We start from the raw sequence: 72,089 nt of genomic DNA, 5'->3' as shown, positions 1-72,089 counted from the left end.
CGTGCACGCATTTCGAGGCACCTCATTTTTCTCCACTGGCATCCTACGTGAGTGTGGCTGAGGCTCTCTCATGTTGGTATAAGCCCATATCACATTTCCATGTCATTTGCATTGCGTATACCATTGCCTCGGTTTGCGTGCCCGTGTGCACGCATTTCGAGGCACCTCATTTTCATAGCATTTTACCATCGCCCCGGTTTGCGTGCCCGTGTGCACGTATTTCGAGGCACCTCATTTTCATAGCATTTTACCATTGCCTCGGTTTGCGTGCCCGTGTGCACGCATTTTGAGGCACCTCATTTTTAGTATTTTACCATTGCCTCGGTTTGCGTGCCCGTGTGCACGCATTTCGAGGCACCTCATTTTCATTGCATATACCATTGCCTCGGTTTGCGTGCCCGTGTGCACGCACTTCGAGGTATTTCATTTTCATAGCATTGTGCATACTAGGTTGTATCTTAGATTGCATTCTGTCTTTTTTCTCAGTTTGCGTGCCCGTGTGCACGCATTTCAAGGCGTCTCATTTTCATTGTATTTATGCATTTTCTCAGTTTGCGTGCCCGTGTGCACGCATTTCGAGGCATCTCACTTCCATAGCATTGTGTATGTTAGGATTGTATATTAGTTGCAGTTCATGCATATCATGCATATTGCATCGTGTCCGAAATAGGAGTTAGCCCGAGCACGGGAAACGAGGTACATTTCGTACTCCGGGTGACGGAATGTGTCTCAATTCCCCAGTCACCGACACTCCGGATTATCCATGATGGAGTTAGGTTTTGGCTATGTTTTCATGTGCATGCATCCTATATTGAGTTGTGCATTTCGATTCCTCGGCCATCATGCCTCGGTATGCGTGATTGGTGGCACGAGGATCGAGACATGCATATATCTGTGCAAATACATTGCTATGCCCCTTTCCTGCTCTCCGTTGCAGCAAAATCAGGAATCAGCAACTTTTTGGGGCTTGGCACGTATTTCAAGAACAGATGTAAACAGAGGCTAATTGGGGCATTCCGGTGGATTTCTGCGCAAGACAATCCGGACATGCATCATCCATCAAAAGCAAGGCAGTCCCTGGCCTGCACGCCAGTTTTATTTGCTTTCTTAGTTAATTCTTTAATTAATTAGAATTTTGTAATATTTTGGACTGTAATATTCTTTTATTTGGGACTGTAATATTTGGACTGTATATTTATTCGGACCCTCTGCGCGAGGGCACAACTGTAATAAGTGTGCGTGAGTGTGATGTATGTCTTCCAACCCCACGTCTTTCTCCCTTTTATTTATCAGCTTTTGATGGTTAGATTAGGGCATATTTCGATTAGCATACAGTATGACAGCATGTTTGCATCATTCATCTGTATTGCATGCACCGGGCTCGGCGCATCATACTAACTGCATTGTACTTTCAATTTCAAAGTTGAATACATGTTAGCTGTAGCATTCCATATGCCACCTTAGAATAGCCGAGCCTGCTATAGTTGCATTTTGCATGTGTTGCATTAGGCATTTCTGTATACTTAGGATTCATGCATAATTTCTAATGAGTTTCTATTTCGGCTTGGAGTACTCGGTAAGCTTTATGCTTTAGCATCCTTGCATGAGTGTGAGTGACTGCCATGAATAGCATGCTTACCATGAGGCTATGTGCTTATCTGATATAACTGCCTGAGTGCCTGTAGGTGAAGGTCGGGTTGTTTAAATTGGAACAAATCATTGACTGTGAGTTTTAAGCCCATTAGATAGTGGCAAAATCATCTTTTCTAAGCCCACCTGCGGGTGGCAAAATCTGCATTTTAAGCCTACTTGCGAGTAGCAAACCATCTTTCAAATAAACAAGCATGAAATGTTTTGTTCCAATTCGGGCGACCCAGTCTATACTTATATGTTGTGTGCATCACATAGTAACCTAGGCTAATAACCGGAATAAGAACACACAAAGTTTTCAAAAATAGATATCACGGTTAGTAGAGGCCGATCTTTGATCGGGCGAGCAGGGGTGCTCACGAGGTGACCTTCCCCAATCGTACCCAAGTTCCCGAGCCGAGGCAACTTTGGTGATGACGGACACGTGGCCTTTGGCACCGAGTCAGGGTTTCCTAAATTTCCCATTAAAAAAACATTTAAGTGGCGACTCTGTATCTGGCAAAGCAGTCCATGTTTGGCACTTCTTTCAAAAATCTGTTTTTCTCAAAACGATTTGCCAGATTTGGACTCTTTGGTTCAGACTTAGAACCGTGACAAATTTGAGAGTCCTGAGCTGTAGTGACCCCAAAATGAACAGAACGGGAGCTCATTCCTCCCGGGGCGTTCGGGGACGTCTACAAATGCCTTCGCCCAATCTTTCCCTTTGGTCCAGTAAAGTCCAACCAGCTGTATTAGAGCCTCTCAGAGATGTCTGTCCATTCTAAGTTGTTCTGGTTCCGGGCGATTCAAGGCCTTCAATTCTAGCAGAAGCGTCCCTGCTCAGCGTAAGACTTAATCGAGACCTTCAAGTCAAACCTGCGGTTGAGCTCGAGTAGTCGGAACACAGACCTCAGTGAAGTTGCCTAGGGAATACCCCTATAGCTTCCATTTTCCTCATGACATGTCGGAAGTCAGGAGGAGAGGTAACAAAAGCGGACTCTTCTAGCTTAGCTACAAACTTTCTACTCACTGAGTGAGAAGAGTCCCCTATTTTCTTTGTTGACTTGAATCTTATTCATTTCTATCATGAATGGAATCAAAATCATCAAGAAGTATGGGGTTACCTCTGGAGGTGCTTGTATCAAAAGATCAATCAAGACAAAAGAAAACTCAGACATCGGTATCGGGGTCATGGAGAGAATCTATTCCCGTTACAACGCACTACTGACGCTTTTCCCCCACGGCTTGCTTCCTTCGACTTTTTAGGGTAAGGAAAGTCCGAAGGGTAATCCGACAACTCCTGGAAGTCAAAGAAAGAAAGGCATGTCGAAGAGCGGAGGATAGGTAGAGATAAAGCTGAGGTAAGTAGTTAACTGAATATGGATGCTAGGGTAAGAGAGTAGGAGAGATGAAGGTTTGGCACAAATTGTGATTTTCTTTTTATTGAACTACTAAGCGCTAAACAACATTTGGGAACTATAGTCTTTGTTTGTTTGGTTGACCGACTCAAATCGATTGGTCACCGATAGAATATTCGGGGCTTATGGAAAAGCCTGCATTCTTCGCTAAACAATATTTCCTTCTCCTTCTTTTCTTTTTTTAGGTTCTTAATCAGTATTAGGTCATGTCTGCTCTTGCGCGGATATTTCCAATTCTTACTAATCCTGGGCTATTGAAAAGAGAAGCTAAACCAAACCATTAATTTTTAGTTCGAGTTGCTAGAGTTGCTAGAGCTGATGTTCTTGCTAGTTCTGGTCAGCATCTTTCCTCTGATGCGAGGGAAATGTGAGTGAGAACTATGACATATAGTAATTTTTCGGAGTGTGTTCATCAGTCTTCCTTCTCTGACAGAGCAATTATAGCCTATAAAAAGACTGAGTATACCCCACCTCCAATAGACCCCTTAGTTTGAAGTACGAGTGATTTTACTGTAACTTTCAGGGCAGCTCTGTCAAAGGGAAGTCCAGTTCCTTAAAGGTCAAGGCAGTTACATTAGCTAATTCTCAGTGTCACGGAAAAGTGCCCCGAGGCGTTCAATGCGATGTAACAGATCCTCCTACTTGGTCTTACCATTACCAGCCAGCCCGAGAGTGAAAGGCGCTCTTTAGCAAAAGAGGTTACCAATGCCCCTCCTGCCATTTCCAATTCATATATCGATTTTTTCTATTGTCTGTCAATTGACGTTTCTTTTTATCCTTTCGAGAGACCTCAACATATTCAGAAGCCCCTCTTTCGTTTGGCCTCCTGTTACTATGTCTCGGAGTCGGCCCCCTATCACTTAAAGGCCTTATCATACGAAGAAAGCTGACTTCTTTTCATCTAACGGAAGCTAGAAATCACACAACGTAGATGAATGGAACAATAAATGAAGGAAACCTAAACGGATAAAGAATAATGCAACCCTTTTTTAAGCTCGTTTCAAGCCGAAAAATAGTAAATGAAGCTTACATCACCCCCCTCCCTTTTTTTTTACATTTTTAATATAAGAGCCTAAATCTAACACTACCCATCAGTCATCCAACACAACCAACTATTCATAAAAGAGAAATTAATTACAGAAATCAGTGAATGAAATAAGATGGCTATAAAAAAAATTGAAATAAAACCCCTAGGAACAAGCAAGGAAGATTTTTAGCTCCAACGACAAACGAACTTACGCGCAAGGCATTTTCAAGGAGTAGCCTGCTTCCCATTACTCAATAGGGCAATTCATCGCATATAATTAAGGGAGCCATTGAAAGGTGACTAAAACACCAGAAATGGTGACTACCCGAGCTAATGATAGAGGCAAGAACACTTTCCGGCGAAGTCCCATTAATTGATTATAACGATATCGTGGAAATGCTGCACGAACCCATATATATATAAATAGAAAAAGAATCACTAAACCGGATCAAGCACGGGATCTTTTTCAAAATAGGAAGATCTAGGATAGACCGTGTAGACACACCATTTTTGACCGTCCTCAAGACTTGGACGTCACCATTGGAACACTTGGTGATTACCCTTGTTTGTGTTCGTCTTGAGTTCCCAGAGGTCTCGGTTGCGCGCCTTGCCTCAGGATCTCTCAACTCGATCGTGTTGTGTCTGGTTTTGCACCAAACACTTGTGTTTTGCCTTGGAAGGGCAGGGAATGCCTTGTGAGGCATCCCCACACATCACCGGCCATGGCTTGAGGCCACCGGCCAGTGATTTTATGCCATCGGCAATGTATATTGCCGGTCGGCACTATTTGTTGCCGGTCGGCCATTTATTTTGCCAAAATGGTAATTTTGAATGGCCAATCACTGTTCATCTACTTTTTGTAGCTATTTTGTGCCAGCTGTGATAGCTGGCGCCTACTTTTCTCCCCTCCATACACGTGTATAGAGGGATCTCTCTCTTGACAAGCTTATTTGACAAGCTTTACAAGAGAGAGCTCTATAAGAGAGAGTCTTCTCTCTTGGATTTAGGGTTAGAAAACATAGTTAGAGAGCTCTGGTTTTAGGTTAGGATTTATATATCTATCCTATAGCTCTCTCTCTCTCTCTTGAGCTTAGTGTGTGTGTTTTGTCTTACTTTTGCTCACAAGCACCCACCATCACACCATCCCTTGGAGCTGAGGCCTCTTGAGGATTTTTTTGGAGGTTTTGAAGCTGGTTTCAACCTAAAGAAGCTGCTGGAGCTCCATTGTTGAAGAGGATCTTCAAGGGTACGAAGCTTGGTCCTTTTTACCCCTTTCTTGCATTGTATTTTTGCCTACCTTACAAATGTTTTTGTGTTTAGTATATAACATAAAAAAGTTCAGTTTTTAGGCCCTCTAAATAGTTTGTTTAGATTGTTTTGTGATTTGAGGTTGTTTAACCCCTTTTGAGGCTTGTAAGGCTACTTTTTGTGCCATTTTGTGTGAGCTCCGGGACCATTGAGTTTGGGCCTCCTCACCACTGAAATCTTGAGGGATTTCAGAGTTGGGGATGGTGCCTTGAGGTCCTAGGAAGGAGAGGGCCACCCCCTCTCCTTGTTGTCTTTGAAAAGGACCATTTTTTGGCCTCTTGAGGGAGCACCTAGCTTAGGCTCTTGTTGACCATGCCTTAGCTGTTATTTATGCTTATTTTGCCATGGAATAGCATTGTTTTAAGTTGGTTTAGACACACCATGCATGCTTAGCATACTTGTCTTGTAATGCCATGAAATTGCCTTAACATGCTTTGTGCTTTGAGACTTGTTTCTAGCATGATTTTGGCTTAGCTTTGTGAAGCTTTTATGCATATTTTGGCATGATTTAGGTCTAATTTTGGTTGTTTGGGTCATCCATGACTTGCTTTGCATAGCTACCATGCAATCTAGCTTGCATGCTTTGAGTGTTGGCTCCTCTACCATGCTCTATTTGCATCATTTCAGTGGTTTGGCACCATTAGTTATGATATTTCAGTCCTTTCCCTATGCTTGTATGCTTGCATTTGATGCTTCTTTGATGCTTTAAAAGCTTGTGTTGAATGTTCCATGTTTGGTCTCTTTTGCATGCTTCCATTTTTAGGATACTTGGATGCCATCTAGGTGTTCCCTTAGCATTGTTTAGGTCTGCCTTGAACATGTTTTAAGTCTTCTTGGCCTTGTGGGGCTTGGTTGGCTTGGCCATGGTTTAAGTCTCCTTGCCTTGCCTCAAGTATTTGGACCAATTGCATGCTTTGTTTGTCTCGTTTGCTTGGTCTAGTACCATCATTAACCTGATTTTCTAAGCTCGTGTGCATGCCATATGTCCATGTTTGCATCCTCCTAAGTGTGCTTAAGAATTGTCTCTTTATGCCTAAGTGTTGGCCCTTGTATACATGCATGTTTGCATGTCATTAGTCCTTCATTTTTAGGCACTTTGGCCACTATTTTAGGTTAGTTTGAGGGCTGCCTAAATTAGTCTAAGTCCATTCTTGCATGTTGTAACATGCTTACCTTGTGTGTTGATTGCATGCTTGGCTTATCACGTGTTGTGGCATGTTCAAGTGACTTTGCATTTGGCATGCATTTCTCTTAGTTTGAATTACCTAACATGTTGCATGCTTTGCATACTTGCATGCTTGAGTAACTAGCATAGTTGTCACATGCCTTGTATGCTTGTTTGCATTACCATGTTGCATGCCTAGTTAACATGCTTAGGTCGCATTGCATGCATGCTTTGCCTCTTGATTATCCATGATTGAGGCTGAGCTCCTCACTTGTTTGTTGGTTTGCATTGCATTTGAAATCAACATGCATAAATTGGTCTCTTGGGCCATCACGCATTGAAATGCGCGGTTGATGGTCCAAGAACCAAGGACCATGTCCCTTTGAGTCATAAACATGATAAGGGATATGGTCGGTGCATAAATTGCTTGGATTGCATTGCCATGCAAAGCCCTGTCCTCTGCTACTGTCAAACAGATTCTGCAGGAACTTTTTGCCGATCAACTGCACAGAGTGCCGACCGGCAATCCATCTGTGGCTGATGGATTCAGTTTTGGCTGATCGACACCAAATCACAGCCGATGATGATTCCCTCCAGCCGGTGGTGTCTCCCAATGTCCAGGGAAGCAATTCTGAGAATTTGGCAGTCTTCAGAGAAGCAGAGCAGGGAAAACAGAGGCAGCTTGCGCATGGCAGTGGACTTCCGAGCAAGACCTGAGCACGCGTGCATTGAGCTCTCTTCCCGAGGCCCTTTTTCTTGCTTTCTTAAATTAATTAATTCGTTTAATTAATTTAGTTGGTCTGTAATAATTAATTAGCTAGGTTAGTTAATTCATTATTTGAGTTGTATTATTCTTTCGGTCCCTCCGAGCGAGGGTGAATTTGTAATAAGTGTAGGTGAGTGTGTGCATGTCTTCCAACCCCCACTTCTTTCTCCCTTTTACTTACCTGCTTTGATGGTTAGTAATAGGTCATGTTTAATTTAGCATATCTTATGCTATGCATGCGTGCATCATTCATCAGTATTGCATGCACCGAGCTCGGCGCACCATGCTAACTGCATTAGTATTTCAAATCTAACTTGAATACATGCTACCTGTGCATTTTCACATGTCATTCATAGAGTAGCCGAGCCTACTCTAGTGACATTCCGTATGTGTTGCATTAGGCATTTAAACATGGACTTGGATCATGCATTGATTGCTAACGAGTTCTTTGTTTTGGCACGAAGTACGATGTAAGTATTTATGCTTTAGCATCTCGCATGAGTGTGAATGTTAACATGACAGCATGCTTACCATGTGGCTAGATGCTTATGTGTTATAAATTGCCTGAATGCCTGTGGGTGAATGTTGGATTGTCTGACTTGGAGTAGCTCATTGAAATACGTGTTTTAGCCTACTTGCGAGTAGTAAATTCCAAAACATTTTTCCAAAACAAACGGATATGCAATGCTTATTTCCAAATTAGGCAATCTAGTCTATACTTTTGTGTTGTGCACATAACATAGTAATCCTAGGCTAATAATCGGGATAAGAACACATAACGTTTTCAAAACTGAATATCACGATTAGTAGAGGCCGATCTTTGATCGGGCGAGAGAGGGTGCTCATAGCTGACCTTCCCCAATGTAACAAGCCCGCGGGGGACCTCGCTACAGCTTGGACTCGACTTGTAGTCACGGTTCTAAGTCTGAACCAAAGAGTCCAAATCCGGCAAATCGTTTTGAGAAAACAGATTTTTGAAAGAAGTGCCAAACATGGACTGCTTTGCCAGATACAGAGTCGCCACCTAAATATTTTATTTTGGGAAATTTAGGAAACCCTGACTCGTTGCCAAAGGCCACGTGTCCGTCATCACCAAAGTTGCCTCGGCTCGGGAACTTGGGTACGATTGGGGAAGGTCACTTCGTGAGCACCCCCGCTCGCCCGGTCATAGACCGGCCTCTACTAACCATGATATCTATTTTTGAAAATATTGTATGTTCTTATTCCGGTTATTAGCCTAGGTTACTATATGATGCGCACAGCATACAAGTATAGACTGGATCGCTTGAATTGGAACAAAACATTTCATGTTCGCTTTTTGAAAATGGTTTGCTACCCGCAGGTAGGCTTAAAACATTTGATGATTTATTCCAATTTAAGTAACCCAACCTTCACCCACAGGCATTCAGGCAATTATATCACATAAGCAATTAGCCTCATGATAAGCATGCTATTCATGGCAGTCACTCACACGCATGCAAGGATGCTAAAGCATAGAACTTACCGAGTACTACAAGCCAAAATAGAAACTACATTAGAAATCATGCATGATCCTAAGTATACAGAAATGCCTAATGCAACACATGCAAAAATGCAAATATAGCAGGCTCGGCTATTCTAAACATGGCATATGAAATGCTACGGCTATCATGTATTCAATTTAGATTTGAAAATACGATGCAGTTAGTATGATGCGCCGAGCCCGGTGCATGCAATACAGATGAATGAATGCAAACATGCTATCATACTGTATGCTAATTGAAATATGCCCTAATCTAACCATCAAAAGCGGATAAATAAAAGGGAGAAAGACGTGGGGTTGGAAGACATACAACACACACACGCACACTTATTACAGTTATGGCCCTCGCGCAGAGGGTCCGAATAAATATACAGTCCCAAATAAAATAATATTACAGTCCAAATATTATAGTCCAAATAATATACAAATTCCTAATTAATTAATGAATTCACTAAGAAAGCAGTAAAACTGGCATGCAAGCCAGGGACTGCCTTGCTTCTGAAGAATGCTGTATGTTTGGGCTGCCTTGCGCGGAAATCCACTGGGATGCCCCAATTAGCCTCTGTTTACACCTTTTCTTGAAATGCGCGCCAAACTCTAAAAAGTTGCTGATCCTTCATTTTGCTGCAACAGAGAGCAGGAAAGGGGCATGACAATGTATTTTCACAGATATATGCATGCCTCGATCCTCGTGCCACCAATCACGCATACCGAGGCATGATGGCCGAGGAGTCGAAATGCACAATTCAATATAGGATGAATGCACATGAAAACACAGCTAAAACCTAACTCCATCATGGATAATCCGGAGTGTCGGTGACTAGGGAATTGAGACACATTCCGTCACTCGGAGTACGAAATGCACCTCGTTTCCCGTGCCCGGGCTAACTCCTATCCCGGATACGATGCAATATGCATGATATGCATGAAATGCGACTAAGATACAATCCTAACATACACAATGCTATGAAAATGAGATGCATCGAAATACGTGCACGCGGGCACGCAAACCGAAAAAATGACAGAATGCGATCTAAGATATAACCTAGTATGCACTATGCTGTAAGAATGTGATGCCTCGAAATGCGTGCACACGGGCACGCAAACCGAGAAAATAACAGAATGCGATCTAAGATACAACCTAGTATGCACTATGCTGTAAAAATGAGATGCTTCGAAATGCGTGCACACGGGCACGTAAACCGAGGTGATGGCATGCGCGATGCAAATGATAGAGAAATATGATATGGGCTTACACTAACATGAGAGAGCCTCAGCCATACTCACATAAGAGGCCGATGGATGAAAAATGAAGTGCCTCGAAATGTGTGCGCACGGGCACGCAAACCGAGGCAATGCATACGCAATGCAAATGCATGGAAATGACATATAGAATGCAACATGGACTTATACTAACATGAGAGAGCCTCAGCTGCACTCACATAAGAGGCCGATAGATGAAAATGAAGTGCCTCGAAATGCGTGCGCACGGGCACGCAAACCGAGGCAATGCATACGCAATGCAAATGCATGGAAATGACATATAGAATGCAACATGGACTTATACTAACATGAGAGAGGCTCAGTCGCACTCACATAAGAGGCCGATAGATGAAAATGAAGTGCCTCGAAATGCGTGCGCACGGGCACGCAAACCGAGGCAATGCATACGCAATGCAAATGCATGGAAAATGATATGCAATCATGTTAATGGATTTTGAGCAATGAAATGTGGGGGAAAACAGCCCCGAAATGAGGCGAAAACACACCCGATGCACAGAATAGTCCCGAAACACGAATTTTGGCACCCGAAATGGCCTATAGCTATACCAAACATGCACAATATGGATATGCAATGAATAGACAGTAGCAAGGCAGCCCCTAAATATGCATTTTACCAGCACAAATCATGGCCAAACAGCAAGCAAAGATAGGGCAACAATGGCATGCAAAAATGGCCTTAAACATGAGGTTATGAAGCAACTCACAGCTGCTAATTCCAAACAGGTTGGGGCCCTTAAACAACATTGAAGAGGGGCCAAAAATAAGCATATTTTCAGAACTGTAAAAACCCTAAAAACAATCATAGACAAGGCTAAGTTCTTACGCAAGAAAAAGGGCCAAAAGGTGGCCAAAGAGGCAAGTGGTATATGCAATGCCCAAACTGAAAAATTCCCTTCTACAACATTGAAGAGGGACCAAAAATAAGCATATTTCCAGAACTGTAAAAACCCAAAAACAGTATACAAACATGCTATAAATGCAATGTAAAATGAGGCTCAAAAGTGGCTACAACACAAAGTATGCAAAATATTCCACAAACAGCCAAAGACCCTTAATGAAACATGTTAAGAAGGTCAAAATAAGGCCATCTCCAGGCCTGTAAATCGTCCAAAAATGGAAGAATAATGGGCTGCCAAAGCATGCAAGAATGGGGACCAAAAGAGGGATATTGAAGCAAGTGCAATATGGAGGGCTCAAATAGGGTTGAGCCCTTAATGAAACAAGAAAATGAGCTTAAAATAAGGCCATTTTCAGTTTTTGTTGGAGCTCAAATCAATAAGCATGTATGACTTAGAAATGTTACAAAAATAAGCTCAAAAAGGGGGAAAGTGGACTTACCTTTGAAGGCTTGACTTTGGTTGCCTCTTGGCTTGAGTTTGTGGCTCCTTAGGCCTTGGAGAACACCTTCACACTTCTAGAATGGAGGATGGAAGGGTGGGGGGTGGTGGTGTAGAAGAAATGGTGGTGTTGGACTTGAAGGTTTTCAAGGAAATGAGAGAGATAGAGGATGAATTTTGCATCAAGGCTTGAAGATGATTTTCTCCAACCTCCAAGAACAATGTTGCCTGCTGGTTATATGGACCAAAAGGAGGAGGAGCATGGAAGGAAAGGGTGGGGGAAAAGGACCAAGCCTTTCCCCCACAAAATATCCCCCGGATACAGATATTTTCTGGGGGAAAGGGCTACACTGCTGTAAAGTGGAAGGAGAGAGGAACATGGCCGGCCACCTATTGGGCTTGGAAGTGGCCGGCCGGCCACCCCCCCTAGCCGGCCGGCTAGGGGTCAAAAGGATCAACTTGAAATAGTGGCCGGCCATATGATATTAGGATCCTCCCATGTGTGTACATCACAAATATGTGGTTTGGGGTTGAAGAAAGTGCCCCCAAGGTGTTCAACATTGGCTCGGAAGGAGGGGTTCAAAAGGGTCAAGAAAGATTAGTGGCCGGCCATGAACTTTTAGGGTCCTCCCATGTGTGTACATCACAAATATGTGGTTTGGGGTTGAAGAAAGTGCCCCCAAGGTGTTCAACATTGGCTCGGAAGTGCGAAAGGCGGGTGTCGGAGGGCGAAAATGGAATATAACTGGTTGCCAAGATAATTGCTGGCCTCCCACCCTCCAGTGACCTCCCTGGTGATAAAACAGAGGCACTTGCCAAAAATGAACAAAAACCGATGCAAAACGAATGCTCGGGGCCAAAACATGCAGTTCGGGGTCCCGAAAATGGGCTGTTAAGCACCGAAAGTGGCGTTCGACCACGAAGTGGGTTTCTCAGACCCCAGTGTCCCTCAAAAGGGAGAAAATAAGATGTATGCCAAAAATCAGAGCAAATGGAGATGGTTAAGCGATCCCGAACCGAGGCACACGACCAACGGTCCCGAAAAATCGGAAACCGGGCTCCGAAATGGGAAAAATGGCCTACGGCCACAAAATGTAGCCCGCGGCCACTGAGAGATGGTCTACAGGACCTCTCCCTCCCCTCAGGAAAAAAAAACAGAGAAAATCGAGTCTGGTTCGCAAACCGAGGCAAGGCACAGAAGAGGGTTCGGAAGTCCGGAGGCAGGGCTCGCAGCCAAGACTCTGAAACTTCTGAACAAGCACAACATGCAATATCACCAAGTGCTCAACTGGTGACGTCTGAGTCTCAAGGTCGGTCAAAAATGCGGTGTCTACACCCAATCGTACCCAAGTTCCTGAGCCGAGGCAACTTTGGTGATGACGGGCACGTGGCCTTTGGCACCGAGTCAGGGTTTCCTAAATTCCTCCATAAAAAAATATTTAGGTGGCGACTCTGTATCTGGCAAAGCAGTCCATGTTTGGCACTTCTTTTCAAAAATCTATTTCTCAAAATGATTTGCCGAATTGGACTCTTTGGTTCAGATTAAGAACCATGACACGAATCGAGTCCGAACTGTAGCGAGGGTCCCTCGCGGGCGCGTCTACAGACGGCCAACCTCCTAGAGAGAGTGATGTGCACGGACCAGGTGAGTAGGAATGCAGCTCCGTGGACCACTTGTCGGGCCTGATAGGTGGTGGTATCACACCCTTCTCAAAGGAACCATACATGACACTCTCGCATCATACGACTTCATCTCGGAATAAGGATCCCCCTTTCCTTTGACCAATGGGTCCTCAAACCAACATGTCCTCCCTTTCTTGCTCATTAGCACTTTAGTTTTCAAAAAGGACATTTAGGCTTCACTAATAAGATAGAAAGGGCTTTTCTCATTTAGTTTTGCTTTGGCTTAACCATATCTTGCTGGTGCAGAAGCTATCGCAACTAAAAGAAAATAAATGAAAGAAGAAGGCAATAGCATTATAAAGACTATAGAGGCATTTCGGGCCGACTACAATATAAGTCATGAACGATAGCGAAGCCAAGCCGGATAGGCTTTTTTATGTCGAAAGCCCCAAAACTAGCTATCTTATAGCAGACAACTAACGCAAGCCTACTCAACTAATCTCATAAGTAAAAGCTTGTTCGTATTGCAACTAATAGAAAAAAAACAACTACTAGACTAGACTAGTAGTTGAGTGCTCCTTGTTGTTTGGATCTTGATTGGGTCCGAGCTTCCCAAGCTCTATGCTGTTGGGGAACTGTGCAAGGGTCTTATCACCTTCTTGATTTACTATATTTAAGCCTTTGGAGTACTTTGGGATTATATTCTGCGCACGAGGATTTGTGCTTATGGGCCGGGGTGAATATTGCAGACCAGCGAAACTGGTGGTCGACAATCGTTCGTACTTGGTAAAGGTTGTCGCGACACCTGTAGTAGGATAGAGGACTTATTGCAATGCTCGCGGACCAATTTACGATGTCTCCGTCGCTGACGTTCGTCAAGCAGGCCACGTGGATTGGCCAGGGTCTTCTTCGACTAATGATACCTTGATCTTGAAGCGTTTGGAGTATCTTTTTGATAGGCGCCTCTATTTGTATGGGGAATTCGCTGCTGATAGATCTCACCCAGTGTCCCCCTCCTTCCCCGCCGTCTTTTGACCCGAGGGAGTATACAATGATAACTTTCGGGCATGAGTACCAGATCGTGAGACTGCCCGTTGAACGTCCGATGGCACCTTGCTCTGACCTGAGCTATGCAACAACGAGATCCCCCTTAATCCCTGCTGGATGTACTTGATGGTCCCCCATAATACACTCACTTGGGGATTTCTTACTCTAGCTGTTCCAAGAGTCTCCGCGAGTCTCCGCTAGTTGAACCGCGTCCAGTAGACTCCATGTCCCGCTCATCCCCTTCGTCAACTGTTTGATCGGGATACTATTCCCTAGGTTCCTAAACTTGGAATAGATGCTAGAGCGTAGGTGGCAGGTAGTTATATGGATACGGTGCTTAAACCGTAGACACTTCTCCAACTCTCGCAAGAATTGTATGGGAGTCGTCCTCGGAGGGACTTCCCGAATGATCGTGCCGAGGAATTCTACCGTACTCCGTGCAGTTATTGTTATTGATCCTACAGAGCTTCCCAAACGTTCAGGCTGGATTGTAGGAAGTGAGCGATACGTTTTTGTATTTCTATGAGAAGCTCTACCGCACCCACGATTCCCAATAGTGAGTCATCAGCATATCGTGCGTAACAAATCCTTATTAAGTAACGGTTTTTTAAAGGGGCCAGCTTACGGGCCAGGTGCCTCTCTAACCTGAAAACTAGTATCGCCTCCCCGCCCAGCTCTATCAGCAGGCCCTTTCTTTTTCAATACTTAATAAAGTCTCTCGTGGCCCAATTATTATTATAGCTTTCTCTACCATAGAATTTGGCCTTCGGGGTCAGCCCTGCGGCTACTTCGACCATCGGGGTCAACCCTGCGGCTTCTATGGGGAAGGAGGTGCAAATGAGGCTCGAGGGCTTATTAAGAAAGGCGGCAAGGGCCGATGAGGGGGGGAAAACGAAAGGCGTTTTCTGGTTCCCCCTGAGTCGGGGGGTGCTTGTGGGGGGGTTATGCCATGACAAAACAAGGGAATGAAAGGCCGCTTTGCATTGGATGCTCTTTACCCTCCCCACAATGATGTGGCTAGGGAGGCTGCAGATGAAGTAGAAATGGCCACCCCTGGTGATAGTGGATGAGTCATTGCCACTGTTGAACCTCAAGTATGTTGCTGTTGCATTGCATGCATTGAAATTCTTGTGTGTCACTCTTACCACATTTTGTAATTATTTGTTATACTCAAAAACTACATACATATAGTATGCAAATCAAGAGTCAATTATATACTATCATTCATACACACAAAAATAAAATAAAGTAAATGAGACATAATTAATCACATAAAACATAAATGGAGCAATTTGAGTGACTTGTATTTTTTATAATAGATCCCACCAATTGATATATATAGTCAGGAAAGAGGTTGAGTGGATTTGGTTGTTTCTGTAGAAGGGGCAGTGGCCTGTGGAGTTAAAGTCTTCTTAAGTTCTTTTTTTGTTGTTGGTATCTGTTTTCTTTTTAGTTTTGTTGCTTTAAAAAAATCATGAGACTTAGGGAGTGGTTGTATGGATGTGAGCAGTAATAGTATAGATAATTGTAGTTTCCGAATCTCTCTTGATGCATGTCATTTTTCTGTTTCTTTAATTTCATGTTTTAATGAAATTATTCTTTATTGATCAAAAAAATATATATAATCAGGAAAGGATTGTTTTATGTAACTGGTATTGCGTTTATAATATTAGATCGATGGCAAATTACGCATGTACCTTTTGTAGTTTGACCCTTATGTCACTTTGATTTTTGTAATTTTAATTGCATCAATTTTAGTGTAAATTCTTTTAATATTGTTTAACTTTAGTCCTACTAAAAAAGTCACTTTAAAGATTAAACTGGAATTATGACACAAAATAGTCTGTTAGCTATCTTTAAAATAATTTAACTGTCTAATTTAAAATGGTTCATTTCTTTTTAAATGAACAATTTCACTCTTGATTTCTATCTATTTTTTCTTAACAAATGTCATCAATTGAATTCAATTAATACAATGTGAAAAATAAAAAATATAAAAACTAAATTAATACAAAAATAAATAAATTGCAGGTCATGAGTATCATCTAACTTCAATGAAAGAGCTAATTATATACACGAACATTAACGACGCATTTCAATAAGAGAATATGGAAGTTTGAAGCCAGCCAATTGATTCTTTCATGACTGGTGCCATCCTTATGCGTGTAGATTTTGTTTCCCTTTCTAGTAATGTTTTTTATTTTTAATTTTTTGGAATTGTTTCCATAAAAGTTTTTTTATAAATTAAGTCATCCATTTCTAGATGGACTTGTTATATGTGCTGTGTACATGCCAAGAATAATACAGCAATGCATATATAATAAATTCAATAGGATTATATAAATACTTTCTGTTCCAAAATCTTTGCAAAAATCTATTTCCATGAAATATTTTATTTCGAAAATGGATGTGTGGTATAAATGTGAAATTAGTGGGAAGTGAGTTATACCTACAGTGATTGTAAATCATCGATTATTTTTTTTAAAGTAATTTTTCTGAATTTATAATATTGCTAAAAACTTTAAATTTCTTATTTTAAAATATTCATAATTATTGAATCAAGAAAGAATCTCAAAATGGCAAGAAAAATTTATGGATAGAGAATTTGTGTCATATAAAGCCACAAGAATACAACAATGCTACAAATCCAAAAGAAATACCCAGAAAAGTCAATATATAATCCAAGTGCAAAACACACAATTATAATTGAATCTAAACCGTACACAATCTTTCCCAGCACATTTCCTGCTAAAAAATTTGGGTGCTTAGATTAACGTATGAGGATATACATAGATTCTGCTACTTAGGAGGAATGTCACCTTCATCTCTAACCAAACATTAAAGTATAAAACTTGAGAAGTCAAGAAGGATATGATTAAAAAAGAAAATTTCTCAAATAGCATAATAAGAGTAATATGTAATCTGTTGAACAGTATAAGTAAAGAATGCATTGATATGTGGAGTACATAACAGAAGAAGAAGAAGAAGAAGAGAAGCGTACCGATGGTGTCGCCAACAAGGAAGTTCTTAGAAGAAGACATTGTTGGTCCAACCAGAAGAGTCCCCAACCTTATACAAAACACCACCACCACAAACATCCTTGATCATCATTATCATCATCATCAACATAACCACTACTTTCTTCTTGGCCAAACCCATGACTCAAACCACCACAGAGAGAGAGAGAGAGAGAGAGAGAGAGAGAGAGAGAGAGAGAGAGAGAGAGAGAGAGAGAGAGAGAGGGGGGGAGACGGTGAATGAATGGTTAAGAAGAATCAGTGCCCTAGAGTGAGGCCTGATGTAAGCTTGGTCAACCGTACTCATCTCATCACCGGTTTTGATTTAGGAAAGTTTGAATATTTTGGTTTTGTTGATTTCATTAACAAAATTAAAAATGGTAGTATGTAGTATGAAAAATTATTTTTAAATTTTATTTTCAAAGTGAGAGATAAATTTAAATTTAAAATTAGTAGAATGTTCATTATAATCCATAAATTTAGTGATTCATTTTTCTAAATCAAATCTTTAAAAAAAAACATTTTTTTTTTCTAAATATATAACATGTCAAAAATTATGATACGTGATCGTCACCAATAATAAATGATCTAGATTGTCCATTTGTAATGCTAAATAAATTAGCTAAATTAGCATAAGAATAATATAAGATTATTTTTTTTATTATATTGTAACAAAATTCTCTCCTTTTGACCTTTGTTTAAGAAAAAAAACAGATAAAGAAAATGAGAATAAAATTGGCCAATGCTTCCATCTCTTTTTTATTTATTTTTTTCTTCTTTAAATCAAATTTATATACATAAAATTAAATCACATAAAGAAATAAAATATATATATACACTTTACTGTAATAAAAAAAAATGTACATATGTGAATGGTATGTGATTGACTCACTACTGGAAATTAGACTTTTAAATGCGTTTAAAAAACACCGCTATAGCTATCAAAAACGCGGCTAATTCTTTTTATGATGTTTAACACCAAACGCCGAAGATGCAGCCATCGCTATAGCTTTATGGAGCTTTAAAAACGTTGCTATATAAGTATAGGTGGCATTTTTTGAAACACCGCTCAATGTGCTGCATAACACTACAATGACGTCACACGTATTTAGCGACGTTTTAAAAACGCCGTTATAGTTCTTTTCTATTTTAAAAATATAACCGTTAGCACTATACTATAGTGGCGTTTGAAAATGCCGTTATAGCTTCATCTTTAATTTTTTTTGGTTGTTGAAATTGTGCTGTTTCTATGAGATTTAATTTTTCAAATCTAATGTCTGTCGATCAAGTTTTTTGTCTTTTTGATAAGCAAAATCAACTCCAACTGAAATCCAACTATTCAAAAACACCATTCTGTCACTTCTCAAATTACATGATTCAAGACAATACTATCTTATCAAATTCTAAAGAGTAGAGAAAGCGCAACCTGGGAGTGCAACCTACATCGGAATCAAGACTACATGGTTACAGCTAATTTAACAAAAAGGACATCGAATGTAATACAACAAAAAAGAAAATTTTGTTAATTACAATTTTCTCAGATATCTGAGATGCCAAGCTCTTTCCTCCCAGGGCAGCAGTAGTAGTGCAAAATGCTTGTCCTCTATTAAAGGCAAAACATAATCAGTCCAACATAATAAAAATTAAATGTCGTTTTATTACCTTAACTCTAAAGAGTATCACAGATATTTTCTCAAGATTGTAATGTAAACAAAATTAGTGAGAGACATTGTTAAGTGAGAACTAGTGCAAGGAGAGGTCACACATTCTAGGTGAAATTGAAAACCTAAGTATGATTTCCGCTTAGGTGAAAAAAAGAGGGTACTAACATATGTTTACCGCCAGTTTTAGGGTTTCATGCAACTGTAGACACCCCATTTTTGACCGTCCTCAAGACTTGGACATCACTGTTTGAACACACGGTGATCTTCCATGTTTGTGTTCGTTTGGAGTTCCCGGAAGTCTCGGCCCGCGCGCCTTGCCTCAGGATCCCCGAACTCGACCGTTTAGTGTCTAGTTTTGCACCAAACACTTGCATCTTGCCTTTGAGAGGCAGGGTGGGCTTGCAGACCATCCCCACCCACCACCGGCAGTGGCTAGATGCCACCGGCTGGTTTTTGCTGCCACCGGCAATATAGTTTGCCGGCCGGCACTCTTTATTGCCGGTCAGCACTATTTGTTGCCGACCGGCACTCTTTTTGGCCAAGATGGCATTTTTGGCCGGCCGATTGGTGTTCATCTGCTTTTGCAGATATTTTTAGACAGCTGTATTGCTTTTGCTCCCCTCCATACACGTGTATGGGGGGATCTCCCTCTTGCAAAGCTTGTCTTGTAAGCTTTACAAGAGGCATATAGAGAGAGGCTCTCTCTAAGGCAAAGGAGAGCTTTTAGACATTTTTGGGAGAGAAAAATACAGACCAAGCTCTGGTTTTTCTAGGGTTAGGGTTAGATATACACTCTCTATCTCTCTTTCCCTCTTATTTGTACACTAGGTGTTTTGTGTCTCACTATTGCACACAAACACCTAGTGTTTCACCTTCCTCTTGGAACTGAGGTTCTAAAGGCTTGTTCTTGAGTTTCTTGACTGGTTTGGAGCCAAAGGAGGCCATTGGAGCACCATTGTTGAAGAGGACTACAAGGGTAAGAAACTTACACCTTTATTCCCCATTTTTTGCATTGATTTTATACCCATCTTAGAGCTGTTTTTGTGATTATTGTATAACATAAAAAAGTTCTGTTTTTAGGCCCTCTTTATTGTTTATTAAGAGTGTTTTGTTGTTTGAGGGTTTTTGACCACCCTTAGGCCTCAAAAGGCCTCATTTTGAGCCATTTTGTGCTAGCTCCGGGATTTTGGTGTTGAGGTCTCTTCACCACTGAAATCTTGAGGGATTTCAGTGGTGAAGATGATGCTTTGAAGTCCCAAGAAGGAGAGGGCCACCCCCTCTCCTTGTTGTCCTTGAAAAGGACATATTTTGGCCTCTTAAGGAAGCCTATGCTTGAGTGTGTGTTGAGCATGTTTGATTTGTTTTTCATGCTTATATATCCATAATATAACATGATTTCAAGTTGGTTTTGGAACTCCATGCATGTTTAGCATAGTTGCCATGTAATGCCTTGTTTATGCTTTAATGTGCCTTAGGTTGTTAGCCTTTGTTGGAGCATGTTTTTGGCTTAGTCTTGTGAAGATTATGTGCTTATCTTGACATGTTTTAGCTCTGTCCATAGTCGTTTGGGTTGATCTTTGCATGCTTGACATAGCTCCTTTGTATTTGGGCTTGTTGGCCTTGAGTATGTGCATGTGTAGCATGATATCTTTGCATTGTTTTGGTGATTTGGGGTCACTTTATATGTTATTTAAGTCCCATTTCCATGCTTGCTTGATTGCCTTGCATGCATCTTTAATGCCTCATAAGCATGTGTTGCATGCCCCATGTTTTGGCTATTGTGTATGCCTTTGTATTTGAGCCACTTAGATGCCATCTAAGGAGTCCTTTGGCCTTGTTTTGACATGCTAAAAATCTGTTTTTAGTTGTTTAATGCATGCCATGTTTGGTCTTGCTAAGTGTAGTTCAATCCCCCATTGGTTTGCTTTGAACACTTGGACTATTTGTTGCATGTTTTCGCTTGATTTTGTTGCTTGGTTTGGCACCATCCTAACATGATTTCAATACTTATGTTGCATGCTAATTAGTCCATGATTCCTCCTTTCAAGTGTGCTTGAATGTTGTTTGTTTTGTGCTTATGTGTTGGCCTTAACATGTGTATGTGTGCATGTGTGTTTAGCCTCTACTTTTGGACACTTTGGCCACTGTTTTAGGCCTTATTAGAGCTGCCTAATTCATGTATAAGACCATCTTCCCATCTATTTGCATTGCCATATGTATGCTTGCACGATCGCATAAGTTCATTGCCATGCCATGTTGCATCCTTAGCTTGTATGCCTAGGTTGCATTGCATCTTGCATGCATTCCTTGTCCCTTGACTTGGGTGATAGGGATTGGGAGTTTTGTTTGATTGGTTTGCATACATTTGAAATCAAAGTTGCATACTTGGTTCCTTGGGCCATCATGCATGGAAATGCGTGATTGGTGGTCTGAGAACCGAGGCACATGCCCCTTTGAGTCATTATCATGATAAGGGACATGGTTGGTGCATACATGCCTTGAATTGTGTTGCCATGCTTTGTTTTGCCCTCTGTTGCTGTGAGTTGCAGGTTCTGCAGGAATACTCTGCCGACCGGCAGTGTAATGTGCCGACCGGCACCATTTTCTCTGCCGACAGATTCAATTTTGTGCCGATGGCCATACCACACTGCCGGTGGCAATTTCAATCAGCCGGTGGTGATCCTCTCTGTCCAAGGGATCAGTCCTGAGGCTTTGACAGCCTCCAGAGGAGGAAAGGAAGGAAAACAGAGGCAGCCCATGCATGGTGGCGCGCTTCCCGAGGTGTTTTCTTGCTTTAATTAATTTATTTAATTTGTTAATTAAATTAGTTAATTTGTAATATTAATTAGCTTGCGTAGTTAATTAATTTGTAACATTTATTCGGTCCCTCCGAGTGAGGGTAAATCTGTAATAAGTGTGTGTGGGTGGTGTGTATGTCTTCCAACCCCACTTCTTTCTTCCCTTTTATTTACCTGCTTACGGTGGTAGATTAGGGCATGTTTAAATTCAGCATACCTTATGCTATGCATGCGTGCATTCATGCATTTTGTATTATATGCATTAGGCTCGGTACATCACGCTAATTGCATTCGTACTTCAAATCAAAAATCGAATATGTGATAATTGTGCATTTCCACATAACATGTTTAGGATAGCCGAGCCTATTCTAGTAACATTTTGTATGCGATGCATTAGGCACTTCACATGGACTTGGATCATGCATGTTTGCTAACAAGTTCTTTGTTTTGGCACGGAGTACTATGTAAGTATTTCCGCTTTAGCATATCGCATGAGTGTGAATATTGCCATGACAGCATGCTTAACATGTGGCTAGATGCTTATGTGTTAAACTGTTTTGAATGCCTGTGGGTGAAGGTTGGGTTGTTTGAGTTGGAAAAACTCGTTGAAATCCGTATTTTAGCCTACTTGCGAGTAGCAAATTCCAAAGCATTTTCAAACCGAACGGATATGCAATGTTTATTTCCAAATTAGGCAATCTAGTCTATACTTGTTTGCTGTGTGCATAACATAGTAATTCTAGGCTAATAATTGGTTTAAGAACACGTAAAGTTTTCAAAAACGGATATCACGGTTAGTAGAGGCCGGTCTTCGGACCGAGCGAAAGGGGGTGTTCATAGCTGACCTTCCCCGATCGTACCCAAGCTCCCGAGCCGAGACAACTCCGGTGATGACGGACATGTGGCCTTCGGCACCGAGTCAGGGTTTCCTAAATTTCCCCATTTTAAAAATATTTAGGTGGCAACTCTGTATCTGGCAAAGCAGTCCATGTTTGTCACTACTTTTTCAAAAATCTGTTTCTCAAAACGATTTGCCAGATTTGGACTCTTTGGTTCAAATTAAGAACCGTGACACAGATCGAGTCCGAACTGTAGCATCGAGGTCCACGCGGGCGCCCGTCTACAGTTTCTGGCGACTCTGCTGGGGAGATTTAGAGAGCTTGACTCGAACTCGTGATATCCTGTTTCGATCTCATTTATGTGTTTCTTTGCATTGCATGTGCATTGGTGCGCCTAGGAACACAGTGTTTGCCATCTGCCATTCCTGAACGGTTTGCCGGAGGCTTGCCTTGTCAAGCCATGTCCATAAGGCTGACCGGCTATGGGCTCTGACAGTATGGGAACACAAACCCCGGTTTACCGGGGCACCCTTTTTGACCATTCGACCTAGTGCATATTCGGATCCCTAGTGACCATTCCAAATTAGGACAGGTTGCTCACCCGATGTTAGGTTGTTTGAAACCGCTGTGTGCGTAGTGAAACCCTAGCTCCTGACAAAATAGGACAGGGAAACCCTACCCCAACATAGGGGTGTTTTGTTCTCTTTACTTGCTATGTGCTTTTAGAGTGTTGCTCTACAGGAACGCACATGTCAGTTTGCAAGTTTGAGTATCAAACCTGGAGACACCAGTATCAGTATCAGTTGTGAGAATCAGTTATCCGCGGGTATTGGTTCAGCTTTCGGGAACAGTGACTTCTGGGAACAGTGATCAGCAGTAGGGTACAGTTGTTTGGCTACACCCGTGATTGATCAATTTGGGCTGAAATGCTGTCTGTTTTTCTTTCAAGGTTCAGAGAGTTGCAGAGTTGATACAGAACAGCCAGTGTCTCCCCTTTGCTGAGGCAAGATTTATGGCGGCACAAAGTTCAGAAGAAATTGTGGTTATGACGGCTGCATTGGAGCAGGGGACTGTTCCGCAGAGTGAGGCCAGCATCAGTATGTCATACCCGCCCAGGTCGCCCGTTGTGCACCCGGTTTGGGCTCCCCAGTTATAACAGGCTCGTGAGCCCACCACCTTCGAATTAATGGGGATGATAGGCGATCTCCAAAGGTCTGTGGCAGACCTCGCCTATGGAATGTCGACTTCGCCTCCAGCGGTGCCGTATGCCGGGAATTTTGTACCACAGGAGCCCCCGCTACTGGGGCGGATTGTGATAGAGCTCAGCCAGCCAGAGGTGGCTTCCGGCTACAGCTGCGACATATCAGCAACAACTGGGTTTCGCTCTGAAGTAGCAACCCAAACCCTTGACCAGGCTGAGGCCGGAGGAAAAGATAAAACAAAGGCAGATGCCGACCCCATTGAGCAACTGCTGTGGGCAGTCGAGGCTCTGAAAGTCAGAGGGATGAACAAGCAACAAACGTCTGCAATAGTGACCAAAGCTGTGGATGATGCTTTCCCCACTCCGATCAAAGGCAGTTCAAGCCAGGCAGAAAATCGGGATGGGCCCCGTCATGCCCAGACAGTTCCTGTAGTTCCCAACCCTGCACCGGGAAAGGTTCAAAAGGCCAAGGCAGCGCCAGCTGATCCTTTCGCCAACGCATCTGGCAAGAATCCTCAAACTGCAAAGTACCTGCCCCGAGGGCGCAGGGTCTTTCACGACCTCCACATGCCTTTGTCTAGGGCATTGCTAATATTGGCGAAGAATGGGCATCTTAAGCCTTTGGAGCCCCGGCCACTCCCGAAGAATCTCCCCGCCACTCATGATGCTACCTTGTACTGCGCGTACCATCAACAGTCCGGTCACAGTACCGATGGATGTTCCCGCCTTCGTCATGAAGTGCAGGATTTGATTGATAACAAGGTTATCCTACCACCCACCTCAAGCAAGCCCGTCACCACTCAGTTGTTGGATTTCGAGGGCTCAGATACTGCGAGTATGTAAAGTGAACCACCTGCGGGCAACATTTGGTGTGTTTTTTAAGCGTCTGGCACGCATTTTTGAGCATCGGTGAAACCGAGTTTTGTAAATCCTGGCTTGGATGTCGAGTCAGTCTTTTGTTTTTGAGTCTGTCTCTTTGTCTTGAGTCAGTCTTTTTTTTGCTTAAGGGTCTGTCTTGTTGTATCGAGTCAGTCCCCGTTGTATATAATACCTGGTGATTCTGGGGTTGTTGTCCCGAACACCGTTTTGTTTTATTATTATCTGTTTTTGTTTTGAGTCTGTTTCTACCGAGGGGCTAGTTGCACCAACAGAACCGATTGAAACAGCTGTTGCTATCTCAACTTCATGCTTGCTTTCAGCATAAGTGCCAGAGAATTTGATTGGGCTGACAGTACATCTCGCCTGCTCTCCTGTGTGCCAAACTCATTGCAATAACCTAAAATTTTCAAAAAACAAACCTTTTTGAACACTGCGGTAATGAAAACGAAGATGAAGGAATTCCTCGGGTTTTGCAAAATTTTGATCATTTTGAGAGAAAGGAAGGCGTGCTAAGCCTTTTTATGAATAAAACCATGCTTGTCGGCGTGAGTACTGAGAAGGATCCTGGCCTGATCCAGATTGGTTCCACACTATCTTCGGCGCGAGCGATTTGTCGCTTTCTTAAAAACTTTCAAAAACAAATGTTTTACGCGGCCCTGCGAAGACCTGTGTGGAATTGCTCTTGAGATTGCGCAGCCTAGGATCGCTCTCAGCCTCAAGATTCAACCCGTTCAAACTTTGAACCCGTTCAGAATGTTCAGAAAGTTCAACGGACAAACGCCATGAAAGGCCCGTGTGGCCAGTTTTGAGGTAGCCTTAGATCAAGAAGCATCAAGGCCGAATCAGAAAGAGTAGATCTCGCCGGAAGAAGCTCGTAGAGTAACCCTGATGGATTCTCCGCAAATCAGTGCAACAGCCGTTCTCCTAGACACAGAGAGGCTTCAATTTCAAAAAAAAAAAACATTTGGCATGGACTTGCTACATTTTTACCCTTTGAGAGGCTCGCTGGGCCGAAAACCCGGAAGGGCGACCCAGGCAAAAGTTAGAGCAAGAGAAAAATACAAAAAAGAGAACAAAAAAGAAATATGCAAAGAAAAGAACAAAAAAGAAAATAAAAAAAAAAGGAAAAGAAATGAAAAGAATTGAAAAGAAAAGAAGAGCAAAGATCGCAAGGTCGAAAACCCGCAACGGGCGCCTTGGCAAAAGTTAGAGCCTAAAAAGGAGAGGTTAATACCCGAGTGTACCTTAACACCGGAACTACGTGAGGCTTGATTCCCATGTTTGGGATACGTAGGCAACTTCATCATGAAGTCCAGCCCCCAACGCTTTCATAAGTGTCTCAGTCCATGCAATGGTTTCGATTTCATCCCCAAAGTCCAGTGGCCAACACCCTTCAAGGTGACTGTGTCCATATATCTGTTATGACCATCTTCGTCACCTCTGTGTCCAAGAGTTCGGCCACCACCAATGAAGACTGTCTGCAGATTGCTGCGGCACCATCCCAAACAAGGGGCAACTTTCCGTTGCCACGAGCCGCCGTGAGCCGCCATTCAAACTAGGGGCAACTTTCCGTTGCCTCCCACCCCCTTCAAACCAGGGGCAATTTTCCATTGCCTCCGATCCGAGGTCGCGCATCTCGAAGGGTAAGTTTCATGCTCGTTGAGCATTGACTGTTTGAAAAATAGTTTTTGAAAATTTTTACTGAGTTTGACTATTTTCTCGAAAACTATTTCATTTTCCAAAACCGGACCATTGTCTTGGACCCAAAAAGGAAAATTTTCAGTGCTTGCTGCCTGACTTGCATGCTTTTCAAATCAAAAATCGAACAAGTACGTTAATCTGACTCTCGTTTTGATCAAAACCGTTTTAGTAGAAAGCAAAAACGAAAAAATGGTTAAAATGATGAACTAGGGGCACAGTTGAGCCAGGCGTTCTGTCTTTCCCCCGTCATCGACGTACTTGCCAGAAGGGCGCTCTGCCCGCCGGAAGAAATAGCTGTGAGCTAACGGCGTCGGGCGTGAACCCACACCTTTCTATTTATCTATCAATCACCCCGGGGAGGGATGAAAAATGAGAGATATGAAGAATAGAGAGGTGTAAGTTGAGAGAAAAGTGAGGAAAAGGGTTTTGAGAGAAAATCCGAGCTTGAGAGTCGAGTGATGTGAGGATCACAAATGAGAAAGGGTGGGAAACAATACCCAGATTGAACTGGCTCCTCGTGGTCCGAGGTCCCCCATCTTCGCTAAAGCGTCTGTGTGTCGTGTCCTTTTGATTTGGCGGTCTCATCTTTTGTTTTAAGTCTTTCCCGAGCGTGTCTCGTTGTGTTTAGGTCGTGTACCTCTTTGTTTGAGTCCTCCTCGCTGTGTTCAGTGGTAGGCTCGATATCCCGGTTTGAAAAACCCTCATTCGATTTCAAAAATCGTTTATGCTCAGAATGCTGTGCCATTCTCTACATTTGAACGCATTTCGACTCCAACCGGTTCCATCTTTGAGGTCCGTCCTGTTAGACTGGGCTGTTTGCTTGAGAATTGCCGTGTGCAGAATGAATCGAATGCTGTGTTATGGGCTGAGTGCAGATTAATCCCCAGTAGAGCAAGGGCTGTGTGTCCAGAATCAGGCAGTGGGTTGCTTGGGCTATTTTGCTGTTGGCTGTTTAAGTTATCTGATTATTACAAGTGCAAGTGTTCAATTTTCAGATAACCGATCAATTTCGTTTACATTGAGGTGTAACATGATGAGATGCGATGCAATGCATGAAATGTGTAAATGTAAACACTTTTTTCAGATAAAAAGTCCGTTTCATTTCATTATCTTTTCAAATGTACAAGTTTTGGAAACAAAAATCTGCCTGCGACAGTACAAGGTAATCTAACTACCAAGGAAAAGAGGAAAAGTACAAGAAAGAAAAGATAGCAAAAATATGCATCTGTGTCAAGCACTCCAAGGGCCGTCAGTCCGTCCTAGTCCTCTTCCTGGACGAGGGTCCAGGAGCATCACCAGCGTCGTCATCAGAGCCCGAGCTAGAACCGTCTCCGGTCTCCTCCTCCGATGACCCTGCCTCCGCCTCTGACTCCTCGTCATCGTCATCGTCCGGGACTGGAGCTCGCGAGCTACTCCCGACGTGAGTACGCCCTCCCCTGGTACGGGGAAATATCCTGCCCTACTCATCTCTCCTCCGAGCAGGGACAGAAGGTCTAGCTGGAGCACCTCCTGCCATGGGAATCTGGAAAGGAGGCTGAAAAGTTCACGAAAAGGGAAATGCATCAGTATACCGTGAGCAGTTTATCAGTGCAGAATGCAGTGTGTGAGTACAGTGTATGAATGCCGTGAGCAGTTTATCAGTGCAGAATGCAGTGTGTGAGTACAGTGTATGAAACGCCGTGAGCAGTTTATCAGTACAGAGTACGGTGCAGAATGCAGTGTATACAGTGTGTCAGATACTGTGAGATCAGTGTATCGGGTGTTGTGCCGTGCATCAGATTATGCAAGTCAGTATATGAATGGTTTCAGGCCAGTGTCAGAAGGACATACCGGTATGCTGTAGACGACTAGGAGGTCAAAAGTCCGCTGGAGCATCCCCATCATCGAGGCATTCATCGCCAACGACTGACGGGTGTACCCAGAAGAAGCCTGCAAAAGTATCAGATGCATCAATATTCTGTGGAATATCAAGTAAACTGAGATGAATGACTGTACAAAATGCAGTAGAACATACCGGCGGTAAGTCGGGGACGTCAATGAACTCATGACCAGCGGGTGGAGGGGCGAAGGGGATCTGATAGGTCGACCCACCCTGCCCCTGGAAAGTCAGTACAGCAGGCAGGGCAGGCCAGCCAGCTCCTCGTCCTCCCTGCACTCCGCCCCTACCACGGACCCGGGCCCTCCTCGAAGATCCAGCCCCTGCTCCCGCTCCGACCCCAGCCGCCGATGCTACAGGCCTGGCCCCCTCTGCTCGACGACCGCTCAGGGGGCGCATCAGGTACGTCCGCACATACTCCTGATAGTCGCCGGTGCCTCGGAAGCCGACCTCCTCCCAGCCGATGGAGTAATCATCCAGCTGCTCAGTGGTTAGCCCCTCGGTCTCCCTCATCTCTGCAGGAGGGTGAGCCGGGACTATCTGCTCAGGTAACCCGCGGGTCTGGCGTAGAAAACGCTCCCCCAAGTACCAAGCCCGACAGACCGGGCCCTCAAGCAGAATCCGGAAACGCGAGGTCTCCTCAGCACCAGGGAACCGACCCCGCATTGCCGACGGCAAGGAGGCCCATGGCCGCCATGTGAACTGAAAGTGACAGACAGTTTGTTATCTACTGTTATTGAAATATGCAGTGGGAAAGCGAAGCTAAATGAACTGAAAGTAAAGCATACCTCGGCCGGGGTGATGGTGTCAAAATATCGGCGGAAGAAGCCGAATGTCTCCCGTGGTCGCCGGGTGCATCTCCCGTCGAAGCGACTCGAGAACGGGACAACCGGAGGAAGCTCCGCGACTGGCACGGGGGCAAGCCTAGGAAAGTAGGCGTAAACCCACAACTGCAAAACAGATGTCAGTATGACCATCCGATAAAGCAGGATATACAGAATGAAGCAGAAATGGCAGAGCTGTGTGTTGTGCAGTGTATTGTGTGCAGTGTATTGTGTGCAGTGTACAGTGTGAGCAGTGTACAGTCACTGTAAAGCAGAATGTATGTGTGTGCCGTGTGTACAGTATACAGCAAGTATAGAGCAGACCACCGTGTGTGCAGTGTACTGAGTACAGAAAGTACGAGACAGGAATGAAAAAGTGGAGAAGAAATGTACCTCCCAAGCCTACCAGTAACCTCCAAGCAGCTGGCCGCTGCCACGAGAAGCCGAGCTCATATATCCGTACAGGGTGGCCAGAGCAGCGCCGCCCTAATCGTAGTGCAAGATATCCCGGACGTCCACCAGTGCGCTGAGAAGGCAGAGAGGCACGGTGTTCGCCCGGTCGGCGAAGATGGTAGTCCCGAACAAGAACATGAGGAAGCCGTGAGCATACCTCTCCTCGTCCTCTGGGGTCATCTGCACCTCCTCCAAAACGGGCTGAACCCTGAACTGTGTCTCGAACCAGGAGTACCGCACGAAGCCTGGATGAGCTAGTGGTGGGGCCTCCCCCAGTAAATGGACCTGAGCGGCGGTCCACTCATCCATGTCGGTGTCGAAGGGGATCGGATCACCCCCTACCCCGATGCCTGTGAGCATCGAGAAGTCATAAGGGGTCATCGTCATGTCCCCTGCAGCAGAGAAGTGGAAAGAATCGGTGGTGTCCCACCATCTCTCCGCCAGAGCGGCAAGGAGAGGCCTGCATGTGGACAACCTAGACAGCCCTCGGCAGAAGGTGCCGAAGCCCGCCCGGTCCACGATGCACTGGACCGCATCAGGGAGCTCATCATACCACTCCCGTGCACCAGTATTCCCATACCCGCGAATGGTATGGGAACCCTCCTGCAAACAGAAAATGACAATTGCAAGACAACATTGAAAATGCAGTTTTGAAAAGACAGATATGGCATGTATGCAAGTTTGTCAGATTCAGGCAAATACCGGGTGCCGGTGTGCTTACAGTGAAATACGTGTGATGTGTCAGCGTGTTTGGGTGTTTCAGAACAGATGTAGCATATGTGCAAATCTAACAGATTCAGACAAATACTGGGTACCAGTGTGTGTGCAGTAGAATACAGTGTGTACCGTGTGTTTGGGTGATTCAGGGCTAGTGCAGTGTGTGTGCATGTGTCAGTCTCAAACAGATATCAGTTGTATGTATGTTTACAGTCAACTACGGTCTACGGCATATCAGATTTCAGCAGTTAGAGAATACAACTAACTATGGCAGTTTTGTATCCTACATTGCAGAAAGTAAAGCAGAAGATGAAAAGTTACCTCGAAAGTGCTGAAAGACAGATGGGAGGTAGGCTCGCGTAGTAGTAGCTCAGGCGCCGCGTACCACTCAAAGCTCCGGAACTGACGCAGGCCGTCTGGGGGCAAAACGTGGATCGCCGGCCGGTAGGTCGCCGGGTCGAACGGGCGCTCGCTCAGTGGTAAGAGCTCGACCCCGGGATCCATCTCGTGGTCCGGGGGAGTCCCGCCACGTGGAATGTCGTCCGCCATGAAGAGAGTGGTGTGAAAATGGCCGGAAAAGGAAAACCGAGCCGGAATACGAAGAGTCAACCAGAAAGTCAACTCCCGAGAAGGTCGGAAATGGCCGGGAAGGCCGGAATGTGAAAAGGCACGGAAATGAAGAGGAAAGTGAGGGGAACAAACCCCGAAAAGGCGAGAACGCCAAACGAGGCACCGAAACGAGAATGTGATCGGTCGAAAACGTCCGAAACGCGAAGAGAAACGCGAATCCGACGACGAAATGGGCGTAGAACGCGAAGAAACGGAGAAACGGGGAAGAGAAAAAGCTCTAGAGAGAGAGAGCAAGGGATTTCGGCGTGGAGGAAATGAGGAAATAGGGCTTGAAGCCCTATTTTATAACACCCAAGGTGAAAAGTCAAAACTGCCCCGCATCAGCAACTGTTTGCCGGTCGGCAATGTTTTGTGCCGGCCGGCACTTTTTTGTGCCGATGGAATTGTTTTTGTGCCGATGGCCAGCCGGTGGCCTCATCTTTCGGCCGGTGGGGTTCCCACGGCCTTGTTTAGGCCATATGAGAAGTTCGTGGTCTTCATAGCTCAAGAAAGTGCAAGAAAGTGCATCTCCGACGCTCAACCGGCCTCCGTTCTGACCGCGGGCCGTGTCTCCAGTGCGTGGCACTCGAATTCGTGCAAGGTGTATCCTTTTTGTATCCTTTTAAATTCAAAAGTTACCCCATGTGTGTGTTGCACGAGTTCATCACACTACTTCTGTGCATTGCATTGCGCTGTCATGCGCCACACATTTGCATTGTTATGCACGTGTTACATGCGTTGCAACACGCACCCCTTTGCATTATCGTGCACATTTTTCATGCATCATCATTGCATTTCCATTCCATGCATTGTCATGCATTCTGGAATACGTGCGTTGTTGCGCATTTAAGCCCATTTACATTCCGTGTGGCATGAATGTCACACTTAGCATCGCACTGTTTTGTGCATTTCAAAATTGTTCGCGCTGTTCTGCGCATCGCACTGTTTTGTGCATTTCAAACCGTTGCACTGTTTTGTGCATTTCAAACCTCGCGCTATTCTGCGCATCGCACTGTTTTGTGCATTTCAAACCATCGCACTGTTTTGTGCGTTTCAAATCGTCGCACTGTTTTGTGCATCTCAAACCATCGCACTGTTTTGTGCATCTCAAACCATCGCACTGTTTTGTGCATTTCAAACCATCGCACTGTTTTGTGCATTTCAAATCGTCGCACTGTTTTGTGCATTTCAAACCGTCGCACTGTTTTGTGCATTGCATTCCGTTGCGCGGTTTTGCGCATCTCATTACATTACCTGCGTAGACCGCATGTTTGTAATCAATTTCTTTGCTTGCGTAGACCGCATGTTAATTTCAATACTTGCGTAGACCGCATGTTTGTAATCATCTCTTTACTTGCGTAGACCGCATGTTAATTCTTTACTTGCGTTGACCGCATATTAATTCATTGCTTGCGTAGACCGCGTGATCATTTTATTCTTTGCGTAGACCGCATGTTCATTCTTTACTTGCGTAGACCGCATGTCAATTCTTTACTTGCGTTGACCGCATATTAATTCATTGCTTGCGTAGACCGCGTGATCATTTTATTCCTTGCGTAGAGCGCATGTTAATTACATTACCTGCGTAGACCGCATGTTTGTAATCAATTTCTTTCCTTGCGTAGACCGCATGTTAATTACATTACCTGCGTAGACCGCATGTTTGTAATCATTTCTTTCCTTGCGTAGACCGCATGTTAATTACATTACCTGCGTAGACCGCATGTTTGTAATCAATTTCTTTCCTTGCGTAGACCGCATGTTAATTACATTACCTGCGTAGACCGCATGTTTTGATTGCGTAGACCGCATGTTTAATTTCATTACCTGCGTAGACTGCATGTTTTGATTGCGTAGACCGCATCTTAATTTCATTACCTGCGTAGACCGCATGTTTTTGATTGCGTAGACCGCATGTTTAATTTCATTACCTGCGTAGACCGCATGTTTTGATTGCGTAGACCGTATCTTAATTTCATTACCTGCATAGACCGCATGTTTTGATTGCGTAGACCGCATGCTTAATTCCATTACCTGCGTAGACCGCATGTTTTTGATTGCGTAGACCGCATCTTAATTTCATTACCTGCGTAGACCGCATGTTTTTGATTGCGTAGACCGTATGTTTAACTCCATTACCTGCGTAGACCGCATGTTTTGATTGCGTAGACTGCATGCTTAATTTCATTACCTGCGTAGACCGCATGTTTTGATTGCGTAGACCGCATGTTTAATTTCATTACCTGCGTAGACCGCATGTTTTGATTGCGTAGACCGCATGTTTAATTTTTTTACCTGCATAGACCGCATGTTTTGACTGCGTAGACCGCATGCTTATTCAAATTTCATTACCTGCGTCGACTGCATGTCTTGATTGCGTAGACCGCATTATTAAACTTCATTATCTGCGTAGATCGCATGCTTATGACCAATTTTGTTGCCTGCGTAGACCGCATGCTTCATTTACATGTTTGTATTTTCGCAAGCATTGTTATGCTCCCCACTTGCTTTGCGTTGTCACGCATTTCGAGTACACTATTCTTGCATTGTCATGCATGTTGCTAACAATATTGTACCTGTTAAGTTTGTTTTCTTTTCAGGCACGATATTGTATGTACGGTTCATTCGAGGCTGGTGCAACCAGACGAACCGGACAGGTATTGTATCTCCCGAGTGAGACGTATTGAGAATTACATAATTCTCTTACATCCTTTCTGCATTGTAGTGTAGTTTGGTGTATGCTAGCTTAAAATTGTCGCATGTTTGCTTCATTACAGCTTTCTTTGCATGATCATAAGTTATGCTCGGCTCCGTGCATTGTCTTGCATCTTGCCCCTGCCTCCGGGCGCGTATCGTATTTGTCTTGTATGTTTGTCTGAGTCTTCGGCCTTGTCAAAAATGGGTCGTCTCTGGGCTTTGACATTCACTCCCGTCATTGTTATGACTTTCGAGTTCTGTCAAAGAGGGGCAACTGTAGACACCCCATTTTTGACCGTCCTCAAGACTTGGACGTCACTGTTTGAACACACGGTGATCTTCCATGTTTGTGTTCGTTTGGAGTTCCTGGAAGTCTCGGCCCGCGCGCCTTGCCTCAGGATCCCCGAACTCAACCATTTAGTGTCTGGTTTTGCACCAAACACTTGCATCTTGCCTTTGAGAGGCAGGGTGGGGCTTGTAGACCATCCCCACCCACCACCGGCAGTGGCTAGATGCCACCGGCTGGTTTTTGCTGCCACCGACAATATAGTTTGCCGGCCGGCACTCTTTATTGCCGGTCAGCACTATTTGTTGCCGACCGGCACTCTTTTTGGCCAAGATGGCATTTTTGGCCGGCCGATTGCTGTTCATCTGCTTTTGCAGATATTTTTAGACAGCTGTATTGCTTTTGCTCCCCTCCATACACGTGTATGGAGGGATCTCCCTCTTGCAAAGCTTGTCTTGTAAGCTTTACAAGAGGCATGTAGAGAGAGGCTCTCTCTAAGGCAAAGGAGAGCTTTTAGACATTTTTGGGAGAGAAAAATACAGACCAAGCTCTGGTTTATCTAGGATTAGGGTTAGATATACACTCTCTATCTCTCTTTCCCTCTTATTTGTACACTAGATGTTTTGTGTCTCACTATTGCACACAAACACCTAGTGTTTCACCTTCCTCTTGGAACTGAGGTTCTAAAGGCTTGTTCTTGAGTTTCTTGACTGGTTTGGAGCCAAAGGAGGCCATTGGAGCACCATTGTTGAAGAGGACTACAAGGGTAAGAAACTTACACCTTTATTCCCCATTTTTTGCATTGATTTTATACCCATCTTAGAGCTGTTTTTGTGATTATTGTATAACATAAAAAAGTTCTGTTTTTAGGCCCTCTTTATTGTTTATTAAGAGTGTTTTGTTGTTTGCGGGTTGTTGACCACCCTTAGGCCTCAAAAGGCCTCATTTTGAGCCATTTTGTGCTAGCTCTGGGATTTTGGTGTTGAGGTCTCTTCACCACTGAAATCTTGAGGGATTTCAGTGGTGAAGATGATGCTTTGAAGTCCCAAGAAGGAGAGGGCCACCCCCTCTCCTTGTTGTCCTTGAAAAGGACATATTTTGGCCTCTTAAGGAAGCCTATGCTTGAGTGTGTGTTGAGCATGTTTGATTTGTTTTTCATGCTTATATATCCATAATATAACATGATTTCAAGTTGGTTTTGGAACTCCATGCATGTTTAGCATAGTTGCCATGTAATGCCTTGTTTATGCCTTAATGTGCCTTAGGTTGTTAGCCTTTGTTGGAGCATGTTTTTGGCTTAGTCTTGTGAAGATTATGTGCTTATCTTGACATGTTTTAGCTCTGTCCATAGTCGTTTGGGTTGATCTTTGCATGCTTGACATAGCTCCTTTGTATTTGGGCTTGTTGGCCTTGAGTATGTGCATGTGTAGCATGATATCTTTGCATTGTTTTGGTGATTTGGGGTCACTTTATATGTTATTTCAGTCCCATTTCCATGCTTGCTTGATTGCCTTGCATGCATCTTTAATGCCTCATAAGCATGTGTTGCATGCCCCATGTTTTGGCTATTGTGTATGCCTTTGTATTTGAGCCACTTAGATGCCATCTAAGGAGTCCTTTGCCTTGTTTTGACATGCTAAAAATCTGTTTTTAGTTGTTTAATGCATGCCATGTTTGGTCTTGCTAAGTGTAGTTCAATCCCCCATTGGTTTGCTTTGAACACTTGGACTATTTGTTGCATGTTTTGGCTTGATTTTGTTGCTTGGTTTGGCACCATCCTAACATGATTTCAATACTTATGTTGCATGCTAATTAGTCCATGATTCCTCCTTTCAAGTGTGCTTGAATGTTGTTTGTTTTGTGCTTATGTGTTGGCCTTAACATGTGTATGTGTGCATGTGTGTTTAGCCTCTACTTTTGGACACTTTGGCCACTGTTTTAGGCCTTATTAGAGCTGCCTAATTCATGTATAAGACCATCTTCCCATCTATTTGCATTGCCATATGTATGCTTGCACGATCGCATAAGTTCATTGCCATGCCATGTTGCATCCTTAGCTTGTATGCCTAGGTTGCATTGCATCTTGCATGCATTCCTTGTCCATTGACTTGGGTGATAGGGATTGGCAGTTTTGTTTGATTGGTTTGCATACATTTGAAATCAAAGTTGCATACTTGGTTCCTTGGGCCATCATGCATGGAAATGCGTGATTGGTGGTCCGAGAACCGAGGCACATGCCCCTTTGAGTCATTATCATGATAAGGGACATGGTTGGTGCATACATGCCTTGAATTGTGTTGCCATGCTTTGTTTTGCCCTCTGTTGCTGTGAGTTGCAGGTTCTGCAGGAATACTCTGCCGACCGGCAGTGTAATGTGCCGACCGGCACCATTTTCTCTGCCGACAGATTCAATTTTGTGCCGATGGCCATACCACACTGCCGGTGGCAATTTCAATCAGCCGGTGGTGATCCTCTCTGTCCAAGGGATCAGTCCTGAGGCTTTGACAGCCTCCAGAGGAGGAAAGGAAGGAAAACAGAGGCAGCCCATGCATGGTGGCGCGCTTCCCGAGGTGTTTTCTTGCTTTAATTAATTTATTTAATTTGTTAATTAAATTAGTTAATTTGTAATATTAATTAGCTTGCGTAGTTAATTAATTTGTAATATTTATTCGGTCCCTCCGAGTGAGGGTAAATCTGTAATAAGTGTGTGTGGGTGGTGTGTATGTCTTCCAACCCCACTTCTTTCTTCCCTTTTATTTACCTGCTTACGGTGGTAGATTAGGGCATGTTTAAATTCAGCATACCTTATGCTATGCATGCGTGCATTCATGCATTTTGTATTACATGCATTAGGCTCGGTACATCACGCTAATTGCATTCGTACTTCAAATCAAAAATCGAATATGTGATAATTGTGCATTTCCACATAACATGTTTAGGATAGCCGAGCCTATTCTAGTAACATTTTGTATGCGATGCATTAGGCACTTCACATGGACTTGGATCATGCATGTTTGCTAACAAGTTCTTTGTTTTGGCACGGAGTACTATGTAAGTATTTCCGCTTTAGCATATCACATGAGTGTGAATATTGCCATGACAGCATGCTTAACATGTGGCTAGATGCTTATGTGTTAAACTGTTTTGAATGCCTGTGGGTGAAGGTTGGGTTGTTTGAGTTGGAAAAACTCGTTGAAATCCGTATTTTAGCCTACTTGCGAGTAGTGAAGGTTGGGTTGTTTGAGTTGGAAAAACTCGTTGAAATCCGTATTTTAGCCTACTTGCGAGTAGCAAATTCCAAAGCATTTTCAAACCGAACGGATATGCAATGTTTATTTCCAAATTAGGCAATCTAGTCTATACTTGTTTGCTGTGTGCATAACATAGTAATTCTAGGCTAATAATTGGTTTAAGAACACGTAAAGTTTTCAAAAATGGATATCACGGTTAGTATAGGCCGGTCTTTGCCATATTTCATCGCTTTTGCATCGCCTCGGTTTGCGTGCCTGTGTGCACGCATTTCGAGGCACTTCATTTTCTGCCATCGACATCTTATGTGAGTGTGGCTGAGGCTCTCTCATGTTAGTATAAGTCCATGTTGCATTTTCCATGTCATTCGCATCGCTTTTGCATCGCCTCGGTTTGCGTGCCCGTGTGCACGCATTTCGAGGTACTTCATTTTCTGCCATCGGCATCTTATGTGAGTGTGGCTGAGGCTCTCTCATGTTAGTATAAGTCCATGTTGCATTTTCCATGTCATTCGCATCGCTTTTGCATCGCCTCGGTTTGTGTGCCCGTGTGCACGCATTTCGAGGCACTTCATTTTCTGCCATCGGCATCTTATGTGAGTGTGGCTGAGGCTCTCTCATGTTAGTATAAGTCCATGTTGCATTTTCCATGTCATTCGCATCGCTTTTGCATCGCCTCGGTTTGCGTGCCCGTGTGCACGCATTTCGAGGCACTTCATTTTCTGCCGCCGGCATCTTATGTGAGTGTGGCTGAGGCTCTCTCATGTTAGTATAAGTCCATTTGTCATTTCCATGTCATTTCATCGCATTTGGCATTGCCTCAGTTTGCGTGCCCGCGTGCACGTATTTCGAGACACATATCATCGCCTCGGTTTGCGTGCCCGCGTGCACGTATTTTGAGACATATATCATCACCTCGGTTTGCGAGCCCGTGCGCACGCATTCCGAGACATCTCATTTTCATGTCATTCGCATTGTTTTTGCCATCGCCCCAGTTTGCGTGCCCGCGTGCACGCATTCCAAGGCACCTCATTTTTCATTGCATTCATGCATTTTCTCGGTTTGTGTGCCCGTATGCACGTATTTCGAGACATATCATTTTCATGGCATAAGACATACTAGGTTGTATCTTTCATAGCATTCTGTCATTTTCTCGGTTTGCGTGCCCGTGTGTACGCATTTCGAGGCATTTCATTTCCATAGCATTGTATATGTTAGGATTGTATCTTAGTTGCATTTCATGCATGTCATGCATATTGCATCATGTCCGGAATAGGAGTTAGCCCGGGCGCGGGAAACGAGGTACATTTCGTACTCCGAGTGACGGAATGTGTCTCAATTCCCCAGTCACCGACACTCCGGATTATCCATGATGGAGTTAGGTTTTAGCTGTAGTTTCACGTGCATTCATCCTATATTGAGTTGTGCATTTCGACTCCTCGGCCATCATGCCTCGGTATGTGTGATTGGTGGCACGAGGATCGAGACATGCATATATCTATGCAAATACATTGCTATGCCCCTTTCTTGCTCTCTGTTACAGCAAAACCAGGAATCAGCAACCTTTTGGGGCTTGGCACACATTTCAAGAACAGGTGTAAACAGAGGCTAATTGGGGCATTCCGGTGGATTTCCGTGCAAGACAATCCGGACATGCATCATCCATCAGAAGCAAGGCAGTCCCTGGCTTGCACGCCAGTTTTACTTGCTTTCTTAGTTAACTCATTAATTAATTAGAATTCTGTAATATTTCGGACTGTAATATTCTTTTATTTAGGGACTGTAATATTTGGACTGTATATTTATTCGGACCCTCCGAGTGAGGGCACAACTGTAATAAGTGTGCGTGTGTGTGTTGTATGTCTTCCAACCCCACGTCTTTCTCCCTTTTATTTATCCGCTTTTGATGGTTAGATTAGGGCATGTTTAAATTAGCATACAGTGTGACAGCATGTTTGCATCATTCATCTGTATTGCATGCACCGGGCTCGGCGCATCATACTAACTGCATTGTATTTTCGATTTAAACGATGAATACATGTTAGCTGTAGCATTCCATATGCCATCTTAGAATAGCCGAGCCTGCTATAATTGCATTTTGTGTGCGTTGCATTAGACATTTTTGTATACTTAGGATTCATGCATGATTTCTAATGTAGTTTCTGTTTTTGGCTTGGAGTACTCGGTAAGCTTTATGCTTTAGCATCCTTGCATGCGTGTGAGTGAATGCCATGATAGCATGCTTACCATGAGGCTATGTGCTTATCTGATATATCTGCTTGAATGCCAGTGGGTGAAGGTTGGGTTATCTGAATTGGAATGAATCATCAAATGTTTCAAGCCTACCTGCGGGTGGCAAACCATTTTCAAAAACAAGTATGAAATGTTTTGTTCCAATTCAGGTGACTCAGTCTATATTTGTATGCTGTGAGCATCACATAGTAACCTAGGCTAATAACGGGAATAAGAACATACAATGTTTTCAAAAATTGATATCATGGTTAGTAGAGGCCGGTCTATGACCGGGCGAGCGGGGGTGCTCATGAAGTGACCTTCCCCAATCGTACCCAAGTTCCCGAGCCGAGGCAACTTTGGTGATGACGGACACGTGACCTTTTGGCACCGAGTCAGGGTTTCCTAAATTTCCCAAAATAAAATATTTAGGTGGCGACTCTGTATCTGGCAAAGCAGCCCATGTTTGGCACTACTTTTTCAAAAAAATCAGTTTCTCAAAACGATTTGCCGGATTTGGACTCTTTGGTTCAGATAAGGAACCGTGACATTTTAAGAGTCCGAGCTGTAGTGAACCCAAATGAACAGAACGGGAGCTAACCCACCCGGGGCGTTCGGGGGACGTCTACAGTTTCTGGCGACTCTGCTGGGGATTTAGAGAACTTGACTCGAACTCGTGATATCTGTTTTTGACTGCACTTATGTGTTTCTTTGCATTGCATTTGCATTGGTGCGCCTAGGACACCGTGTTTGCCATCTGCTATTCTTGAACGGTTTGCCGGAGGCTTGTCTTGTCAAGGCATGACCATAAGGCTGACCGGTTGTGGGCTCTGCCAGTATGGGAACACAAACCCTGGTTTTATTGGGGCACCCTCTTCGACCATTCGACCTAGTGCATATTCGGATCCATAGTGACCATTCCAAATTAGGACAGGTTGCTTACCCGTTTATAGGTTGTTTGAAACCGCTGTGTGCGTAATGAAACCCTAGCTCCTGACACAATAGGACAGGGAAACCCTACCCCAACATAGGGGTGTTTTGGCTCTCACTTATCTGTTATGTGCTTTAGAGTGCGTCTCTACAGGAATGCATGTATCAGTATATGAGTTTGGGTATCAAGCCTGCGGGCTTCAGTTCAGTATTGTCAGCATCAAGCCTGCGGGCATCAGATCAGTATATGAGTTTGAGCATCAAGCCTGCGGGCATCAGTTTAGTACCGTCAGTATCAGGCCTGCGGGCATCAGTTCAGTATTATGGGTATCAGGCCTGCGGGCATTAGCCAGTATTTGCGAACGAGTTATCTGCGGATATCAGATTCTGTTTCAGGGAATAGTGATACAGGGATAGTAATCAGTGTTCGAGGCCAGTGTGTATTTCAACTTATTGACTGTGTGTTGATTATGCCCGACTGTGTGTCTTGCATTTTATTTTAAGCTGTTATGCTGTCCGTTTATCTGTTTATTTATTTCCTTTTCGCTTTATTTATCTTTTTGCTAGGTCAGTTTTAGCACGATTGCTTCCAACCCAACAGGCATTCCCCAAGTACCTTGGACACGAGGTCGTCGACTCCACCGATCTGAGGATCTAATCGACGGACAGCCAGTGTTCCGTTCTCTACCCCCTGTTACCAGAAGGAAGCCAAAAAGGCGTAGTGTGTCAGAACAGAGGTTGTCAGAGCAGTGGGTTACTTCATCAGAGGACTATAGGACTGAGGTCTCAATTACTGCTGCAGAGATAGACATACCAGTTAGACAGATGGATCAACCGAATACATCAGGGATGGAGGCTTTAATGCGCCAGATGCAGGAGAGCATGAGACAGATGCATGATGACGCCACCCGTCAATCAGAGTTTTCCAAACAGCAGGCCACGATCATGGCCCAGCAGGCCGAACTAATCACCAGGCTGCAACAACAGAATACAGCGTCTGCTTCACAACAAATCCCTCCTCCGGCAGGGGCTCCGTTACCTGAACAGGCACCTACTGTTCAGAACGCCCCACCAAACACCCAGAATACTCTACCGATTGTCCAAAATGTACAAGAGGACACGAATCTTCCAACGGGGCCAACTCCGCCCCCGCTTCCACCACAACTGTCCAAGGTCCATACATCTAATCACCCGGACTCTCCATTCGAGGTCGAGGTTGATCATACAGCTCTGAAATTGAGCAAACTGGAGAAGCTCTTTAAGAAGTCCCAAGGGGTCAAGGCTATGCCGGATATCGGAGATGGATATACCGAGGAGGCCGTAACACTCCCCGATAGGTTCAAAATGCCACAAATCGACCGTTTTGACGGGACCGGCGACCCCATGGTGCATATCCGACTGTTTGCGGATGTCTTGCGGCCAATGGGCCTTACACGACCACAGAAGCTCTCACTATTCGGCCGAACCCTGTCGGGTGTGGCCTCCCACTGGTACGCAAGATTACAAGATGAAGTGAAGAAGAATTGGGATGAAATGGCTGAGGCCTTTGTCACACAATATTCATACAACACTCAGATCGAGATCACAACCCGCGATCTTGAAACGACAAGGCAAGAGCCTAAGGAATCTTTCTCGGACTTTGTGATCCGATGGAGGGCAAAGGCGTCAACAATGACTTTAAGGCCCACAGACAAAGATCAAATCCGGATGATTGTGCGCAATCTCCACCCAAAACTGATGCTGAGAATGATTGTGGTCCCCTCCCCCACTTTCGCAGATTTACATGATATGGGGGTGCAAATCGAAGACGCAATGAAACAAGGTCTGTTTGACCATGATAGAGAACAACCGAGGAGGACGTTTAACCGTAACAACAATGCGGGCCCGAGTGGCGCTGCAAATACGAGAGCCTCGGAAGTTGGTATGGTCACCACCACTCCCCCTCCCCCTCCAAGGCCCATGACCGCCACACCATTTTCCGGCGCGTCCGGAAGCAACACACAAGCCAACAGCCGATTCCAACCACGAGGCCAAAGAACCTTTACCCTACTATATATGCCTCTGACCAAAGTTCTGGGAATACTGATCAGAAAGAATCATTTAAAACCCCTAGAACCAAAGCCATTGCCGAATCCACTCCCCCCTCATATGACCCGTCAAAATACTGTGCGTACCACCAACAACACGGTCATGACACTGACCGTTGTTACAGATTGCGTCATGAAATCCAAGATCTTATTGACAAACAGGTGATCGCACCTCCCGATCAACCCAATGTCACCACTAACCCTCTCCCATCACATAACCAAGCTCCTCCCCCCAAAAGAATTAACTTTATCCAGACTGGGGTCGCATCTTACGATCCTAGCATCTATATTACCCCCACCCACCTACCCAAGCCGGAGGTGTTCCTCGCCGATTGCACTGATTTCTTGTGCATGGTGGACATCTCCAAAACCCGACCAGAACCGGTGGTGGTGACCGTCGAAGACGGAACAGGGCAGATTTTGGGAGGAAATGAGATTGTTGAATCTGAAACTGGGCAGAATTTTGTTGAGGGAGCCTATGATCTAAGCAAGTACATCCTATCAACGAGCCGAATTGGGCTAAGCGTAGAATTGCCAGAGACAGGAGAGCTATGCATGATCCGGGGGGATGGATCTGGGCTATGGGCAGATGAGCTGACAGCCGTAGAGGAGGACTTTGCTAACTTGCAATTTCTCGAGGACCAGGAACTAGGGGATGCGTCGATTAACTGGTATGATTATGAGGGATCAGAGGAGGCCACGGGATGGCTCGAAGATCAACCGGATGCAGTGGGGGAAGCCCGACCAGAACAGAGCCCGGCAGGGGCAGAAGTATCAGTTGTGGCCGGAACGGCCGAAAATCAAGTTGTACCGCCGGAGAGCGCCGGTGTTAAGAATTCTGCTCAAGACATGGGCATCATAGATATGGGAACTGTTGAACAAACAGCTGTACTGACGTAGCTGGAACAAGAAAAGTTTGAGGCTACTGAGAGAGCCAGGAAGGCAAAGGGCCCTGAGGGGACCGAAAGTGCTGTGTGCACAAAGACAGACAATGCCGCGAGCATATGGGCAGAGAGCATTGAGAGTACGACTGGACCGGAGCCAGACAGGTGTCTGTTGGCTGCCAGCGGAATGTGGTGGGAAGATGACGACTTGTGTCTTGCCCACACGGATGAAGACTGGGGGAATAACCAGCCGGATGATACTTGGTACCTTGATGAAGTGGATCATATGACAAGAAGTGGGCGGTACTTCAAGCCCCCACACCTGGACCAACCCGAGGCATCCGGGAAGGATAGAGAAGTGGAGAGACAAAAGGAGAAGCAGATTGAAGATGAAGCTGTGCTGAAATAGTTAAAGAAGATACAAGCAGACATCTCTATCTGGGGACTGCTAATGGCATCACGAGTACACAGAGAAGCTGTCCTATCTGCTATGGACAAGTCCAAACTCTCCATAGACACCACGCCTGAACAGCTGGTTGGGCTGGTTTTTCCGGGAGGAGGTTCCCCGGCATTAACCTTTTCGGACAAGGAGCTACCGCCTGAGGGCACAAACCATAACAAACCTCTCTATATTTCTGTGGAATGTAGAGATAAGTGGATACCGGTGGTACTTGTTGATACCGGGTCTGCAATTAATGTCTGCCCAACCAGAACGGCATATGCGATCGGGTTGAAGCCCGTGGATTTCGTCCCAACCACCCAAGTGATCAGAGCATACGATAATACCAGCAGAGAGGTGATGGGGACTGTTAAAATTCAAACCAAGGTTGGTCCAGGACAACACAGCATTGAATTTCATATCTTGGACGTTCCCGCAACCTTTAACCTACTTTTGGGGCGACCGTGGTTGCACCAGGTCAAAGCAGTCTCTTCCACTCTACATCAAATGCTAAAGTACCCTCACGGGAAAGGGGTAGCGATCGTTTTTGGGAATTCATCAATCCATCCACCGCCGGAAGTGTCCACACCCGTCTTAGAGATCGAGCACGGCACGGAGGATTTGTTTTTGTCGGGGTTCACTTTGGCCGAGGCTCAAGTGGTTCAGAATGTCATGGCTGCGAATGAGGGCATGTATGTTAGTACACAATCCATATACCTCATGAACAAGCTAAAACATACCCCTGGGATGGGATTAGGGAGAAGTGGCCGGAAAGGCGTCTCAGTGTTGGCCGAAGTGCCACACAACCCTCACGCTTTTGGACTGGGTTATCTGCCCACCAAGGAAGATTGGGTGAGGAAAGGAAAAGAAATGGCCGGAAGGGCCAGGGCAAAGAAGGCCGGGAAGCCATTTGATTTAATGCACAGGCCCATCTGGGGTACCCTAAACGGACGCTTCGTCCGGGAGGGGGAAGATTTTCCATTCTGCGGCTTCCTGGAGCCATGGCTAAACGCGGAGGGGACGCGCGTGCCTGGTTTTGAAATCTTCTTCAACATACAATTATCTGGGGATGACGTTGCCGAAGCGCAGACAGACCCACCGACTGAGGTTGAGCGATGTGAAGCAGTGGATCCTGAGGGCACAGAGCTTGAAATGGGGGTAGCACTGGCAAGTCTACTATCAGATCCTCCGATCGGCCAAGAGTGCTTGGCGGATAACTCTTCGGTTTCTGTGATTGGAGATGAAATAGCTGCGGGCTTTCCACCGCCGATCTTGGATGCATCTATCGCACCTTCTCTCATCTGGCAGTATGAAGAAGGCTTTTTATCTAGCAGTTCCGGGTCAGGTAGTGAGCCGGAATCTGATTCTACCGGATCTTGTACGTCGGAATCAGATTCCAGCTCGACTGAGTCTGAGTCCGGTATTCCTGGGGGTGATAACCCGGATGCCACAGCCCTGTCTAGGTCGTCTTTTTCATTTTCTTTTGAGTCTGTTGTAACAGAGGAATCTGACGGCTTGGAAACATTTAATGAGAATGATGTGGATGTGGTTTCCGAGTATTTTTCTGTGCCTTTGATTTATTGCTTAAATCAGGATTTTCAAAATTTTGATGAAAACAGCGAGGAAGAAATTCCCCCAGTTTTGCAACGATTAATTGATCAAGAGCAGGAAAGATTTGTTAAACCTTTAATGGATGAAATCACTACTGTGAATGTTGGTACTGAGAAGGACCCGCGGCTGGTCCAGATCGGGTCCACGTTGTCTTCAGAGGAGCGCGAGCGCTTAGTCGCTTTATTAAAAGATTTCAAAGATGTTTTCGCGTGGTCCTATGAAGACATGCCTGGAATCGATCCTGAGATTGTACAGCACCGGATCCCTCTTGATCCCGAGGCCCGCCCTGTCAAACAGAAACTCAGAAGGATTCGCCCGGATTGGGCCCTCAAAATTAAGGAAGAGGTCACCAAGCAAATTGACGCAGGGTTCCTGCTGGTATCTGAATATCCAACTTGGTTGGCCAACATAGTTCCGGTGCCGAAGAAGGACGGCAGAATTCGGGTCTGTGTAGACTTCAGAGATTTGAACAAGGCCAGTCCGAAGGACGACTTCCCCTTGCCGCACATTGATGAATTGGTGGATTTCACGGCAGGACACGCCTTGCTTTCATTTATGGATGGTTTCTCAGGATATAATCAGATAGTGATGGCACCCGAAGACCGAGAGAAGACTGCGTTCACTACCCCGTGGGGGACATATTGTTATCGAGTAATGCCATTCGGGTTGAAAAATGCTGGAGCTACGTATCAACGGGCAGCGACTACAATATTGCATGATATGATCCATAAAGAGGTCGAGGTGTATGTGGACGACATGATTGTCAAGTCCAAAGATAGAGAGGGCCACTACACCGCCTTACAAAAATTCTTTCAAAGGATCAAAGAGTTTCGGCTGCGACTGAATCCCCAGAAATGCACGTTTGGTGTTACAGCCGGGAAGATGCTAGGGTTTCTGATCACACAAAGGGGCATCGAGGTCGACCCTTCCAAAATCAAGGCCATCTTAGAAATGCCACCACCAAGGACTGAAAAGGAGGTGCGAGGCTTTCTGGGTAAAGTGCAATTCATAAGACGGTTTATTTCTAAATTAACCTTGACTTGTGAACCACTTTTTGGCCTCCTGAAGAAAGGAAAGAAATTCCAATGGGACGGCCGATGTCAAGCAGCTTTTGAGCAGATCAAAGAGTATCTACAGAACCCACCCGTGTTGTCGCCGCCAGAGCTGGGGAGACCGTTGATACTGTATCTTTCGGTAACTGAGACTACCATGGGCTGCATGCTTGCGCAGGAGTTAGAAGACAAAGTGGAAAGGGCCATATACTATCTGAGCAAAAAGATGCTGGATTACGAGACCCGCTATACACCGCTGGAGATGGCTTGTTTGGCCTTGGTATGGGCAACCAGGAAGCTGCGGCACTACCTGTTAGCCCACTCTGTAATGTTGGTTTCGCGTTTGGATCCCATCAAATATCTCTTCGAGAAACCAGCACTTACGGGAAGGCTAGCTCGTTGGTTGCTGTTGCTCTCCGAATTTGATTTGAAGTATGTAACGCGCAAGTCAGTAAAAGGCAGAGCGGTAGCGGAGTTCCTTGCCGACCACCCGGTTGAGGGGGATGAAGCGATTGAGTATCTATTCCCAGATGAAGCCATTCTGCACGTCGAAGATGAAACCTGGACAATGTACTTTGACGGAGCGTCAAACCAGTATGGGTATGGAATAGGGGTGTTGCTGATAGCGCCTGATGATTCCCGTATTCCTTTAGCATTCAAGCTCCGGTTCAAAGTTTCCAACAATGAAGCAGAGTATGAGGCATGTATTGCTGGCCTGGAAGCAGCCCTGGAACTAGGGGCGAGACGAGTGGACGTCATTGGGGACTCCAACCTTGTTGTGTCTCAAGCAAAAGGAGATTGGAAAGTCAAGGAGGAAAGGATGATAATCTACCACCAAACCTTGGATCTGCTAATTCCTCGGTTTGAGAAGCTAAATTTCACCCACCTCGTAAGAGAGAACAACAGGTTTGCAGATTCACTAGCAACTCTATCTTCTATGATAGACATTCCGTCCGGAGTCCGGATGCGTCCAGTCATTATTGATCAGAAGTTCGTGCCAGCATACGAGTCAATTTCCGCCATAGATGAGGTTCAAGACGGCAACCCCTGGTATTACGACATCTGGAACTTCTTGGAAAAGGAGACATATCCATTAGGGGCAAATGCCAAAGATAAGAGGGCTGTCAGAAGAATGGCTGCTCAGTTCGTTATCTGCGGGGGAAAGCTGTACAAAAGGGGTCATCTGGGAATGCATAAGCTCTGTGTAGAAGCTGAAGAGTCAAGACGCCCGATGGAAGCCATCCATGGGGGGGAGTGAGGTGCACACATGAATGGAGTAATGCTGGCCAGAAAGATCCTCAGACAGGGCTACTACTGGTCAACCATGGAGGAGGATTGTATTAGCTTTGTTCGGCGATGCCACAAGTGTCAAATTCATGCGAATCACATGAACATCCCGCCGTCAAAACTGTACAACATGACTTCTCCATGGCCTTTTTCAGTCTGGGGAATTGATGTGATCGGAGCTGTTACCCCGAAGGGGTCAAACGGGCATGAGTTTATCCTAGTAGCGATAGATTATTTCACAAAGTGGGTCGAGGCTCAATCATACGCGGTGTTGAAGGCGTCGCACGTCGCAAAGTTCATCAGGAACAACATCATCTGTCGCTACGGGGTGCCAAACGAGATAATTTCAGATAATGGTTCCCACTTCAAGAAAGAAGCGATAGACTTGTTGGAGAAATACAATGTGGCCATAAGTCATCTACATACAGGCCGCAGACCAACGGAGCGGTTGAGGCCGCCAACAAGAATATCAAGCATATACTGCAGAAGATGGTGGGAACCTATCGGGATTGGCTAGATAAGCTGCCATTTGCTCTGTGGGGCTACAGGACTTCAATCAGAACTTCTACTGGAGCAACTCCATATTCATTGGTCTATGGAATGGAGGCTGTTCTACCCATTGAGATTGAGGTTCCATCGTTACGAGTGTTGGCTGAATGCCAGATAGCCGAAGCAGATTGGCAGCAAAGCAGATTCGAAGAACTCATGCTCTTTGATGAAAGAAGACTGAAAGCACTGTACCACGTCCAAGGTTATCAACGAAGAATTGCCCGGGCTTTCAACAAGAAGGTTAAGTCCAGGAATCTGAAAGAGGGAGATTTGGTGCTCAAAGACAACCGAGCTCCCATCCACGACCCAAGGGGCAAGTTCAAACCCAATTGGACTGGTCCTTACATCATCAAAGCTATCTGGTCAGGTGGAGCTGTGGTTCTGATGGATCTAGATGGCTTGGAGTTCTCACAACCGATCAATATGGACAAGTTGAAGAAATACTATCCTTGAGAGGCTCGCTAGGCCGAAAACCCGAAAGGGCGACCTAGGCAAAAGTCAGAGCACAAAAAATTAGAAAATATAAAAACTGAGCTCGCAAGGTTGAAAACCCGCAAAGGGCGGCCTTGGCAAAAGTTAGAGCGCAAAAGGAGAGTGAAAATACTCGAGTGAACCTGAGCCTGAACTACGTAAGGCTTGATTCCCATCTTTGGGATACGTAGGCAACTTCACCTCGAAGTTCAGCCATAAACTTTTCCCCGATCAACTCTGTCCATTTTGATCATCTCAGTCATCTTTATCCATCAGCATTTATCGTGATCTCCGGTACAGTGCTGTTCAGACTAGGGGCAACTTTCCGTTGCCGCGACGGTGCAAAGTTACTCAGACTAGGGGCAACTTTCCGTTGCTGTGGAGTGCCGCATTGTTCTTCAGACTAGGGGCAACTTTCCAGTTGCAGGGATCTGGGGTTGTGCATCTCAGTGACAGATCTCCGGTGTGTCCAGTTCTGATCCACATCGAAAATAGTTTTGAAAAGTTTTAATGAAAGTTGACTTTGTTCAAATCAATCTTTTTACGACTAAGACCATTTTTGGACCCTAAACGGAAAATTTTCAGTACCGCAACTTTCAATTTCATTGATTTCAAAACTGAGTTCTCCTGCTCTTGCATTACAATCGAGGTTGCTTTTTAGTACATTCATAATGAAAACTTGAAAATGCTAAATAAGCAATAAATTTGGGGCATAGTTGAATCAAGTATCTCTGCGTCCCCTCCCAGAGCCGGATGGAGCATCTGATGCCAAGCTGGGCCCAACCTGTGCCTCTTCATTAAGCCAATCCAAGCACTCATCGGATAAAGTGCGACTGAAAGTCGAAGCAGGGGCCAGGAGCTCTCTAGTCCTCCATGCCGTGGCATATCGGGCAAGCTGTGCACCCCGGATTGGGAAAGCAGCTGGGTACTCAATCCCGTCCGGTGGACAGGTCTGATCATGACCAAACTGACGCAGGAACCGGAACGGAAAATAGAATACGCAGTGGGTCAGACCAACCAATTGGATCCCAATCATACGAGACATACTATAGCTCATTGCCGGGAGGTTGAGCCAGGGACAACGCCAAGCAATGCCGTCTGCGGGCAAATTGCACATCCAATCGAACCACCACCTTTCGTCAAGAGCATTGACTAGGCGCTGCCGAAAGAAGTAGCCTCGAGCTGAATAGGCCGGGCAAGAGTCCACAACCTGCAACTTGTCCATTAACCATACCTAGGGGAGGGATGGAAAATGAGAGAATAAAGAACAGAGAGACGTACGATGAGGGAAAAGTGAGACAAGGGTTTTGTGAGAAAAACCGAGCCTGAGGGTCGAGTGATGTGAGCGAATATATATGTAAGGTTGGGTGGGAAACATTACCTGCAGCAGCAGTGGACTCCCAGCGAACCTAGTCGCCTCCCGGCGATAGACAGAATCTAAGCCCATCAATGTCTCGGCCAAGGTCATGGCAATACAGCTCTTTCCTTCTCTCAAACCTTGGGCGACTTCAATCAGGCGAATGCTAGCCCCGCCGAAGCCCGAGGAAAGCAGAAAGTGAGACAACAAACATAAGCAGAGGGCGTGTTGCCGAAAACCCTGCCAATAATGGTTGCTGCGGTCACCGGCGTCGGAAAAACGATGGATCAAGCCGAGGATGTCCAATTCCCCACTGCAGATCAAAGACCGAGCGTCATGCGCTGTGAGCCCACACATCCGCCCTAAAGCCTGAGCATGGCCAAAACGGAGCTGCGGCAAGATTACTTCAGAGCATTCAGACTCCATCAAAACCTGAAAATCTTCGAAAGTGGGGCACATCTCTTGGCCGCCAAAGCTAAAAACGTGCGTCACTGGATTCCAGAACCTTGCCGCGGCATGGAGGAAAGAAAGATGTAGCGAAGTACGGCTCAGCGTGAATAGTGCATTCAAGCCGAAACCCCGAAAATTCAACTTTTCTGAGCCATCTAGAGAAGAGATCCAAGATGTGATATTTTCTGCAAGAAACGCCTCCATATTTGCCTAAAACTAAGATGAAATGAATGTTCCCGAAGTTGAGGTTTTTATAAAAGGAAAAACACTATTCACGGGGACACGTGTCAAAAATCTGGTGGCTACAGGACTGGATGGCCGGCCAGCCACTTTTTCTGGCTGGCCAGCCATTTACTTTTTCAGAAATAGCCGGCCAGCTGTCTCTCTCCACCAAAAATGGCCGGCCAGCTCCCAGGGATGGTTGGCAAAGCTGCAGTGTATCTCCTTGGCCTTGTTTTACCCTTCGAGGGAGAGTTCCAAGCATTTCCATGCAACGGGAGAGTCAAAGGCCTCCGTTTCGGATGCGTTCCGGTGCCCAGATCGTCAGAAGTACACTTCGTTGTTGTTGTGTTTTGATTATCGAGTTGTTGTTTTGCTTATCGAGTTGTTTGTCGAGCGGACGTGTTTTGTGTTTTTGAGTCTTTGCTCTCTGTTTAAGCAATTTTTGTTAAAGTCTTGTTTATTTGCGTTGTTGCATTTTGCTTATCGAGTTGTAAACTTGCTAAAGATTCTGTTATATCTTAGTAAGTTGAGTTGCTTAGTTTGTTGCGTCGGTTCACTACCTGACTTGGTGATTACACAATGCGCATTACCATTCAATTTCATTTTTGTGCGAAATAAATTGATGCGATACGATGCTAAAAGTTTAAAATACAAACATCTCTTCAAAAGCTATTTCATTTCATCATGCTTTACAACAAACAAAGGTACAAGTTTTACAAAAAATAAAACTACCTAACAATGTGCAAAGTGCTATAAACTACTAGCAAAAAGAAAAATAAAGCAGGAAATAGCGGGATCAGAGCCCTCGGGAGCGGGAACGAGAAGCACTCCTCATCCTCTTCTGCGGAACAATCTCCGCACCGTCATCATCATCTGAGTCGGAGCCTCCCTCCTCAGCAGATGTCTCTGACTGACGATCGGTAGCCTCCTCCTCCTCAGCATCCTCCTCCTCCTCATCAGGCTCCACCTCCACAACGTGAGCCCTGCGTCTGCGGACGGGCCCTCCTCGAGCTCCTCGGAAAGGCCTAGATGGCCCGGATCCTCTGGAAGGCCGAGATGGCCCTGCCCCCTGAAAAGGCCCAGATGGCCCAGCACCCCAATGAGGCCCAGGTGGCCTAGTCTGCGGCTGACCAAACCATGAAGGCATCTGAAAACAAAGAGTTCAATTCAAATACATCAGCCCAAATATATACATCAGATGCAGATACAAGCAAAGGATATGTAAAGTGGGTGCATGTTAATACAGTGTACAAAGGGGGGGGTGTGTCAGATGTGCTCTACACAAAAAGTCTATCGATGCAGTAGAAATCAGCATGTCATCAGAAGTATGATAAATGCCAGAAAACTGAAGGGTACCTGGATGCCCGCGACAGACAACTGTGCCTCCCTGCGTAGGACCATGCCCTCGAGTGTGGCCACCAGTCCAACCACCTCCTCCATGTATCCTCGCGATGGCTGCAAAAATGAGCTCATAATCATCAGTGAACAGAAGAGTGTCTAAACATCTGAATAATGAATGAAAAGAAGTGGAGCATATCGGCGGTGAGTCCGGATCAATGGCGTATCGATCACTGGTCATCGGAGGCTCTAGTGGAATCAGAGTCGGAGAGCTAGCCCCATACTGCCACGCCATCAACTCAGTAGGCATATCTGGCCATCCGGGATGAGGATGAATAGACGGAGCCGGAGGAACCGGTCTACTCCCACCTCTAGATGTACCGGCCCTGCTAGTAGAAGGGGCGTCTGCAGCCTGAGCCCGAGCCTGGCCCGAGGATGACGTACCGGCAGGCCTCATCATCGGGATACGAGCTTCAGTCAATGGAGGCATCAAATATATGTGACGGTAAGTGGCGTAGTCCCCCTCCTCAATGTATAGTAAAGCATCAGTACCCAGCATGGCGCCGACTACCTCTGAGTAAGAGAGTCTGTCAGCGGTCCGCATACTGGCTGGGGGTACTGCGGGAATATCCTGAGAAAGATACCCCCATTCCTGGCGCAGAAAGCGCTCCTCCAGGAACCATACCCTGCCAACCGGCCCTTCGAGCAGGACCCTATACTGGGAGATGTCCGATGCTCCGGTATACTGAAGTCGGAGGCCATCACCCAGAGATGCCCAGGGCTGCCATGTAATCTGCGGATGATGAATGCATAAACCAATCAGAAATCGAGAATATACAGAACAAATCAAAGATGAAAATGAAAAGAACTGAAAGTTCTGAGGTACCTCTGAATGTCGTACAGTGTCGAAATACTGTCGCAGGCAAAGGAGGGTCTCTCGAGGCCTCGGCCGGTGCGGGCCCTCGAATATCAATGAATATGGGGTCACGGGAATCCCTACCACCTCCAGCTCTGGGGCTAATGATGGGAAGTATACATAGACCCATAACTGAGAAAAGCAATGCAGAATGTAAGTACGAAATGCTGAGAACAAAATACAGACTGTAAAAGTGCGCTGTGTGTGCAATGTACAAGTAATGAGAAGCAGAAATGTAAATCAAGGGGACAGAAAGTACCTCTCAGGCTCTCCAGTAGCCGCCAAGCAAATCACCCCGCCCGCGGGAGGTCGCGCTCATATAAAAGTAAAGGGTAGCCAGGCCGGCGCCACCCCAGTCATAACGATGGACCTGTGATAGGTCGACTAGAGCGCTCAGCAAATATAGCCCAACTGTGTTCCCTCTGTCGGCGAACAGGGTAGTCCCGAAGAGGAACATCAAGAAACCACGGGCATACTGCTCCGTCTCCTCGGGAGTCTCAGGCACCATCTCCGCCCGCCGGAAATGGGAAGAGAACCAAGTGTATCGGACTCTCCCAGAGACCCTGTCAACAGGTGGGCGAGCCCCCAATAAATACGTCCAGGCGGCCTCCCACTCGCCCATATCCTCATCGTAGGGGATGGACCAACCTCCGACGTCTAAACCGGTCAATACAGCGAAGTCAAAAGGGGTCATGGTCATATCCCCGGTAGCAGAGAAATGAAAGGAATTGGTGGTGTCCCACCATCTCTCTACCAAAGCTGCCATCAATGTCCTCCGGGCAGGACAACGTGACAACCCGACGCAGAAGGGCCCGAACCCTGCCAAGTCGACTAAGTCTCGAACACCCTCCGGGAGCTCGGCATACCAATCCCGCGCACTGGTGGAACCATACCCCCGCACGCTGCGGGAGCAAACCTGCATTCAGAATGAATACATGTGTCAATAATGAAATGAAATGGGCTGTGTGCCAATGAGATGAAATGGGCTGTGTGCCAATGAAATGAATGGGCTGTGTGCCGATGAAGTGAAATAAGCTACATGCAAACTCTATCTACCTGGGCTGCGTGTTCAGAAAATTTGAAATTTGGGCTGCGTGTTCAACTTTCAGTAAAATTGTGGGCTGCATGTTCACTATCTACCTGGGCTGCGTGTTCAGAAAATTTGAAGTTTGGGCTGCGTGTTCAACTTTCAGTAAAATTGTGGGCTGCGTGTTCACTATCTACCTGGGCTGCGTGTTCAGAAAATTTGAAGTTTGGGCTGCGTGTTCAACTTTCAGTAAATTGTGGGCTGCGTGTTCACTATCTACCTGGGCTGCGTGTTCAGAAAATTTGAAATTTGGGCTGCGTGTTCAACTTTCAATGAAATTGTGGGCTGCGTGTTCACTATCTACCTGGGCTGCGTGTTCAGAAAATTTGAAATTTGGGCTGCGTGTTCAACTTTCAGTAAAATTGTGGGCTGCGTGTTCACTATCTACCTGGGCTGCGTGTTCAGAAAATTTGAAATTTGGGCTGCGTGTTCAACTTTCAGTTAAATTGTGGGCTGCGTGTTCACTATCTACCTGGGCTGCGTGTTCAGAAAATTTGAAGTTTGGGCTGCGTGTTCAACTTTCAGTTAAATTGTGGGCTGCGTGTTCACTATCTACCTGGGCTGCGTGTTCAGAAAATTTGAAATTTGGGCTGCGTGTTCAACTTTCAGTTAAATTGTGGGCTGCGTGTTCACTATCTACCTGGGCTGCGTGTTCAGAAAATTTGAAATTTGGGCTGCGTGTTCAACTTTCAGTAAAATTGTGGGCTGCGTGTTCACTATCTACCTGGGCTGCGTGTTCAGAAAATTTGAAGTTTGGGCTGCGTGTTCAACTTTCAGTAAAATTGTGGGCTGCGTGTTCAGAAAATTTGAAGTTTGGGCTGCGTGTTCAACTTTCAGTAAATTGTGGGCTGCGTGTTCACTATCTACCTGGGCTGCGTGTTCAGAAAATTTGAAGTTTGGGCTGCGTGTTCAACTTTCAGTTAAATTGTGGGCTGCGTGTTCACTATCTACCTGGGCTGCGTGTTCAGAGAATTTGAAGTTTGGGCTGCGTGTTCAACTTTCAGTTAAATTGTGGGCTGCGTGTTCACTATCTAATCTGGGCTGCGTGTTCAGAAAATTTAAAGTGTGGGCTGTGTGTTCACTTTCGAATTCGGGCTGTGTGTTCGACAAATCAGTGTTTGAGCCGTGTGTTCTAATGTGGGCTGTGTGTTCAGAATTAATTAGTGAGCCGAGTGTTCAGAAATTCAATGTTGAAATTACATGTTCAAGATGTAAGCAAAGTACTACGTCATAAGCTAAACTGCGTGTTCAAGGATGGCAAAAGTGCAAAATCTATGTAAAATACAGAAGATAGGGTAAATACCTCTCGGGCCTCGTGAGAGAGATGCTGCTCCGGCTCTCTGAGAAGCAGATCCCCGGGTGCTCCCTCGTCAAAACTGGTAAAATGACGGAAGAGAGCGCGCGGAAGAACGTGTGCTGGCGGACGGTACCTCCCGGGAATGAAAGGTCGGGTCCTCGGAGGTAGAGTCATGGGATCGAAATCATCGCCGGCACCTGGAAAACCTCCGCCATGGGAAGAAGTACCCGCCATTTCCAAAGAATCTGTAAAGGGAAGCAAAAATGAGCAAAATGAGGCAAAATTGGAAAAAGTCAACAAAAGTCAACTCTCGGGAAATAAAAAGTCAACAAAAGTCAACCCCCGAGAAAATATTCCAAATATTGAGACAAATTTACCTCAAGTGGTGAAAATGCAAAAAGAAGCTTCGAAGTCGGAATTTAATCGCTCCAAAGTGCTTAAAACTGAATGTTTTTACGGAAACAATTTGCGCGGGGCGTTGGAAAACGCGCGTGAAACTCAGATCTGGAGAGGAAAGTGTTGTAGAATGCAAGAAAAGAAGGGGGACTCGGCTGCCTTTTATAAGCCTCAAGCCTTGGTTGAAGAGGCATGCAAAAGGAGGGAAAAAGACCAAAATAGCCCCGGAAAAAGGCCATGGCCGGCCGGCCCCTTTTTCTAGCTGGCCAGCCATCTGCTTTTTGCAGAAATGGCCGGCCAGCCATCTACTTTATTGGAAAACGGTTGGCCACCTCCCCTTGGGAAGATAAATGGCCGGCCATGTTCCTCACATGCTCACCTAGCTCCCTGCAAATTTTGAGGAAGATCGGAGTTCCCGAGACCTGAAAAAGTTCAAGAAAAGTACACTTCCAGTCGCGAAATCGCTCCGCCGGGACTTCGGCTTCAAGTTCTGACATGTGTCTCATCATCATTCATCAAAATCAAAGTGTATCCTTTTTGAATGAGTTGTAACCTTTCAGGGAAGTGAATCGGAGGCCGCGATTGAGTTACCTTCGTCGAAACACGTGTTTCCGTACTCGTTGTTTCATGACGAATGAGCACCCTGATTTATGCTAGTTTTGTACTATCGTGCACGTAACTTGCATTCCCATGAGCATACTCACATTGTCATGTACATTTCTTGATATTGGCACACTTCTATGTTTGAGCATACGTTGTTACGCATGTTCCATTCTTGCATTGCGATGCATTCACTCACCGGCACTGCGTGTGTCGAACTTTCGGAATCACATTAAATATATGTTGTTAGCATATTGTGCTCGTTGAGTTTCTCTCTTTTGCAGGCACGATATTGTATGTACGGTTCAATTGAGGCTGGTGCGACCGGACGAATCGCGCAGGTATCGTATCTTCTCCGTGTGAGACGTGGCGGGGATTGAATGATCCTCCGCATTCTTAACTGCATGAAATGTAGTTGTTGCTTTGCATTCTTGCTTAAAACTGTTGCATTTATTTGCGAATACTTGCTTCATTACAGCTTGCTGCATTTGCACGATCATTGGGTTACCTTCGGCTTCTTGCATTTTCATTTGCATTTTGCCCCCTGCCTGCGGGCATGCCTGCGAGCACATCTCTGTTTATCCTGTATGTTTGTCTAAGTCTTCGGCCTTGTCAAAAATGGGTCGTCTCTGGGCTTTGACATTCACTCCCGTCACTTGTGACTTCCGAGTTCTGTCAAAGAGGGGCAACTGTAGACACCCCATTTTTGACCGACCTTAAGACTCAGACGTCACCGATTGAGCGCTTGGTGATGTTGCATATCGTGCTCGTTCAGAAGTCTCAGAGTCGCGGCCGTAAGCCCTGCCTCCAGACTTCCGAACCCTCTTCTGTGCCTTGTCTCGGTTTGCGAACCAGACTCAGTTTTCTCTGTTTCTTTTCCTAAGGGAAGGGAGAGGTCCCGTAGACCGTCTCTCAATGTCCGTAGGCTACATTTGGTGGCCGTAGGCCATTCTGCCCATTTCGGAGTCCGGTTCCCGGTTTTCGGGACCGTTGGCCGTGTGCCTCGGTTCGGGACCGCTTAACCATCTCCTATTGCTCTGATTTTTGGCATACATCTTATTTTCTCCCTTTTGAGGGACACTGGGGTCCCAGAAACCCACTTCGTGGCCGAACGCCACTTTCGGTGCTTAACAGCCCATTTTCGGGATCCCGAACTGTGTGTTTTGGTCCCCGAGCATTCGTTTTGCAACGGTTTTCGTTCATTTTTGGCAGGTACCTCTGTTTTATCACTAGGAAGGTCACTGAAGGGTGGGAGGCCGGCAATTGTTGCAGCAGCCAGTTATCTCTCCTCCGGAGCCTCCCGGCGCCCGTTTTTCCAACTTCCGAGCTAATGTTGAACACCCTAGGGTTAGTGTTGCCAACTTTCAACCACATATCTGTGATCTACACACATGAGAGGCCACTAAAAGTTGGTGGCCGGCCATTAAGGTCACCTGACCCTTTTGACCCCTTTCTTCCGGGCTAATGTTGAACCCCTTGGACCCTTTTTCTTGAACTTTAAACCACATATTTATGATCTACACACATGAGAGGCCCCTAAAAGTTCATGACCGGCCAGTAATTCAACTTGACCCTTTTGACCCCCTCTTTCCGAGCCAATGTTGAACCCCTTAGACCCATTTTCTTGGAATTTTAACCACATGGTTGTGTTGTACACACATAGGAGTACCTCCCCAGTAGCTGGCCGGCCAGAAAATCACATTGACCCTTTTAACCCCTAGCCGGCCGGCTAGGGGGTGTGGCCGGCCGGCCACCTCCAACAAAAGTAATGGGTCGGCCTGCTTCCTTGCACTGTGCACTTTACAGCTGTGGGGCAATATCCCCCAGATATTATCTGTATCCGGGGGATATTTTGTGGGAGAGTTTTGCTCTCCTTCTCCCCCACCTTTACACCCCCTTTTGAACCCTTTTAACCAGCTGGTGGCCTCACTTACAAGGGTTAGAAAAACTCTCCTTCAAGCTTCCATAGCCAACTCCATCTCCATCCTTCTCAATTCTTCAAAAAAACCCTAAGTCCCTAACCATCATTCCTTCTACACCACCAAGCTCTACCACCACCATCTCATTTCCAGCAACAAGGAAGGATTCTTGAAGGCTAAAGAAGCTGCAAATCCATCCAAGAAGCAACAAAAGTTTGATTCTTCAAGGGTAAGTAATACTTTTACCCTTTTGAACCTTTTTCTCGATCTATTTCTAAGCCCCACTTCTTTTTGGTTTCAAGCTCCGGCCCTAACTGAAAAGGGCCATCTTTTGAGCTCATCTTCACTTCTCATTAAGGGCTCAACCCTGTTTGAGCCCTCCATAATATACTTGTTTCATTGATCATCTTGTATGTCATGATTTTGCATGCTATTTTTGGCCCATGAGAAATCTGTTTTCGAGCATTTTATAAACTGATATAAGGCTTATTTTGAGCCCCTCTTCAACATTGGAGAAGGGCTCAACATTGTTTGGTGCTTCCATGTGTCACTTGTAGTTATATCCCCTATTTGGCCCCATTTTTGCATAAATTGGCAGCCCCCTTTGCTTCTGTTTTTGGCCCTTGGTCCGAACTAAAAGTGGCCTTATTTTGGCCTATACTTCATGTTTCATTCACACCTTTTTTTATGTTTGGTGATTATTTTATATATTTCATGTTATAGCACCTTTTGAGCCTTGTCTTGCATCACATTTTTGGCATATTTGTATACTGATTTGAGGTCTGCCATATACTGTAAATGTTCATATTTTTGGTCCATCTTCAGTGTTGTAGAAGGAAATTTTTCAGTTTGGGTTTTGCTTATACCACTTGCTTCATTAACCCTCTTTTGGCCCCTATTCTTGCATGCTATTTTTCCTCTACCTATACTTGCTGTTTGGCCATGTTTATAACTGTGAAAGTGCATCTTTTGGGACTGTCTAGCTTCTGTCTTTGCATTGCATGTCCATATTGTGCATGTTTGGCATAGCTATAGGCCATTTCGGGTGCCTAATGTTGCATTTCGGGACATTTCCTTGCATTTCATGTCATTTCGCTTCATTTCGGGACTGTTTTCCCCCATATTTTAGTGCTGAAATTCCATTAGTATGCTTGCATATCATTTTTGCCATATTTCATCGCTTTTGCATCGCCTCGGTTTGCGTGCCCGTGTGCACGCATTTCGAGGCACTTCATTTTCTGCCATCGGCATCTTATGTGAGTGTGGCTGAGGCTCTCTCATGTTAGTATAAGTCCATGTTGCATTTTCCATGTCATTCGCATCGCTTTTGCATCACCTCGGTTTGCGTGCCCGTGTGCACGCATTTCGAGGCACTTCATTTTCTGCCATCGGCATCTTATGTGAGTGTGGCTGAGGCTCTCTCATGTTAGTATAAGTCCATGTTGCATTTTCATGTCATTACATCGCACTCTGTCACCGCCTCGGTTTGCGTGCCTGTGTGCACGCATTTCGAGGCACTTCATTTTCTGCCATCGACATCTTATGTGAGTGTGGCTGAGGCTCTCTCATGTTAGTATAAGTCCATGTTGCATTTTTCATGTCATTCGTATCGCTTTTGCATCGCCTCGGTTTGCGTGCCCGTGTGCACGCATTTTGAGGCACTTTATTTTTTGCCATCGGCATCTTATGTGAGTGTGGCTGAGGCTCTCTCATGTTAGTATAAGTCCATGTTGCATTTTCATGTCATTACATCGCATTCTGTCACCGCCTCGGTTTGCGTGCCCGTGTCCACGCATTTCGAGACACTTCATTTTCTGCCATCGGCATCTTATGTGAGTGTGGCTGAGGCTCTCTCATGTTAGTATAAGTCCATGTTGCATTTTCCATGTCATTCGCATCACTTTTGCATCGCCTCGGTTTGCGTGCCCGTGTGCACGCATTTCGAGGCACTTCATTTTCTGCCATCGGCATCTTATGTGTGTGTGGCTGAGGCTCTCTCATGTTAGTATAAGTCCATGTTGCATTTTCCATGTCATTCGCATCGCTTTTGTATCGCCTCGGTTTGCGTGCCCGTGTGCACGCATTTCGAGGCACTTCATTTTCTGCCATCGGCATCTTATGTGAGTGTGGCTGAGGCTCTCTCATGTTAGTATAAGTCCATGTTGCATTTTCCATGTCATTACATCGCATTCTGTCACCGCCTCGGTTTGCGTGCCCGTGTGCACGCATTTCGAGGTACTTCATTTTCTGCCATCGGCATCTTATGTGAGTGTGGCTGAGGCTCTCTCATGTTAGTATAAGTCCATGTTGCATTTTCCATGTCATTCGCATCGCTTTTGCATCGCCTCGGTTTGCGTGCCCGTGTGCACGCATTTTGAGGCACTTCATTTTCTGCCGCCGGCATCTTATGTGAGTGTGGCTGAGGCTCTCTCATGTTAGTATAAGTCCATGTTGCATTTTCATGTCATTACATCGCATTCTGTCACCGCCTCGGTTTGCGTGCCCGTGTCCACGCATTTCGAGACACTTCATTTTCTGCCATCGGCATCTTATGTGAGTGTGGCTGAGGCTCTCTCATGTTAGTATAAGTCCATGTTGCATTTTCCATGTCATTCGCATCGCTTTTGCATCACCTCGGTTTGCGTGCCCGTGTGCACGCATTTCGAGGCACTTCATTTTCTGCCATCGGCATCTTATGTGAGTGTGGCTGAGGCTCTCTCATGTTAGTATAAGTCCATGTTGCATTTTCATGTCATTACATCGCACTCTGTCACCGCCTCGGTTTGCGTGCCTGTGTGCACGCATTTCGAGGCACTTCATTTTCTGCCATCGACATCTTATGTGAGTGTGGCTGAGGCTCTCTCATGTTAGTATAAGTCCATGTTGCATTTTTCATGTCATTCGTATCGCTTTTGCATCGCCTCGGTTTGCGTGCCCGTGTGCACGCATTTTGAGGCACTTTATTTTTTGCCATCGGCATCTTATGTGAGTGTGGCTGAGGCTCTCTCATGTTAGTATAAGTCCATGTTGCATTTTCATGTCATTACATCGCATTCTGTCACCGCCTCGGTTTGCGTGCCCGTGTCCACGCATTTCGAGACACTTCATTTTCTGCCATCGGCATCTTATGTGAGTGTGGCTGAGGCTCTCTCATGTTAGTATAAGTCCATGTTGCATTTTCCATGTCATTCGCATCACTTTTGCATCGCCTCGGTTTGCGTGCCCGTGTGCACGCATTTCGAGGCACTTCATTTTCTGCCATCGGCATCTTATGTGAGTGTGGCTGAGGCTCTCTCATGTTAGTATAAGTCCATGTTGCATTTTCCATGTCATTCGCATCGCTTTTGTATCGCCTCGGTTTGCGTGCCCGTGTGCACGCATTTCGAGGCACTTCATTTTCTGCCATCGGCATCTTATGTGAGTGTGGCTGAGGCTCTCTCATGTTAGTATAAGTCCATGTTGCATTTTCCATGTCATTACATCGCATTCTGTCACCGCCTCGGTTTGCGTGCCCGTGTGCACGCATTTCGAGGCACTTCATTTTCTGCCATCGGCATCTTATGTGAGTGTGGCTGAGTCTCTCTCATGTTAGTATAAGTCCATGTTGCATTTTCCATGTCATTCGCATCGCTTTTGCATCGCCTCGGTTTGCGTGCCCGTGTGCACGCATTTTGAGGCACTTCATTTTCTGCCGCCGGCATCTTATGTGAGTGTGGCTGAGGCTCTCTCATGTTAGTATAAGTCCATTTGTCATTTCCATGTCATTTCATCGCATTTGGCATTGCCTCGGTTTGCGTGCCCGTGTGCACGCATTTCAAGACACATATCATTGCCTCGGTTTACGTGCCCGCGTGCACGTATTTCGCGACATATATCATCACCTCGGTTTGTGTGCCCGCGCGCACGCATTCCGAGACATCTCATTTTCATGTCATTCGCATTGTTTTTGCCATCGCCCCAGTTTGCGTGCCCGCGTGCACGCATTCCAAGGCACCTCATTTTTCATTGCATTCATGCATTTTCGCAGTTTGTGTGCCCGTATGCACGTATTTCGAGACATATCATTTTCGTGGCATAAGACATACTAGGTTGTATCTTTCATAGCATTCTGTCATTTTCTCGGTTTGCGTGCCCGTGTGCATGCATTTCGAGGCATTTCATTTCCATAGCATTGTATATGTTAGGATTGTATCTTAGTTGCATTTCATGCATGTCATGCATATTGCATCATGTCCGGAATAGGAGTTAGCCCGGGCGCGGGAAACGAGGTACATTTCGTACTCCGAGTGACGGAATGTGTCTCAATTCCCCAGTCACCGACACTCCGGATTATTCATGATGGAGTTAGGTTTTAGCTGTAGTTTCATGTGCATTCATCCTATATTGAGTTGTGCATTTCGACTCCTCGGCCATCATGCCTCGGTATGTGTGATTGGTGGCACGAGGATCGAGACATGCATATATCTATGCAAATACATTGCTATGCCCCTTTCCTGCTCTCTGTTACAGCAAAACCAGGAATCAGCAACCTTTTGGGGCTTGGCACACATTTCAAGAACAGGTGTAAACAGAGGCTAATTGGGGCATTCCGGTGGATTTCCGTGCAAGACAATCCGGACATGCATCATCCATCAGAAGCAAGGCAGTCCCTGGCTTGCACGCCAGTTTTACTTGCTTTCTTAGTTAACTCATTAATTAATTAGAATTCTGTAATATTTCGGACTGTAATATTCTTTTATTTAGGGACTGTAATATTTGGACTGTATATTTATTCGGACCCTCCGAGTGAGGGCACAACTGTAATAAGTGTGCGTGTGTGTGTTGTATGTCTTCCAACCCCATGTCTTTCTCCCTTTTATTTATCCGCTTTTGATGGTTAGATTAGGGCATATTTAAATTAGCATACAGTATGACAGCATGTTTGCATCATTCATCTGTATTGCATGCACCGGGCTCGGCGCATCATACTAACTGCATTGTATTTTCGATTTAAACGATGAATACATGTTAGCTGTAGCATTCCATATGCCATCTTAGAATAGCCGAGCCTGCTATAATTGCATTTGTGTGCGTTGCATTAGACATTTTTGTATACTTAGGATTCATGCATGATTTCTAATGTAGTTTCTGTTTTTGGCTTGGAGTACTCAGTAAGCTTTATGCTTTAGCATCCTTGCATGCGTGTGAGTGAATGCCATGATAGCATGCTTACCATGAGGCTATGTGCTTATCTGATATATCTGCTTGAATGCCAGTGGGTGAAGGTTGGGTTATCTGAATTGGAATGAATCATCAAATGTTTCAAGCCTACCTGCGGGTGGCAAACCATTTTCAAAAACAAGCATGAAATGTTTTGTTCCAATTCAGGTGACTCAGTCTATATTTGTATGCTGTGAGCATCATATAGTAACCTAGGCTAATAACCGGAATAAGAACATACAATGTTTTCAAAAATTGATATCATGGTTAGTAGAGGCCGGTCTATGACCGGGCGAGCGGGGGTGCTCATGAAGTGACCTTCCCCAATCGTACCCAAGTTCCCGAGCCGAGGCAACTTTGGTGATGACGGACACGTGGCCTTTTGGCACCGAGTCAGGGTTTCCTAAATTTCCCAAAATAAAATATTTAGGTGGCGACTCTGTATCTGGCAAAGCAGCCCATGTTTGGCACTACTTTTTCAAAAAAAATCAGTTTCTCAAAACGATTTGCCGGATTTGGACTCTTTGGTTCAGATAAGGAACCGTGACATTTTAAGAGTCCGAGCTGTAGTGAACCCAAATGAACAGAACGGGAGCTAACCCTCCCGGGGCGTTCGGGGGACGTCTACACCAAGCTAGCCCTATCTGACCAAAAGGCAAGAACCCGCACGGCCCGTCATAGTTTGGCCTAAGCGGGGGCCTGACCATATTTACACCCTTGATTCCACTACAACAAAAAGCACATTTGGCGACTAATAAATTGGTCGCCAAAAGTACAAATTCTGTCACCAAAAGAATCGGTGACAAATACCTGATTGGTCACCAAAGGCAAGTCACTAAAAGTATTGGTGACCAAATAATAAATTGTCATTGTATGTAGACATTTAGTGACAAGCAAAATTGGTCGCCAAAAATCATATATTTTGTCGCTATAAAATTCTAATTTGTCACTAAAAGGTTAAGATTTGAATAGGCTAAGTACTATTTAGTGACAAAATTAATTTGGTCGCTAAAAATCAACTTTTTAGCAACGACTAAGTTTTGGTTGCTAAACGTTCTTAGAATAACCACTAACTTTTAGTGACAAAACAATATGTTGCCAAATATATTAACAACGACCAAAATATCACTTGTCACTAAAAATTCACTGCACAAATTTGGATTTTAATAATTTTCATGTTTAAAATAATCCAAAACACATGTTTTTCTATACACAATATATACACAAATGTAATGTAAATAGTAATACACCTGTGCAAGACATTCATAATAATTCAAAATTAATAGCTATTAAACATCCAATAAACATAATTACAATTATCTATCAATCTGAAACATTCATAACAAAGTACTTACAAACTATTAACATCAAACCCACAAATTTATTACCAAATCCTATGTCAAAATATTTTCAAAAACACAAAACCAAATATTTTGATGCTAAACATCTAACCCACAAGTCATTTACCAAAATCCTACGTCAAAATATTTGCAAAAGCACAAAACCAAATATTTTGATGCTAAACATCTAACCCATAAGTCATTTACCAAAATCCTATGTCAAAATATTTTCCAAAATACAAAATCAAATCTTCTGATGCAGCCCGAACTATTTTCCACAATTGCCAATCTATCACATGAAAAAGAAAAAACAATATTAGATTGACAAGAAAAAAAAAAAAAAACTTTGTATGAATTTCACAATTTTGATTTTAATTTTGGGGAACTCCAATCGGGGTGCCATTTGCTCATGCAAGTTTATTTAGTCTTGAGCAAGCTGCCCGTGCTAAGTTTCGGCGGTTTTGGTGGTCATTTCACAATTTTGCCCCCCCGAACGAGCCTTTTAAGCCTTGTGTTTTATAATTTTCTTTCTAATTTTCTGACCAGGAATCCAATTAAGGTCCCGTTTGTTTCTACAAGTCTATTTAGGCTTGAGCAAGCTGTCTGTGCTAAGTTTCGATAGTTTCGGTGGACATTTAACAATTTCGGCCCCCAAACAAGCCTTTTAAGTCTTGTGTTTTACAATTTTCCTTCTAATTTTCTAACCAAAAATCCAATCGAGGTCCCGTTTTTTCCTATAAGTCTATTTAGGCTTGAGCAAGCTGCCAATGCCAAGTTTTGGTAGTTTCGATGGTCATTTCTCAATTTTGCCCCCTGAATGGGCCTTTTAAATCTTGTGTTTTACAATTTTCCTTCTAATTTTCTAATCGAAAATGTAATCGAGATCCCACTTGTTCCTACAAGTCTATTTAGGCTTCATTAAGCTACTCGTGCCAAGTTTTCACAGTTTCAGAGGACATTTCACAATTTCGTCCCCCGAACGGGCCTTTTAAGTCTTGTGTTTTACAATTTTCCTTCTAATTTTCTAACCAAAAATCCAATCGAGGTCCCGTTTGTTCCTACAAGTCTATTTAGGCTTGAGCAAGCTGCCCATGCTATGTTTCAGTGTTTTCGGTGGTCATTTTGCAATTTCAACCCCCGAACGGGCCTTTTTTGTCTTGTATTTTACAATTTTCCTTCCAATTTTCTAACCAGGAATCCAATCGAGGTCCCATTTGTTCCTGCAAGTCTATTTAGGCTTGAGCAAGCTGCAAATGCTAAGTTTCGGTAATTTTGGTGGTCATTTTTCAATTTCACTCCCAAAATGGGCCTTTTAAGTTTTGTGTTTTACAATTTTCCTTCTAAGTTTCTAATGAAAAATCCAATCGAGGTCCCTGTTTGTTCCTACAAGTCTATTTACGCTGTGAGCAAGCTGTCTGTGCCATGTTTCGATAGTTTCGGTGGTCATTTCGCAATTTCGCCCCCGAACAGGCCTTTTAAGTCTTGTGTTTTACAATTTTCCTTCTAATTTTTTAACCGAAAATCCAATCGAGGTCCCGTTTATTCCTACAAGTCTATTTAGGCTTAAGCAAGCTATCCGTGCTAAGTTTCGGTAGTTTTGGTGGACATTTCACAATTTTACCCCCCGAACGGGACTTTTAAGCTTTATGTTTTATAATTTTCCTTCTACTTTTCTAATCGGAAATCCAATTGGAGTTTCGTTTGTTCCTAAAAGTCTATTTAGGCTTGAGCAAGCTGCCCATGCTAAGTTTCGACAGTTTCGGTGGTCATTTCGCAATTTTGCCCCCCCCAAACAGGCCTTTTAAGTTTTGTGTTTTACAATTTTCCTTCTAATTTTCTAACCAGAAATCCAATCAAGGTCCCATTTAGTCTTACAAGTCTATTTAAGCTTTTACAAGCTTCCCGTGCCAAGTTTTGGCAGTTTTAGTGGACATTTTGCATTTCTTCCCCCGAACAGGCCTTTTAAGTATTGTGTTTTACAATTTTCTAACCAGAAATCCAATTGAGGTCCCGTTTGTTCCTACAATTCTATTTAGGCTTGAGCAAGCCGCCCGTGCCAAGTTCTGAAGTTTCAATGGTCATTTCGCAATTTCGCCCCCCAAATAGGCCTTTTAAGTCATGTGTTTTACAATTTTCTTTCTAATTTTAAGTCTTGTGTTTTACAATTTCGGCACTTTTGTTCAACACAACCAGACATATTAAGTTAAATGCTTGTCATGATTTGAAAATTAAATTATGAAAAATATACTTACAAAAGTGCTTGTCAATAAGATTCCTCTAATGGATAATCATCTTCATCAACTTGCATGCCTACCCGATCCTTGTGCATCCTCATAAACTTCTCAATATCTTCAAATCTTTTGTTTTGCATTTCAATCATTTTAGCCTGCTCTTGTGCTACTAGGTTCTAGGCTGCAATTTGTTCTTGTTGGACCTCGAACAAATTCTTCAATGACTCTAGTTGTTTTTATAGGCTCGAAACCACCTCAATATGTGTTTGTGCACTAACAGAAGATTTGGATGATGATGGTTTTGGACCAACTCCGAAGCCTTTTAAGTATCCCGATTTCTTTCCAAGAACCTCAATTGACAGCTGCTCCTGAGTTAAAGGTATTGCCCCAGGCTCTGAAGACTTTGCACATCGCTTTTTGAAAGTTTCCTATCAATTTGTAAACAACTTCAACAAATACAACCATTTACATAAATATGTAACTCTATTAATTGGCATACTTACATGTAATTCACCACTTATTGGGGCTACCTAATCCGATTTTCTCTTGCTCCGATGGGAATCTTTGCAGCAGTCTACAATGTCAGTCTTCTCGGTACCCTATTTCCATTTAAAAGTAAGCATATATAATTAATTTTAACGAAATCACACTTTTAAATATAATAAATGCATCACTTGTTTATACATTGTAGCTTGGAATAACTTGGAGCCCATTGTATGATTGTATGGTAACCTCGATCGACTATCCCTTACTTTTTCAGCCAAGTTCTACAAAATTAATTGATTAGTAAAATTAAATTGAAATTACAACATGATTCTTTAAATTAAAAAATTTTACCTAATGATCTCCATCAAGCCATACATGATTGATCATGTATACCCAAGCCTCATAATTGACCCTTTTGTATGGTTTACTATAAGGGTCAATACCAGCGTCTACCAGCTTTGAGTAATGAGTCTTCATCTTGTTACGCCAACTTTTGTAAAGAGTTTTACACTTTTTATTGACTCCTTTCCGAACCTCTTCATCCTTATCATAATCAACAATCTCAAATTTATCCTGCAAATATAGTGAATACTTTTATTAATATCAAAATGCAAGTAATTGTGGTAATTTAATTATTTTAAAAATAACAAATACATGTATCCGAACTGCTTGAATGATTGGGGCTTTATGAATCTCATCAATCTTGTCCCACTTTTTTATATCAATGATTGGTGCAACCATCCTTATTTATAACCTAAGTTCATTTGCAAATGGAGTGGCATAAGGCCCTACTGACACCTTTGCATCTACAGGGATCCAAACAGGAAATTTTTCACCACCATTGTTAGCTATGAGACGTGCTATGCTCTTCCCTCCAGTCTGACCCCTTACTTGTCTAGAACGAGTACGCAAACTAGTTGTAGATGGTGCATCCTAGGTAGTAGTTGCATTAGTAGATGGTGCAATCTGGGTAGTAGCTGCATTTGTAGATGGTGCAGGCTGAATACTTAGAGCATTTGTAGATGGTACACTCTGAGTAGACAGGGTTAAAGTAGGTGGTGCATGCTGAGTAGGGGTAGCAACTCTAGCTGCAGCTTGTTGGGTAGGTAGAGGAACTTTGGATGATGCTACACTTCGAACTTTACCAAGGCCTGCCATCTAGCACAACAACCTAGCAATTACATATGTGACGCATATGAAAAATAAGAAATTACATTAATATCAATGGATGTATAATAAAATCAATATCAGAACATAAGTGATAACTAAACGATAACATGACATAAGAAAAAAAAAATTAAAAAAAAAATGGAGAAAGAGAAAGATAGAGAGAGAGAGAGAGAGAGGGACACACACAAATACACATATACTCAAAAATATTTTGAATAGTCATGGTACTCAAACTCAAAGGCACTTAAACAACAGTGTCATAAAAACATAAAATGATACAATAATTAAAGTTCTATGTCAAAATCTATATTAGAATCAAAATGATTATGTTGGTCATCTTCTCGGATACTCAATGCTCGTAGTAATCATCTTCATTATCGCACCCCTCTTCATCATCAACACCATCGTTGTGTGCTCAACTAACTGATTGTAAAACCACCTCACTTTGGATAATTTGAGGATCAATGTCATTCCTATGAAGTGAGATTGTGACAGGGTCTTCAACACTGACTAGGGCAACATCAGTTGTTTCATTATGTTAGAATACATCATCAGGTACAATGCCATCTTGTTTTGGTACATCCCATATTCACCGATGTTGTAGTCTTTCTACAACTTTCCAATGTCCACCTAACTTTGTATCATCAACATAGAAAACTTGTTTCACATGACTTGGTAAGACAAATGGATCATCTTTATACCATCGACTTCTAACATCAATACTTGTGAAATGTATATCGGTATGTAATGTTCTATTGCTACCGGTGTTGAACCATTCACATTGGAATAAAACAACTTGATGTCCAAGTATATAATGCATCTCCCACACTCTATTCAAGTACCCATAAAAGTCAATTGTTTGTCCCTCATGCTCCCCTTCCACAACCAACCCACTATTTTGGCATTTATGACTACTGTCACGATCCTTACTATGAAATCGAACACCATTGGAAATGCAAGCTGAACACAAATTAAGTATCACAGTAGGACCATTTGCTGATGACCATAAATCATCTGTTGCTTCTAGTAATCCTTGACTTCGTAATTGGTTCATTTACATAATGACATGAATTTCAATGATTATGTTAGTATTCATATAAGTATAGCTCAAAATCTTTAGGATTATATCTTACACGTTCTTTGAACCATTTGGGGAATTCCTTTTTCTGTCTCTTTGTGATGTCACATGCACCTTGATTTTCTAAAAGATTCTTGTGTTGCCTACTTACAAACATATGATTGATAAGTAATTTATTATATTCAAAAAATAATTCTACAAAAAAACAATAATAAAAACATACTCTAGATAATGGTCCAACTCAAGGCTATTATTCAAGACAAGCCAATGAGTCATTTCACGTTCTTTCTGAGACACATCAGAAGCCCTTGTAATTAGCCAAAAAAGACAAACATTTTGTGTGAAGACCTCTAACCCCGACTTATGCACACCAACATCAACATTTCGTTCCTCTCGATTAAATACAGTTTCAATCCCACCCAAATACATTGAGAAAAATGTGAGACACTCATTGACAACATAAGCTTCTGCGATCAAACCTTCTGGACGAGCTCAATTTGTAACATATCCTTTTAAAGTTCCAAGTAGCCTATGAAACAAACAATAAAATAATCTTATTACACGCACACTCACATTTTTATAAATATATATACAGGTTGTGCTACAATTTAATATTCTAGTATATTAAGAAATTTGTAAGTCCCTTTCAATAAGGTACATCCACTGATATTGCATTGGTGCACCAAGAATGGCTTCACGCGGCAAATGAATGGCCAAATGGACCATCACATCGAAAAACGCTGGTGGAAAAATTTTCTCCAACTTGCATAGTATGAGTACTATGCGATCTTCTAATTTTTCCAAATCCTTCACCTTCGATGTCTTCGAGCAAAGCACTTGGAAAAAATTTCCCAACTCAAATAATGCAACACAAATATCATTGTGAAGATATCCACACATTCCAATGGGAAGAAGTCACTGTAGAAGGACATGACAATCATAACTTTTTAGGCTTGTTAACTTATCACCTTTTGTGGTCACACACCTTAAGATGTTTGTTGTATAATCATCAAGATACTTAATTGACTTCAAGAACTCACATAAACCATGCCTTTCATCTGAGGACAAAGTGTACAATGCTGGGGGCTTTTCAAAAGACCCATTGGCATGTCTTTTTAGGTGCAACTCCTTTCTTATTTTCATATCTTCCGAATCCAGCCGTGCTTTTTCTATGTCTTTGTTCTTTTCATCTATACTCAGTAATGTTCCAAGTAAATTATCACATATATTCTTCACTATGTGCATAACATTGAGGTTGTGTCGAAGTTTAAGTGTTTTCCAATATGGTAACACAAAAAAGATGGTTTTTTTTTGTCCAGTTCAATACTGGATTTTCCCTTTTGTCTTTTCTTATTGGTTGGATGCTTTCCAAATGGTCTAAATGTCCCTGAGTCCAATTGTTCTAAGATTTGTTCCCTTGATAACTCCAAAGGTCTTGACACAAACTCAGTCTTACCGTTATAAAGTCGACTCCTCCACCAAGGGTGGTCATCAGGCAAGTAACGGCGAGCTCCTGTGTACCTTATCTTACCTCTCAACCATTGTGAGGATGCATTCTTGTTACATGTGGGACAAGCCAAATAACCTTTCGTACTCCATCCTAACAAGTTGCCCTATGTAGGAAAGTCATTAATTGTCCACATAAAAACCGCATGCATTCGAAAAGTTAATTCAGTTGAGGCATCATAAGTAAGCACACCATCTTCCCATAACTCCTTTAACTCATCAATTAATGGTCACATGTAAACATCGATATCTCTCCCTGGTGCTTATGATCTAGAGATAACCAATGACAACATACTAAATGATTGTTTCATACATTTCCAAGGAGGCAAGTTGTAAGGCATAACAGTCATAGGCCACATACTGTACGAGTTGCTCATGTTTCTAAAAGGATTGAAACCACCAGGGGCCAACCCTAACCTCACATTTCGAGTCTCTTCGGAAAACAAAGGATGTTGCCTATCAAAATCCTTCCACGCCTCACTATCAGTCAGGTGTCTCAATATCCCATCATCTACTTGATTCTCTTTGTGTCATCTCATATCTATAGTTGTTTTTCTTGACATACATAATCTATAAAACCTCGGTGTCAATGGGAAGTATCTTAAAATCTTATGAGGAATTTTCTTACCTTTTCCATCATTCAACTTGTATCTGGACTCTTCACAAATCAGACAATTCTCTGAATTTGCATTCTCCTTCTAGAAAAGTGCACAATGATACTTACATGCATGAATCGACACATATCCTAAGCCTAAGTCACGCAAGAATTTTTTGGCTTCATAAAGGGTCCATGGAATCACTTGATCACTTGCCAATAGAAGGTCCTTTAATATCCCCTAACAGCATGTTGAATGACTTATTACTCCACTTGTTCAACACCTTCACATGAAGCATCTTAACAACAAATGATAAAAGAGAAAACTTACGACACCCAGGGTACAACTCTCTTTGAGCATCATTCAACAATTTGTTAAAGTTGGGCACATCCGCTTTTTCGACATTATTAGCCACATTATCGTC

At 44.2% G+C, this 72,089-nt stretch overlaps 1 pseudogene; it reads right to left on the bottom strand.

The window, feature by feature from the left end:
- Positions 1-13,630: 13,630 nt before the first annotated feature.
- Positions 13,631-68,056, bottom strand: LOC114257755 (uncharacterized; annotated as a pseudogene).
- Positions 68,057-72,089: the final 4,033 nt, after the last annotated feature.

This window comes from Camellia sinensis, chromosome 7 (assembly GCF_055761805.1).
Source record: "Camellia sinensis isolate YWXY chromosome 7, ASM5576180v1, whole genome shotgun sequence".
Lineage (NCBI taxonomy): Eukaryota > Viridiplantae > Streptophyta > Magnoliopsida > Ericales > Theaceae > Camellia > Camellia sinensis.
The sequence above is the reverse complement of the archived record's forward strand: the minus strand, read 5'-3'. Positions and strand labels throughout refer to the sequence as shown.